Source organism: Ascaphus truei, chromosome 3 (assembly GCF_040206685.1).
Source record: "Ascaphus truei isolate aAscTru1 chromosome 3, aAscTru1.hap1, whole genome shotgun sequence".
In the NCBI taxonomy this organism is placed as follows: Eukaryota; Metazoa; Chordata; class Amphibia; order Anura; family Ascaphidae; genus Ascaphus; species Ascaphus truei.
In genome coordinates, this window is record NC_134485.1 from 318184107 (window position 1) to 318256195 (window position 72089).

At 43.6% G+C, this 72089-nt stretch overlaps 2 protein-coding genes across 3 annotated transcripts in view; both read right to left on the reverse strand.

The window, feature by feature from the left end:
- Nucleotides 1–19553: 19553 nt before the first annotated feature.
- Nucleotides 19554–45310, reverse strand: CPB2 (carboxypeptidase B2). 2 transcript variants are annotated; one of them, XM_075591129.1, is made up of 11 exons: nucleotides 45165–45310; nucleotides 41382–41457; nucleotides 39406–39530; nucleotides 39156–39264; nucleotides 28767–28868; nucleotides 27919–28023; nucleotides 27228–27338; nucleotides 22096–22186; nucleotides 21573–21775; nucleotides 20858–20942; nucleotides 19554–19842 (listed from the first exon to the last, which is right to left on the reverse strand). In XM_075591129.1, the coding sequence occupies exons 1-11, from the start codon at nucleotides 45305–45307 to the stop codon at nucleotides 19658–19660; spliced, it is 1335 nt and encodes a 444-aa protein (XP_075447244.1). In that variant the 5' UTR covers nucleotides 45308–45310; the 3' UTR covers nucleotides 19554–19657. The 2 variants fall into 2 exon arrangements, with proteins under 2 accessions (XP_075447244.1, XP_075447243.1); XM_075591128.1 differs by having other exon boundaries at nucleotides 41382–41460.
- A 12920-nt stretch (nucleotides 45311–58230) lies between these two features.
- Nucleotides 58231–72089, reverse strand: part of LOC142489768 (purine nucleoside phosphorylase LACC1-like) — an 18866-nt gene continuing 5007 nt past the window's right edge. The window contains exons 3-6 of the mRNA XM_075591130.1: nucleotides 71251–71432; nucleotides 63359–63524; nucleotides 60430–60655; nucleotides 58231–59745 (exon numbers count right to left, since the gene is read on the reverse strand). Of these exons, the coding sequence (XP_075447245.1) occupies nucleotides 59595–59745; nucleotides 60430–60655; nucleotides 63359–63524; nucleotides 71251–71432 (725 nt within the window). The 3' untranslated portion in view covers nucleotides 58231–59594. The remainder of the gene's footprint in view (nucleotides 59746–60429; nucleotides 60656–63358; nucleotides 63525–71250; nucleotides 71433–72089) is intronic.

The following is a 72089-nucleotide window of genomic DNA, read 5'->3' on the forward strand; positions in this document are numbered from 1 at the left end:
AAGGATTGTCATTCATGTACAACTGAAAAAGTTCTAATTGATGCGTGGAACCTGACCAAATAAAAATGATATCATCTATGTAGCGCCGCCAGAGTACCAGGCTTGCCCCAAAAGGACAACCGGACCAGATGTATTGATCCCATAGAGAGTATGTAGACATATGGAGACCAGGGTATCCTGATAGCCAAAAAGAGACAGCACACTGCAGGTATGGTATCAAAAAAGTGTATTCAGTAACACAAGGCCGCCAACGTTTCGGTCCTCCCAACGGGACCTTCCTCAGGGCAGTGCAACTACAGACTAACACAAGCACCCATATATACCCCTTAACACATACTAAAAAACACCTGAAAACAATCATGAACGTGTTAGTCTGTAGTTGCACTGCCCTGAGGAAGGTCCCGTTGGGAGGACCGAAACATTGGCGGCCTTGTGTTACTGAATACACTTTTTTGATACCATACCTGCAGTGTGCTGTCTCTTTTTGGCTATCAGGATACCCTGGTCTCCATATGTCTACATACTCTCTATGGGACAAGCATCTGCCTCCCTCAACAAAACCGTGAGTGCTAATCTCCATACCTGACTATAACTTTTTTATGAGTTGTGTGCACCACCCTGAATTGTTCATTACCCGCACTTTAGCTGTGAGTTTGGGATCATTACTATATACAGCATATTGGACTTTAATTGACCTTACCTGTACCCATTTCTTATGGAGGAATTTGCGGACTTTGCGGGTATTTTTACTACACTATCAGATACTGCCAGTTTCAGTGATGCAGAGATAGCCAAAATGCGGTACACGGAGTCTTTTGAATCTGTTTTGGGACTTGATAAGCCAGTAGATATATACAACGATCTCATAAAACTTAAGAAACGAGAGGTAGATTTTTTCCTTCATGGGGTAACTTTATCACACTACCACAAGGAGAAACTACTCCCACGTGGGTTCAGAATCAGGAACCAGCCCACCATCGGACGCAATGACCCCGATTTTTGTAAAAAATGGATTGCCATTCTTAATAAATGCTCCAGTGATCTTATGATATTGGTGATTGTAAGGAATCCACTACTGGCTTTGACTTTTGCCTTGCAGACCTGTGCAGTTGCAGGCTTCCTCTGGCAATCTATGGCACAGGTGCTGCCTCTCATTGCAGCTTCTGCCCTGTGCTACTTCATTGGAGGAATTCTCACCCTCCTCCTGTGATTGGATCTCCGCCCTTTATATTCTAGGCGTTGGCTCTGAACCAGCGCCGAGCATAGCTATTCCTACCTCTATGTTACTGTCTCTGCCACAAACCACCCCAGGCCTCTCTCCTAGCGTTCTTACCTTCCAAGTTCCTGAGTATCCAGAGGCCTGGTCCTGGACGTCTGTGCTGAAGCGTTGTTGCCAGCACTGGCCTGCTGCTATCTCCTTGCAGTGGCCTACCCTGGACGTCTGTGCTGAAGCGTTGATGCCAGCACTGGTAACTGCTGCATTCTCTCCTAGCAGTAGCTACCCTTCCTGTCCTGTGGCCTGCCGCTATTCTCCTGTAGTGGCCTATCCTGGACGTCTGTGCTGAAGCGTTGATGCCAGCACTGGTACTGCTGCATTCCCTCCTAGCAGTAGCTACCCTTCCTTTCCTGCGGCCTGCTGCTATCTCCTTGCAGTGGCCTGCCCTGGACGTCTGTGCTGAAGCGTTGATGCCAGCACTGGCCTGCTGCTATTCTCCTGCAGTGGCCTACCCGGGACGTCTGTGCTGAAGCGTGTTGCCAGCACCGGTACCTGCTGCATTCCCTCCTAGCAGTGGCTACCCTTCCTTTCCTGCGGCTTGCTGCGATCCTCTTGCAGTGACCTGCCTTGGACTTCTGCGCTGAAGCGTTGGTTCTTCCCGACGCTGCCCTGCGGTGAACTTCGGCCAGCCTGCTGTCTCCTCCTGCTGAGATCGGCGTCATGGGCCGAGGCCGCTCCTCGCGCAGAAGCCACCCCCGCGCTCACGCTCCTAAGCTGAAGCGGGGCACTCCTGATTTCCTGTTGCCGAACTCCTGCTTCATTAACGACGATGCTGCCTTCTCCAATCCTGACCCTGCGATGTACGACTATGAACTGCGCACTCCGGATCAGTCTGCGTGGACTCAGGTCGGTGATTATATAACCCCACCTCAGCCCCGCGGTCCGGTCCCGGTTTGTGGCGAGCATCGGCGTAACAGTATGCTCGGCCCGTTAAAACCGGACCGCGCCGTGGCGGGGGATGGCAATTTTCCAACTGAAGTTATGTCCCGTCCTGCGTATCAGTCCCACTATGAAGGCCAGTATTTGTGTGAAGTAATACCCCTGATGGATGAAATGTTTACCTATGAAGGTTTAACCCCTTTGCAAAGACAATGCCGTTGTGATCTCTTTATTAAGGCTTACTGTATCCTGAGCTTAAAACAGTCTCTAGCCGAATGTATTCGCTCCCCTGATTCCCCTTTAACCTGGGATAATGTGAACCCTATGGAACTGGCCGACGCCCAAGAGGCAATCTATGCCCTGGCCTCATCACTGGACATTCATCTAGTAGAACAGAGCGCCCTCCTCATGTTGGCTCAGTCTCAAGATACACTCCATGTATTTTCCTCAACACTAGACACTCACATAATAGAACAGGATCCCCTCCTTGCCAGCTATGCTGCTGCTTGGCAGATTCTCTGTGCTACCAGTCCTGTTACTAAACCTGTGGGGTTACCTCTCTCTCCTAAGAATGGTCAAACCATTTCTCTGTCGCTGCCCGCTAAGGAAGAAGCTGCCACGCTCCCTAATCCTGAGTTAACCTCCCTAAGTTCTGTCCCTGAGGTTATTTCGGTCTTAACCCCTGCTAGTCAGGCTTATGCGTTCCCCACTGTAAATCCCTGCAGTACCCAGGTCAGTGTGTCTTCCCTAGCACCAGAGAATGAATCCTGTTTGCCCTCTTTTCCTAAACCAAAAATTCTAAGCTCTGTTTCCGAGGTTTTTTCTGTATTAACCCCTGCTAGTCTGCTCTGTGAGGTTCCTACTGCTAACCCTAGTATTCCGCAGTCTAATGATAGGTTCCTAGGGCAAGAGGCAGAACCCCCTATGACCCCACTCTCGGAGACTAGCTTCTATTTCTCTGATTCTCAGGTACAGAGTAATTTAACCCTTGGGGTTTTTCCTATGTTAACCCCTGCAGGTCAGCCCTGTGAACCTTCCTTGGTAGATCCCTTTAGTTCGTCAGTCAGGGACACCTCCTTAGCCTCAGAGGATCAACCCCTTTTGTCCTCTGACTCGGCTAAAATTCTCGGGGCTATGCCCCCTGAACTTTCGGCAATAATACTGGCTCCAGTAAAAAGTATTCTGGAGCCGTTTGTTTCTCTAAACCTGTTCGCAGAATCCCTACTCCTAGGTATTTCACTCACCCCGTCTGCCACTCAGAGAGCTGAGACCCCTGCTTCTGAGCATAGACCCCTTTTCGTGGAATCTGTTGTCGTTTCTGAAGTCCCAGACACTCTTTCCCAAATACCCACTTCAGAGGCCAGCACAGTCGTGGTTGCCCCACTTGCACTGTCTGAGTTCTCCTTTTCCCAAATCCTAGGGTTTAAAGCGAACAGTACATATTATTCTCCTTTCCAAGTGACCCCTTCTGAGATCAGCGTATCTGCTGTTGCTCCCTCAGTACCATTAAAGTTAGGGCCCTTCTTTTTGAATGATCAGGCTTTCAAGTTTGAGACTCCCTTTATCCCTGACTTTGTAAAACTGCAGTCCCTTCTCATTGTAGTTAAAAGTTCTCCAGCAGCCGCTGAGTTAAGCTTTGCCGCTGCCAAATCTTCTGTTATAGAAGCAACCTTGCCTAGCTTACTTCTGTCTGCCCTATCTGTGATGCCTATCACCTTTACTAAAATTTCTGTTTTGCAAGGTATTTCTCCTAGTAAATCTGTGATACCTGCCATTCCTTTAATCAGTTCCAAAACCCCTGTCACTAAGTCTCCCATGGAGTCTGATGCCCTCACTAGGGATTCTCAGGGACCCAATTCTGTAACAAGCAAGATGTCCCTTGTGTCTGTTGGAGAGTTTACCCCAGTTTCTCTCACGGATCATGCCACAGCCTCCGGGATGATTAAAAATGACTTTAAGTCTGGGATGCCCATTCCTGTAATAATACTGTTTCACGCTGATTCGCCCACAGTATTCGGGGTATCCACTACTGACTGTATGTCTACTACCACGAACTCAGGGGTATCGCATTTGGAACGTTCCCTTTTTTCAGAAGATCCCGTCTTTAAAATGGACTTATTTTTCTCTGTGTCTTCCACAATACTTGGGGTACTTGCTATTGACTGTCCTGTCCCAAAACTAGGGTTACCTCTCAAAAAGGTGCCTGGAGCTACCGATGTTAAAGACCCTATGTTTAAAACAGTAACAATTTGCATTGCTTCTCCCACAGTATCATGTGAGACCTGGGTACCTGGGACCTCCACTCCGAAGCCAAGCTCTAGTTCTCTGTCTTCTTTCTCTGTGTTGGAGGCACCCAGCTTTAACCCCAAGACTTTTTTCCCTAAGGTTGATGCACCGCTTAACCGCCTGCCTTGTTTTTTGGATAAAATCTGTTTTCTCACCTTTCAAACAGACTCCTTACTCGCAGGTCTCTGTGCGGTGCCCAAAGTGCCCAATCTGTATGGCAATTGGCCTCTCTCTAAGACGAAGACACCCTTACTGGACCTCGTCGCTTTACCTGAAGCGTCCGTTCCTGTTCTCTATGGGTCCACTATGGGTATAGACATGCTTATTATGTCCTTCGCCAAGGCCACAATTTCGGATTTGATTCTCTCTAAAGATCACAAACCAAAGGAAGCGGATCCTTCTTCAACTGCCAGTACCATGAGTTGCATACACACTGCTACAGACTCTCGCAAATTGCTTGGGATAGCAACCCTGCTTGGTATCAAAAGTACCGCTGCAATAGTGTGTAGTGAACCCTCCCGCCCCATTCCCTTGCTAACAACCACCCGGAATTCCTTGGAAGCTAAAGACTCTCGCAACTTCCTCCGTGCTGATTTCACCAAAGACATTGCCTTCTCTGAAGGTCCCTCTGCCATTTTTGTCCAACAATCTGTGTCCTGTGTCCCATACTCTTGGACTATTACTATGCACCGGACACCTGGCTACTGTCCTTCCGATGTTCCCATTCCGGAGCCCTCAGGTCCCATTGTCCATGTACCAAGAAATGCAGTACCACCGCTGTCTTTCATGGCACTCGCCAATGTACATCTGGATTGTGGACCTAATTCTCGCCGGAGACACTTCAGGAACAACTCAATGTCTCCCAGACCTATGAATGGTTCTGTTCACCCAGGCTTCTCACCCAGTGGTGGGGGTACTGTAAGGAATCCCAACAAACTATGGGCTTTCAACGCCACCTCTCGCCTAAGGAGGTTTAGGAACAATTCCATGTCCCCCAAATCTGTGATGGATCTTGTTCGTCCGGAGGTCTCACCTGAAGGGGGGGGTACTGTAAGGAATCCACTACTGGCTTTGACTTTTGCCTTGCAGACCTGTGCAGTTGCAGGCTTCCTCTGGCAATCTATGGCACAGGTGCTGCCTCTCATTGCAGCTTCTGCCCTGTGCTACTTCATTGGAGGAATTCTCACACACCCTCCTCCTGTGATTGGATCTCCGCCCTTTATATTCTAGGCGTTGGCTCTGAACCAGCGCCGAGCATAGCTATTCCTACCTCTATGTTACTGTCTCTGCCACAAACCACCCCAGGCCTCTCTCCTAGCGTTCTTACCTTCCAAGTTCCTGAGTATCCAGAGGCCTGGTCCTGGACGTCTGTGCTGAAGCGTTGTTGCCAGCACTGGCCTGCTGCTATCTCCTTGCAATGGCCTACCCTGGACGTCTGTGCTGAAGCGTTGATGCCAGCACTGGTAACTGCTGCATTCTCTCCTAGCAGTAGCTACCCTTCCTGTCCTGTGGCCTGCCGCTATTCTCCTGTAGTGGCCTATCCTGGACGTCTGTGCTGAAGCGTTGATGCCAGCACTGGTACTGCTGCATTCCCTCCTAGCAGTAGCTACCCTTCCTTTCCTGCGGCCTGCTGCTATCTCCTTGCAGTGGCCTGCCCTGGACGTCTGTGCTGAAGCGTTGATGCCAGCACTGGCCTGCTGCTATTCTCCTGCAGTGGCCTACCCGGGACGTCTGTGCTGAAGCGTGTTGCCAGCACCGGTACCTGCTGCATTCCCTCCTAGCAGTGGCTACCCTTCCTTTCCTGCGGCTTGCTGCGATCCTCTTGCAGTGACCTGCCTTGGACTTCTGCGCTGAAGCGTTGGTTCTTCCCGACGCTGCCCTGCGGTGAACTTCGGCCAGCCTGCTGTCTCCTCCTGCTGAGATCGGCGTCATGGGCCGAGGCCGCTCCTCGCGCAGAAGCCACCCCCGCGCTCACGCTCCTAAGCTGAAGCGGGGCACTCCTGATTTCCTGTTGCCGAACTCCTGCTTCATTAACGACGATGCTGCCTTCTCCAATCCTGACCCTGCGATGTACGACTATGAACTGCGCACTCCGGATCAGTCTGCGTGGACTCAGGTCGGTGATTATATAACCCCACCTCAGCCCCGCGGTCCGGTCCCGGTTTGTGGCGAGCATCGGCGTAACAGTGATAGAGCAATCCAGCAAAGAACTTGCAAAAATTAAACATGAGGTGGATGTCATCCAGGGGCAGCATGGTGATAAACTGATAGCTGACACAAATACTGATTGGACGGATAAGATCCAGACCACAATTGACATTTACAGGGACAATCTTATTAAATATAAGAAAGAAAAGTTGAGGCTTGTAAAAACTGATTACAAAGAACGTAAGGTCTACCGCTGGCTGTTGGGCCTAGGGGAACCGAATACAGGTCGAGGGGGACAGAGACGCAAACCCGCACGCGCCAGAAAGCCTGCCTACAGATCGGGTGTGCCAACGAGTGACACTGACTTCTCTGATAATACTGAGGGCTCTGGAAGTGATTTTTTAGGTCCCACAGAGGCCAGACACGCCAAACCCCCGTTTTCAGAAGCAGACGGAAGGGACCCACCAGGAGGGGTGGGAGAAAATCGGCGGTATCCAGAGCGCGAAAACAAGAGAGGCAGAGGACCTCGCAGTCGCAGGCCACCACGGTAATATATAATCTGACTGACGTCACCCTGACCGCGGCGCAGCTAAGCGTCCTCCACAAAGGCCTCAGTTTTGTACCTACTCACATTCAACACAGTTTTAACTGGGAAGTCGAAATGTACAAATTTAATAGACAATTGAGACTTAAAGACTTCTTTATCAAGCAGCCCCTACCAAGCACCTCTGTCAAGGCCAACACCTTTAAATGCAGCAGCAATTTTGATCCACAAACTAACAACCACAGTATAGCAGCCTTTATGAATGTTCTGGATAAAGAAACTGTCACACAAAATAAGACCAAGAGAGTAAGCTATCATAATATCACGAGAGACGAAAAATCAGCGATTGACGCATTGAAAAACAACAAAGAGATCATTATCCGCGCAGCGGACAAAGGGGGTGGCATTGTGTTACTCAAATATGTGGAGTATAAAAAGGAAATAGAGAATCAACTTTCCGTTTCATCCACATATAGATGCTTACCAACGGATCCTACGGTGGAGTATAAAAAGGAGGTGGATTCGATCATACAGATGGGGGTTGTAAACAACTGGATTTCTGAGGAAACGGGCAGATTCCTGACACAACCCTTTCCACGAATGCCCATCCTATACACCTTGCCTAAAATACACAAATCGGCCACAAAACCACCAGGAAGACCTATTATTTCTGCAAGAGGATCGCTATGCCACCCATTATCTCAGTTTATTGATTTTTTCCTCCAGCCCATGGTCATGAGTATGAGCTCCTATGTCAAGGATACAACTGATTTTATTTTACAGCTTGGCGACATCAGACTGGAAAATAAGGATTACATTCTGGTCACCCTTGACGTGAGTAGCCTTTATACCAATATCCCCCACCAAGAGGGGCTTGAAGCGGTCAGATCAAAGTTCGGGACCTTTGCAGCACATGCAGGTCCACCGGTGGAATTCCTTATGCTACTCATGGAAATCATTCTTAACAAAAACTATTTCCGGTTCGAAAGAAGCGTCTATTTGCAATTAAGTGGGACCGCGATGGGATCCAATATGGCCCCGGCATATGCAAACCTTTTCATGGATGTATATGAACACACACACATCCTACATGATGCCCCACACGCGGTATGCATCAAAAAATATCTAAGATATATAGACGACGTCTTCCTTATATGAGATGGTTCAGAGACTGCATTGTTAGAATTTATAGAACACTTGAATCATATTCCATCTACCATGAGATTCACAGCACAGTTCAGTCATTCACAGATTTCCTTCCTGGATACCATCGTGTACAAGTCGGGTGAAGGCCTGGCCACTAGGCTTTATCACAAGGATACAGACAGGAACACGCTACTGTATGCCACTAGCCACCACCCAGCACCGCTCAAGAGGGGTCTCCCCTTCTCACAGTTACTCAGAGTAAAAAGAATAACGTCTAATCCGGATGAATTAGAACCAGCTCTCTTGGCCATGGCGGCACGCTTCCAGGACAGGGGTTATGACCGCAAGGACATCAGCGAAGCCCTGATCAAAGTAAGGAGCATCGACAGGCAATCTCTGCTGCGACCGAGCACGAATAAACCTACGGAACAACGTTGCCATTTCATCAGCACTTACTGTACGGCGTCCAACCGCATCAAGCGCAGTATACACAAGAACTGGCATATCCTAGCGAATGACAACAAGATTGGCAAACTCTGTAAAGATCCACCACTGTTCTGCTACAAGCGAGGACGCAATTTAGGAGATATGTTGACACAAGCGGACCCAGTGGACAAGTATGGACACTCTAAAACCTGGCTCGAAAGAAAACCAGGTTCATACAGATGCCACGGTTGCACCAATTGCAGTTTCATGCAAACTGGAGCTAGTTATACCCACCCGCATAGTGGGGTACCGATTAAGATCAAGAATTTCCTAAACTGTGAGTCTCGTTTTGTCGTATATATGATCACGTGCCCCAGTGGGCTGCGCTACGTGGGGAAAACTACACGGATGCTGAAGGAGAGAATAGCCATCCATCGCTCCACGATCAGGAAAGCATTGAACAGCAAGGATGAACAGAGTGAGCTTAAATATCTGCCGGTTGCCAGACATTTTAAAGAACAACGGCACTCACTAGCCACAATGCGATGTATGCCTATATTACAGGTACTGCCACCACCCAGAGGGGGAGACAGGAACAAGTTGCTTCTGCAACAAGAGGCAAGACTAATATACGAGCTCAAGACCATATCTCCTTACGGACTAAATGAAGATCTGAAATTAGGCAGTTTTCTGTAAAAATCATATACAAATTCTGTAGTGTGAATATTTTTGGGTATAGTGATTGTTTTATTGTTACATTATCTCATTGCGCATTGTACCCGTTACGCATTTTTCTCCATCCCCCCTTCTTTCCCCCCCCCTCCCTTTTTTTGCATTTTTTATGCATTTTTTTGCATGTTTTATTCACTCATTCAATTTTGGGTGTCCATCTTTTAAACAACTCACAGTCCACTATTGGTTGCATGTGGATACATCAGCACTTTAACCATCTGTACATCTGGATGGGCTGGTTGGTACTACAGGCTTTAGCCATGCCACTTTGTAGTAGACATACATGTATATATTACGTTTTTTTTCTGGGAGTCTAATATATTGATAACGGTAATTACACCAACACTCTACAAGATAGGGCTATACATATGCCATGAATTACCATGTTCCTTCTGGAATACAGTTATCTATGTTATAGACATTAACTTTATGATTTTGGTTTTATTGTGGGCCTGATTTCAGGTTCACCCATGCATTTCAAATGTTTAACCTTTGATTACTTTGTTACAGACATTGCCACTATTCGTGCTTAGTATGCTACTGCCATCTTTATTGTGCCCATGTTTCCGTTTCAGTTCTGGCCATTACGCAGTTTGAGCAACAGCCTCATGCTCTTTAATACTGCTTGCGCTATTTGCGCAGCGTTGCGCATGCGCATTAGCACAGATACACGCATACCCTCTGCTGCAGTAGTCAGGGACACGTTCGGGTTGTCAGCAGCACACTGCGCATGCGCGGTTACGCTCCACGGCGCGCATTGTATGAGAATCACCCGCTCTCCATGCACAACAGGTTGGGGAAGTGTTTAGACCCAACGGACGCGCTGCCATTATGCGATTTATGATTGACTGCCCGTTACACCCTGACCACTGCTCCCTGGACAATGTGCATGCTTTGCAGGACCATTTGCATTAACGTATTCATTTACGGGCACGCTTTGTAACATCCACAGTATGTATCTCCAAGCACTGATGGCGAGTTGCTGTTCAGGCTATGCATTTTATATGTATTTTAACCATTTATGCGCATTTGAATATCATTAGATGTTTCAAGTAGTCATGGTTATGTAAACAGGATGCACTGTGATGTCATTATGTTGTTATCAAGGTTTGATCATGTGACTAGGTACACATATGCATAGATCAGGTTCTCTCATTGGTGCATACCAGTATCAGTATGTTGGATTGGCTGTTCAGAAATGTGGGTTGTATCTGGGATTACAATTTGGAGTTCATGATTGTTTTCAGGTGTTTTTTAGTATGTGTTAAGGGGTATATATGGGTGCTTGTGTTAGTCTGTAGTTGCACTGCCCTGAGGAAGGTCCCGTTGGGAGGACCGAAACGTTGGCGGCCTTGTGTTACTGAATACACTTTTTTGATACCATACCTGCAGTGTGCTGTCTCTTTTTGGCTATCAGGATACCCTGGTCTCCATATGTCTACATACTCTCTATGGGACAAGCATCTGCCTCCTGCAACAAAACCGTGAGTGCTAATCTCCATACCTGACTATATATATATATATATATATATATATATATATATATATATATGTGTGTGTGTGTGTGTATATATATATATGTGTGTGTGTGTGTGTTTGTGTATATATATTAGTGTGTGTGTGTGTATATATATATATATGTGTGTGTGTGTGTATATATATATATATATATATATATATGTGTGTGTGTGTGTATATTAGTGTGTCACCACAAGTACCCAGTCACCCAAACTCACCCTCTCACGCCCACCCACTCACCCTCTCACGCCCACCCACTCACCTTACACACACACACACAAGCGGTCTGACAGAAGTATTCTCTGACTTCCAGTGTCTGCCGCTGCTACAGCGTAACTCCTCCCTACCGCCCTCCTGTCCCGCTCCTGTCCCATTCACATGGTCCTCTTCTCCCTCCGCCACCACTGCTGTCCTCTGCCGCTGCCTAGCTTCGCTGCAGGATGCCGTCCTTCTCTCCCTCCGCTGCCGGCTGCTATATATCCATACATACATATACATACAGTATATATATATATATATATATATATATATATATAAAAAAATAAAGAGAGAGAGAGAGAGAGAGAGAGAGAGAGAGAGAGATTCAGTATTTATTGATACCTTTTTTTTATTTGGACCAACAATTTGTGTCATGGGACAAGCTTTCAAGAGTTTTCCCCTTCCTCAGGTCAAGCAATACCATAAATATATACGCACATAAACATGCGCACACACAGTGTATATGTGTGCATGTTTATGTGTGTGTGTGCGCATGTTTATGTATACGTGTGTGCATGTATATGTATGCATGTTTGTGTGCGTGTGCGCATGTATGTGTGCGTGTGTATATGTGTGCGTGTACGCATGTATACGTGTGTGCATGTTTGTGTGTGTATATATGTGCGTTTGCGCATGTTTGTGTGTGCGCATGTATACGTGTGTGCATGTTTATGTGTGCGTGTGCGCATGTTTGTGTGCGTGTATATGTATGTGTGTATGTGTGCGTGTGCGCATGTATACGTGTGTGCATGTATATGTGTGCTTGTGCACGTGTATGTGTGCGCGTGCGCATGTATATGCGTGCGTGTGCATATATATCTATATCATACAAACACATACATACACACCTAAGCTCTGCAGGGTCCTGTGCCTGCAAAATGTCTCTGTAAAGTGCTATGTAAAACTAGCAGCGCTATACAAGAACAAGCCATTATTAATTTTAATAACACATTGAATTGTACACATTCACATACACACAAAATTAAATATACATATTGTTTACAGTATTATATATACAGATTTGATTTTAAATGAGTTGTTAATATTTAACATTAACTACACACGTGCAATGGAATAAGGTTTAATTAATTAATTCTGAGCTACTCCTTTTCTGCTGCTGCTCTGTCAGTTCTGGGGGAAGATCATGTGACCAGGCAATGACTGATACATTTGTGCTCATGCACGTGCACGGCTGTGGAGGGGGCAGGACTCTCAAAGGGGTGTGCCAGAGCCTGTTACATTAAAGGAAGGGGTTGTGCCTTTCTAAAGGGTTGCTATAGAAACAAAAATGCTCGTTACATTAGAATACATAAAAAATTGTCTTTCAAAGTTGTTTTTCAAAAAAAAAAGAAAATGCTACAAGTATTTTCTCACAGTACAGAACTGATTTATTAAAAAAAACCACACATGCAGGATATTGACTGAACTGCAGCTTTAAGAGGCAACTTGCAATATTGAGGGACATTGACAATCTTGAAAGGGAATTAGAGCTCACTGAGCAGGCCCTTGCTTCGACTAGTGGTCCAGATGGTGGCGCTGTTGGTGAGGAGCAGGTAGGTAGCTTGGTTGCTGTTAGTGAGGAGCAGGTAGGTAGCTGGGTGACAGAAGGGGAAGCAGGGGCAATAGGGAGAGGCAGGTCGTTTCTGAGCTGACACATCCCAATAGATTTGCCATGTTGAGTGAAGATATTGGGAATGTTGGGGGAGAAATGGCAAGGCTGGGGGAGACTAATTCCTCTAGCAGCCAGGGGAATAGTTCCTCCAGCACAGAGGGGACTCAGGATGCTCAGATACAAAGAAAGATTGAGGTGGTAGGTGACTCCATTATTAGGAAGGTAGATAGGGCAATCTGTTGCCAGGACCACATGAATCGAACAGTTTGTTGTCTCCCGGGTGCTAGGGTTCGGCACATTGCGGATCGGGTAGACAGATTGTTGGGGGGGGCTGGGATTGACCCGGCGGTCTTGGTACACGTTGGCACCAATAATAAAGTTAGAGAAAGATGGAGGGTCCTAAAAAATTATTACAGGGATCTAGGCCAAAAGCTTAAGGCAAGGACCTCCAAGGTAGTATTTTCTGAAATACTACCAGTGCCATGCGCTACCGCAGGGAGACAGTCAGAGATCAGGGAGGTTAATGCATGGCTAAGAATGTGGTGCAGGAAGGAGGGGTTTGGGTTTTTAGAGCACTGGGACTCCTTTTCTGAGAGGTGCCATCTATAGTCTAGGGACGGATTGCACCTCAATGAAGAGGGATTTTCTGTGCTGGGGGGAGAATGCTAAAAAGGTTGGAGGAGATTTTAAACTAGGATGGAGGGGGGAGGGGAATGAAACAGATAATGAACTAAATGGAATAGATGAGGATACAAGGTGGTATGGAGGTAGAATGGAGGCAAGTGCAAGTTTGACAAGCAGTGAGACACCCATAGTAAATACAGATAATACTAGAAAACTTCTAAAGACTAAACAAAGTGGGTGCAGAAAGGAAGGAGCAGATAAGATATTATCAGCAGATAAGATATATATTAGTACAGGCTGAAAAAAAACTGAAATGCATGCTTGCTAATGCAAGAAGCCTCACAGATAAAATGGGGGAGCTTGAATTAATAGCTGCAAGGGAGCAGTATGATATCATAGGCATTACTGAAACATGGTGGGATGAAACTCATGACTGGACAGTTAATTTAGAGGGTTATTCTCTTTTTCTGAAGGATCGGCCAAATAGAAGGGGAGGTGGAGTATGTTTATATGTTAAACCGGATCTAAAACCTATTATAAGGGATGATGTCTATGAAGGGAATGATGAAAACGTAGAGACTTTGTGGATAGAAATTAGCAGTGGAGGTAAAAGTATAAAGAAAATGTTTGTGGGAATATGCTATAAACCACCAAATATCTGTGAGATTGAGGAAGCTAAAATACTTTTGCAAATGGAGAAGGCATCAAAACTGGGTCATGTTTGCATAATGGGGGATTTTAATTATCCAGACATAGACTGGGGCAATGAGATTAGCGTTATAACAAAGGGTACAGGTTTTTGGGGGTGCTTAAAGACAATTATATGACCCAAATTATTGAGGAACCAACCAGGAGAGGGGCAGTTCTGGATTTGGTCATATCAAACAATGTAGAAGTAATAACAAATATTCAAGTCCTGGAACATTTGGGTAACAGTGATCATAACATGGTCTCATTTGAAATAAATTATCAAAAAACAGATTACTTGTGTTCAGCAAAGACTTTCAACTTTGGAAAGGCAGATTTTAATAAACTGAGATCTAATCTAGTAGTAATACAATGGGATGATGTTTTTGCAGGGAAAAATGTAGAAGATAAATGGTCCGTCTTTAAAACATTGTTAGAAAAGCACACTTATCAGTGTATACCCTTGGGTAATAAGTATAAAAGAAATAAGTCAAAACCAATGTGGCTAAATAAACATAAAAATAAACAGGTAGGGGAGGAAATGGACAAGAAGAGGAAGGCGTTTAGATTCTTTAAGTCAGAAGGGACAGAGACATTGTATCAGAATTATAAGGAATGTAACAAAAATTGCAAAAGGGCAATCAAATTAGCAACAATGGATAATGAAAAAAGGATTGCAATAGAAAGTAAGGTCAACCCTAAAAAATTCTTTAAGTACCTTAATAACAAAAAATGAGAAAAGAAAATATAGGACCCTTTCAGTGTGAGATGGGTAGGCAGATTATTGGAGATAAGGAAAAAGTTGAGGTATTAAACAAATTCTTTGCCTCTGTGTTTACCAGGGAAGAATCAAGTTCAATAGTAGTGCCGCAGGAGGAAGCCACAACCTCCATATTAATGAACAATTGGTTAACTGAGGAAGAAGTTCATAAGCGACTTGAAAAAATTAAAGTTAATAAGGCACCTGGCCCCGATGGCATACATCCAAGAGTTCTCAAGGAGTTAAGCTTAGTAATAGCAAAACCATTATATTTAATATTCAAGGACTCCATTTCCACAGGCTCAGTACAGGCATACCCCGCATTAACGTACGTAATGGGTCCAGAGCATGTATGTAAAGTGAAAATGTACTTAAAGTGAAGCACTGCCTTTTTTCCACTTATCGATGCCTATACTGTACTGTAATCGTCATTTACGTGCATAACTGATGTTAATAACGCATTTGTACCAGGCTCTATAGTCTCCCCGCTTGCGCACATCTTCAGTACAGGTAGGGAGCCGGTATTGCTGTTCAGGACATGCTGACAGGCGTATGCGGGAGCTGCTGTTTGCCAATTGGGCGAAATGTCCTTACTCGCGAGTGTACTTAAAGTGAGTGTCCTTAAACCGGGGTATGCCTGTACCACAAGATTGGCGTAAAGCAGATGTGGTGCCTATATTTAAAAAGGGAGCTAGATCACAACCGGGAAATTACAGACCTGTAAGCCTGACTTCAATAGTAGGGAAACTACTTGAAGGTTTAATACGGGATAATATTCAGGAATACCTAATGGAAAATAAAATTATTAGTAATAGTCAGCATGGATTTATGAAGGATAGATCTTGCCAAACTAACCTTATTTGTTTCTTTGAGGAGGTAAGTAGGAATCTAGACCAGGGTAATGCAGTTGATGTGGTCTACTTAGATTTTGCAAAGGCTTTTGATACGGTTTCACACAAGAGGTTGGTGTACAAAATAAAGAAAGTTGGACTCAGTAATAATATATGCACCTGGATTGAAAACTGGTTAAAGGACAGACAACAGAGGGTTGTCATAAATTGAACTTTTTCAGGTTGGACTAAAGTCGTGAGTGGAGTACCTCAGGGATCGGTACTGGGACCCCTGCTTTTTAACTTGTTTATTAATGACCTTGAGGTTGGGATCGAGAGCACAGTCTCCATCTTTTGCTGATGATACTAAATTGTGTAAGGTAATAATAGAATCAGAGCAGGATGTAATTTTTCTTCAGAAGGACTTGGAGAGACTGGAAACGTGGGCAGGTAAATGGCAGATGAGGTTTAATACAGATAAATGTAAGGTTATGCATTTGGGATACAAGAATAAAAAGGCGACTTACAAATTAAATGGAGATATATTGGGGGAATCCTTGATGGAGAAGGATTTAGGAGTGCTTGTAAACAGCAGGCTTAGCAATAGTGCCCAATGTCATGCAGTAGCTGCAAAGGCAAACAAGATCTTATCTTGCATCAAACGGGCAATGGATGGAAGGGAAGTAAACATCATTATGCCCCTTTACAAAGCATTAGTAGACCACACCTTGAATATGGAGTACAATTTTGGGCACCAATACTAAGAAAAGACATTATGGAACTAGAGAGTGTGCAGAGAAGAGCCACCAAATTAATAAAGGGGATGGACATTCTAACTAATGAGGAGAGGCTAGCTAAATTAGATTTATTTACATTAGAAAAGAGGCGTCTAAGAGGGGATATGATAACTATATACAAATATATTCAGGGACAATACAAGGAGCTTTCAAAATAACTTTTCATCCCACGGGCAGTACAAAGGACTCGGGGCCATCCCTTAAGGTTGGAGGAAAGGAAATTTCACCAGCAACAAAGGAAAGGGTTCTTTACAGTAAGGGCAGTTAAAATGTGGAATTCATTACCCATGGAGACTGTGATGGCAGATACAATAGATTTGTTCAAAAAAAGGTTGGACATCTTTTTAGATGGGAAAGGTATACAGGGATATACCAAATAAGTATACATGGGAAGGATGTTGATCCAGGGATTAATCCGATTGCCAATTCTTGGAGTCAGGAAGGAATTAATTTTTCCCCTTAATGGGGTTTTTTGTTTGCCTTCCTCTGGATCAATAAGTATAGATATAGGATAAAGTATCTGTTGTCTAAATTTAGCATAGGTTGAACTTGATGGACGGAAGTCTTTTTTCAACCTCATCCACTATGTAACTATGTAACTATGTACCTATACATGGTTGTATGTGGTTACTGCATGTGGGTCCTGTGTGAGGGGTTATTCTACCCTTAGAATCCTGCACGGGTGGAGGTGCTGTTTATATGAGTATCGTTCCAGGATACATCCCAGGTTCCCATCAGCGGAGGCTCAGGCCTCCTGTGAGCCTGACAGGTAAAGCACCACATCTGGTAATGCACGTAGATTTCCCCACAGGGTCCCTATCTGCGATTGAATGGGGGGTGGAAGAAGTGTGTTACACATATAAAAAAAACACCCCCTAATACATATAAACACCCCCCCCCCCCCAAATACATATTTTAAAAAACACCACACCACCAGCCTCCTTCCCCCCCCCCCCCGATACATATAAAATACACTTACCTTGGGGATGGTCTGTGGCCCGGGGGGGCCAGCTGCCGGTCCTCTAGTTGCCGCGGGGCCCTGGCACTCCCCCAGCTGTGGGCCTCCCTCATTGAAAGTCCCACTCTGAGCTTCTTATGCGTGCCTCCCTCTCATGCCGGAAGCTAAGCACAGCTTACTTCCGGTGCACACTGCCATCAGAGGCCTGGCACGCCACCGTCAGAAGCTCGACGTGGGACAGTCAGTAAGAGAGGCCTGCAGCTGGGGGAGATCCGGGGCCTGGCGGCAACTAGAGGACCCACAGCCAGGCCCCACTCAGCCACCAAGCCTGGACACTTATCCCGGCTCCCCCCTCCCCCTGTCGGTGACCCTGACAAACACACCCCATTTAAAACCCATTGAGTTCTGTGGGGTTGCATAGAAATGTATTGCTGACCCCGCTGTCACTCATGGGATTAAAAAAGTACATATGTAAAACACAAACCTAATTAATAGCAACAAATAATAATAGGTGCTAACTCACCACGCTCGTTTAAATATATATCAGATTCAGTACTTAGTACCTAAGAGCTTCACTGCAAGACCATTATTTTTCATTGAACCTCCTGGAGTGCTACTCTCATGAATTAATAAACATAAAGGATCAATAAAACTCCAGCTTCCATACAAAGTCCTGGAACTTCCCACAGAAATAGCCATGACTGTTAAGAGTATCTTAATTCCTTCTTTATGCATCCCTTTGGGTACTGAAAATGTCTTCGACAAGTCAAATTATGTCAAGGGCTATTCTATTGATGGCAAACAGGTAGACCAGATGCTACTAGAAGTTTGATTTTGAGATCCATGGTGGACGATCATTTTAATATTAAGATCTTTATAGCAGATTACCAACATGACTTGCAAAGATACATCCTTCCTCCATGTTATGGTCTTCATTCAGAATTTAACAAATATTACTGGAGAACTGATTCATGGAGAAGCGCTTGCCATACCCTCCAACTGTACTTATTCAGCAGGTACACTACATGTTCTTGGCACCAGTAAGTTCAGCTGTACCCATTACACAGAACGTTTTGTGTGAGTGGTAAATGGCATAAGTTCTTGGATTTCCATAGGGATTGCTTGAAGTACCTCCATTCAGCACGAGCACAGGAAAGAGTGGTACCTATTTTATACCCACAAAATGTTGGAGAGTCTGCCTTGCTCGCTGGCAGCTTTCAGATGGAGATTTTTGTCTATTGTTAATACTGATTTCACCCCTTCTTTGCTAGAAGTTACTAATCATTGCTTTGCTAGTACCTCTCGCGGCCAAAGGGTTCAGTAATGTCACAGAATGCTTCTTTATGGATGACAGCCCTGTAATCTATTTGAAATATTTTGCTATGTAAGCTAGTATCATATTTGAGACTATAAACATACATTGGTATTGTCATGAAATAGATGCAAGAAGGCTTTGTCCTGCAGTGAATTTCAAGTTTGTCAGCAGTGAAGGGGTTTGTAACGGAGACTCTGAATCCAGCATAGAGATGGTTCATTGCAGCCACTCAATTAGCCAGTCTCCACCTGGACTATTGAGAGCTCTGTAAAAAGCCTCATGTGAGACACAGGAGACAGATTTTCCTCTGCACATAACAGTGCTGACATGAGGAGAGGTTCTTAAATATACAGGAGGACTGTATATTGACAGCAAGACACAAGGGGACCAGACCTCTTTTCCTGAACGCAGAGGACCCAGAAACCTGCTAGAGGCTGGACCCCCAAGCACACCCTGACACGTGGACACCACTGACCTGTGGGGCCACCTACTTTAAGGTACCACTGAGACTTTGGGGTGGTAGGCTGGCAAGGGGCTTATCCTCCCAGTCTTGTAAGAGAGGGACTGGGGGAAGTAAGTTAGCCCTTACAAAGGGATAGGTGTTTGCTGTTTTTGTTTGCTGTGCTGTTTAAAGGGACAATCTCAATAAAGCCATATGTTAATTTCACCCTAAACTATCTCCATTTGCATACCTCTGCACACATCTCTTACAGGGCTATTCATTCCGCACAATGTACACACACAGAAACCACACACGTTATTTGTCTTAAAAGCAAATGATATTCCTTGTTGACATCTTACACGTTGGCATGTAAATGCACAGTACATGCAATGCATTAATGTCCTGTAACATGCATGGCATTACATTGTTTTAATAATATGTGCAGATATTATTTTGATTCCAGTTAGGGCTTCGCTGCATGTTGGTTTGATTAGATTCGGAGGAAGTAAAAACCCATAGGCCCCTCTATCGCGAAGTTCTATGGTGAAAGAATACTTGATGCCAAAATCATAAGCCCAGTCATCAGAGCCTCCTGGTGCCAAATCTGTAAAATGAAGCGAACAATATGGGTTACTTGAATTGATAATTTCACTGCTAGAGAATAAAATGCATTGCTCTGAGGAGGGGTAAGTTGTACTGGTAGAAAGCACAAAAGGCATACTTGGATTGGAGGTGGGGAACCAGTAACGTCATGAGTGACTGAAATATGCAGAAGACAGGACTTGCAGAGCTCTGTGTATTAGCCAGGCCGAGAGTGACCTCATCTATATATCTATCACAATGAAGTCATGGCAAAGAAGGGTGGGTAGCCATGTTGGTACTTTCTTCCATGTAGTAACAAAGGAGGGAGAAGGAGTAGGTTGTATAATACCTTTCATTGGACCACTAAGAGGTGGTATGATACGGGTACCCGATGAAGGAACCTGAGCGGTTCGAAAGCTTGTAACCAGCTTGTAACCTGGGCACTTGTCTGTGGCGGCTGCCTCCTTGCTGCCGCCCTCCTTCCGAATCAAATGACGCTGCGGACATCACACAGCATGGCAACGCGACGTCATGACATCATTTGATGGCGCAAATGTCATGGCAACGAGCCACCATGTGCCGTCACATTGTTGATGTCCGCTACGTCATTTAACACTGCAATTCGGAAGGGGAAGGAGGGTGGCAGCAAAGAGGCGGCCATCACAGACAAGTGCCTTCCCATCAGGCCCGATTGTCCTGAGAGCGCGGCATCTGTATATAGGGGAGGACATTTTTGCTGCCCTAGGACCGGGCTCCAAGGGAAATCCGCCACTGCTTGTAACATATCAACTACTTGTTGGCCCAATAAAAGGTATCATACCACCTACTCCCTCTCCCTCCTTTGCTACTACAATGATGTCTTGGAAATATGACGAATTTCCATTACTTAACTGTGACGTATATATAGAAGCTGCAGTCAGGTTCTCTTTAGAGAGTGTCCCTCCAGAGTGTTAATGCAGAAGATGTAGGGATTTTAATATGCTTCCACAGATGTTTCCAATACGTGCATTTTGTTTCTACAGAACAACAGTACTCACAAATGGTATCTGCTCCAGGGCCATATACATATTTATTTCGAGATGTAGACTTAATTGCATCTGCGACTTTGTTTGCCACGTATAGCTGAAAAAAGGTCAGAATTAATCATTATTGTGCCAACAAACTCTAACTATCCCCTTCAATATTTGAGAGACTATTTCACCAGAATTTCAGACTGTTCAAAACTGTAGTTGTACCTACTATAGCACCTTTTAAGTAAAGTGTCTGAGAAGGTGGTATTACCGTTATTGCTTTACGGATCTTGAAATAGTTAAGAAAAAACAATATTGGTATGATTTTAATCACGTATGTTATCTCACTGTGTGCTGGTGTAGTATTGCATTAAATGTTCCCTGAAAGGTCTCTTAGGTAAGGAGGAAGGCTGCAGACATCTTGAGCACTAATAACGTTAGGCACACAATTCAGGATTTTTACCGATTTGTAACAGGAGCATCAAACATTGCCAGCTTAGGTAATAATGTGGAATTAGACATTGTCACATACAATATATATGTGTGCTCATTTGCATGTCATTTCCCAGAATCCCTTGCTGCAGTGGAAGCGCTGTGTGCTGGGTGATAATGGTGAAAGGCAGGGGTGCAGACCTGTCTAAGACATGCAAATGAGCACACAGTAATATTTACATTGGAGAGATATACATATACGTATACTATATACATATACACACACACAAATAAGATGAGTATCTCTTACCAGCTCCTCGTGGTCCTTGCTTTTTTCTCTCGTGTATGAATATGGAAAAAGCACCATCTGGGAGTAAGAGTGCATAGAGACATACCCCTTGATATCATCTTTATGCTGTTTTAAAAAAGTCACCACTGCTTCCACTTCCGGTTCTGATTCAGGGTAAGGTCCACAGTAGGTATCTTTGCAAGGATCACTGGAAGCACCGGGACCTAGACAATATGAGCATGTATTCGTGAGAACAGTCACAACGGCCCTGAAATACTGAACAGAAAGTCCCCCTTTCATATATTGTGTTCTTTTCAGATACCAAGTGTTGAGGTGAGATTCGAAAAGCTCTGTACACAGTGCTACAACTATGAAGAACCACTAGGAGGCATTGCAACGTACAACAAAGCTACGTTTTCTTGGGGCAAATCACAGTACTTGCAGTTGGCTGTTCACTAGACTGACAGTGGCTTTGCACACTTACTGTATCTAGAAGAAAAATCTTTAGAATACAATATCAGAATAGAAAAAAAAAACATCATACCACACCACCCAGCATCAAAGTTCCTGTTTAGATCAGTCCCAAAACAGTTACTGTTATCATATGTAGAACGGTTCTTTCTCCACATTCGATTCTGTAGGAATCAAAGAACACACATTCTTACGCAGCAGGAAACCATCTCGCAGTATGTTGCATGTTAACACAGAAGGGAGAGGGGGTAAACATATACCCAAAATGTGATGTGATTGATGAATAAACATACACACCACCGACCCTGTGTTTGAGATAGGAGTGCACCCAATAAAAGGATATTTTTCCCCTCTTTTTTCCCTTTTGTGGTTCCAATAGCTTTCTGGGAAGCCATCATCCTGTGATAGCACCCTTAGGGCTGTTCTATACTGTGTGCGGCCGTGCGAGGGTGCCTGTGCGAATGCGCGTGCCTGTGCGAATGCGCGTGCCTGTGCGAATGCGCGTGCACCTGCTGCATGCTTTTTGTGTGTATGCCTTGCGCAAGTGAGGTACTGTATGTGTGTGTGTGTGTGTGTGTGTGTGTGTGTGTGTGTGTGTTTAAATAAGTTTTGAAATAAATAAATACTTTAATAAATTGTTTATTAACATTGTACATACATACACACACATACACACACACATACATACACACACACATACATACACACACACACATACATACATTTCAGCGGCGGTAGCACCACAAATTCTTTATTTTCTTCATCCTCTCCCCTGCCGGACGGTTCCATGCACACTACCGTGCGCGCGCACGGCACCATTATAGAAAGGCTGACTAACCTCCGCCAACTAAAACTGCAACGCGCGCGCACGGCGTAGTGCGCGCACGCAGTATAGAACAGCCGTTACAGTTTTAGAGCAAGCTATGTCTGTCTGCTGTTTATGTTGCATGTTAAGCAGATTTTTGGGTTAAGTTATTGCAGCGCTGTAATCATATTTACCCAATGAGTTTCGTATAGCAGTCACATGAACTCACCAAATATATAACCTGAGCCAACTGTATGAAACTTGTTGCCGACATCTGATGTTGAACTCTCAAGCAATACTAAACTAACCAGCATCTAAAAACTCTTTTGTAGAGAGATTCAGAAGGAAAATGTTAGAGATCTCTTCATCCAGACTTGCATTGGGTTAAGGAAATATTGTCAGGGAGCAAGTAAAAAATAAATAAATTGCGTGTGTGGATTATTCCCACGTAAATACGGAGAGTCGGGTAGTATGCTCCTTAGTACAGAAGTGAATACTACCACAGTCCTGGTAGATTCAATTGAGATCGGAAAACTGTTAATTACAGCAACAAACTTTGCCTCATCCTATTATACTGAATCAATCAAGTCTTAATCTCTGCCTGATGCAAAAAGCACTTCTCACATCACTCTTTGGCCGAGAGTCATCAATCTCTGTTAAAACTGAGTTAATATCGTACCCAGATGACCTAAGTCATTAAGATTGCAGTAATCATTTCCCAGGTGCAATATTTTTAGACTAGTTTCGATGTGATAAATACTACAGATAATAATGAGTTAATTACTGCATCACAGTTATTACAGAACACTATAGTAGAAATTACATTAATCCTTTTAATGCCTGTAGCTACCAAGGTACACCCAAGGCATGAAAGAGAGCTGCGTTGAGCATTGGATTGCTTTTTATGATTTTTTATGTTTGGGTTTATGGTGCTATAGGGCCTTGTATTGTTGTTTTTAATGGTTAGGCTTCGACACTTTTTGAAATTGCTTGGAGGGGGCTTCAGCCCTGAATATGAGGACAACCTTCATCAGGGTGAGGTAAGTACCAACATTTTCTTTCAGCTTCCCATTGATTGCCAATGTGGCTCTATAGGCTCCAATTGAGAGGGCCTAGATAGCCACAGTGACAATCAATGAGTTTATGTTTAAAATGTATTTTTTATTGTCATGTATATATTTTTTTATTTTTAAAATAATATTTTTTTATTTTTAGTGTCCAAAAGCCCTACAAGCCACATTTGCCTAATAGGGCTAGTGACCACTACTCAAGATGGGGGAGGGTACGTTTGTTGGGGGAGTAGGGGTACGGAGGTGGGTTTTGGGGATATTAACCCTGTGTTTGCCTTAGCGATTAGTAGAACATTGCATGGCATGGCACTTAGATAGCCAATGGGGTAGGTAGTGTAGTTTCATTAGTGTATTAACTTCTTAATAGCCCTTAGTAGTCAGCAAGTCATGGAAACCTATTTAGGGGTTAATACAGATGTAGCAAGTCTTACTACCCCCAGCACCGCATGCAAAAAAACAAATGGGTGTGGTGCTAGGGACAATTTCTGTCGCAATCGTGCTGTGTGGAGTCCATGCTTCCGGATCATACCGCCCCGCTGCGGGACTGCGAGCTTCATCCGCAAGACTGTAACACGCAATTAACTAGTCTCCACCTGGACTAATGAGAGCTCTGTAAAAAGCCTCGTGTGAGACACAGGAGAGGGATACCCTAGCTCACCATAGGGGTGACACAGGAAAGCAGAGAAGCCTGCACACAGACAGTGTCTTGAGCACAAAGGTGTGCTGAGATCAAGACACCCAGAGACCTATATTTCCTGGACACAAAGGACCCAGGAACCTGCCAGAGACTGACATGGACGGCCACCTGCTTAAGGTACTTCCTGCGACTTTGGGGTGGTAGGCTGGTAATGGGAATATCCCTCCAGTCCTGCAGATAGGGTCTAGGGAAGTAAGTTAGCCCGTACAAAGGGATAGGGGTTTGTTATTTTGTTGTTTTTTTATGTTTTGCCTGAATAAATGAACAGGCTCAATAAAGCCAAGATATAATTTCACCCAAATTGGTCTCCATTATATGTACCACTGCACACATGGCTTACAAAGACAAACAGTAAGTCTGGCTAAATCTGTGTGTAGTTAAATGTGTTGTATGTTACATTTTATCACCCATTGCATGTTGGTTTAGCTTATCTTGCCTATGTATGTAATGGCCAGGATAGGGCTAAACCCAGCTTGGACTAAGCTATACAAAAAAAAATTTTGGGTGTTCCGATTCCGGGTCCAATAAATATCAGGGTTTGACGACTGGCATCAAAATTAAAAAATGTGCCCATTTATACACACACAAGCAAGAACAAAAACCCTATAGTAAGCACTCTACCTCTACTGACTGTAATTACATTTATTGATAATAATTGTATGAGACGCTCATGACCTATGAGACGCTCATGACCAAGGGACTCCACATTGTGGCTATGTATCAGCTTAAATAATGTGAAAGGTTCAAAACACTTACAGCAAAATAGAGCTGAATGCATAACACTCACAGAGTTCTATATTATTCTATGCCCTATTTAATAGAGCTCAGAAAAAATCAAGTGTCAGACATGTAGTCTAGCATTTAACAGATGATACTATGTATATCCAGAATCACACCCTAGTAAGAGTCAAGTCTCACACTGTATTTGTGTGTGAGCTAGACTCTGGGACAATGGTACACATTTGTTGAAGATATATAGTCATTGACCATAAAATAGAAGTCCATGTAGACACCCCCGCCCCCCCCCCCCCTTTTTTTTTAAATATACCCCTGTTCCCCCTGCAGGGCCGGCTTGATTGCGGTGCTATAAGTCCAACTGCACCGAGCCTCGTGCTTTCCGAGGCTCTGTGCTCTCTCCCTAGATTCCACAGGTGCAGTGGGTGTGGTGGTGGCGACAGAGGAAGACCAACTTCAGTGTCAGGAATGCTGGTTGGGCTCCCTCCAGCCCCACCACTGCAGCGGCCTCACAGGTAAGGCTATGAGGCAGGAAAGAGACCACACACACACCCTGCATCAGGTCCTGCAATTTTGCAAGCCGGTCCTGTAAACCCCCTATGCCAATCCATATCTCCCTGTGCTCCCTTGTGCCAATGCATACCACTGTGCCCACTTCTACCTGTGTCCCCCTTTCTCTTCCAATCCATACAAAAGTACCCATTTCAGGAAATCTATGCCTGCCCCCTATGTGCCTATCCATACTGCCCCATACACCTTTTCTGCCAATCCTTCCCCAGACATATTATTCTTCAATTTCCAGGTCACACGTTAAGATGGTCATGGTGTACCGTTGCTGCTTATTCTTAATCGGACCAGAAACTACTTCCCCTTCTGCAGTGTGCAGGTCTCAGGTCTGTTCCACACTCGTGCGGCCACAACTGGTCAGGTGACAACTCCTCCCTCTCATTGGCCCACCGAGGCAAAACGTGGCCACGCAAGGTGTCCCATCCCCTTTGCCTGTAAATCCTAGGGCTAATTCTCCCCCTGAAACATTGTCCACGAAAAGAATCCCCCAGGTACAGAATTACTCGGGACAGTTCCAGCTAGTTGGTGACTGTTGGCAACAATCCATTGACAGATTGAAGCTGGAACAATCTATACGGATTAATCCAAATCCACCATTGGACACATTCCGGACGGATTTTAAAGAATCCGATACGCAGATTCCACAAACTGTTGCCGCATTGTTAAAAATCCACACACATGGATTAATCCACAGGGAGGGAGAGGGAGGGAGAGGGAGGGAGAGAGAGGGAGGGGGAGAGAGGGAGGGGGAGAGAGGGAGGGGGAGAGAGGGAGGGGGAGAGAGGGAGGGGGAGAGAGGGAGGGGGAGAGAGGGAGGGGGAGAAAGGGAGGGAGGGGGAGAGAGGGAAGGAGAGGGAGGGGGAGAGAGGGAAGGAGAGGGAGGGAGGGGGAGGGAGGGAGGGGGAGAGAGGGAGGGAGAGAGGGGGAGGGAGAGATGGGGGGGGGGGGAGGGAGAGATGGGGGGGGGAGGAGAGAGGGGGGAGGGAGAGGAAGAGAGAGGGACTCCCCCCCATCACAGAAAGAGATCAGTGAGAGTCGACATGTATGTACTTATGTGTAATCAAAAATCAGAACTGCTTTGTATGATGCTCAGCTCTCATTTTATCACTGCACATGGACTCTGCATACACAGAAATGTTACTTTTACCATAACACCGTGAAACCCACGCATGCAAGCCCTAATACTGAGCACTGTGGGTAATGTCAACGATTAGTATTTTTTAAGCCTCAATAAGTTGCACATTATGAATTCTCGTACATAAAGCTTAATATGTATGTCAAAACATAAGCATAAGTGGAAATATTACACGCTTAAAACATAGTATACTTACAGTTGTCCATGTATAGCGATAGCCATCAACATTCATCACTGGCAAGATATAGAAATCAATGTATTTTAGAAGTCTAGTCATGTATTGATCTACACCATAGAATTCTGCAGCCTAGAAAGTAAACAGATGTTAGGTTTGTCAAAATCTCCCAGGTGCAAAATTGAGACAAAAAAGTAAACACCCCATTTATGTGGGGAAAAAAAGAAAAGGCTCCACTGCTTTTGATTGGATTGTTTCGTTTGATACTGTACTTGTAATGCTATTTGCATCCAGTGATAAATAACTACAATAGTCTTCCGAATTTTGAGCAGTGCACTATAAAGGTGAAATCGCATAATACAAATTTGGGCAGAATATAACAGAATTTCAATAGGATTCAATGGCATTGAGAAAACAGAATATCCCACCAGCGGAAATAATAAGCCAGACTACATCTGTATATTTTTAAATAGAATTAAAGGGCAATGTGTTGTTGGATGCCTTCTTGAAGGCAGCATTTACTTTTTATTTTAACCATTTTGTTGCCAAAGGCGATAGCAACCCATCAGAATTAAATTTATATTGTGTCCTAATGTTTACATTATGGTTTCCTGAAAAACACCCAGAAATTACCTTACCCATGCATATTACTTTATAATATGTTTTGTAGTTCAAATTCAGGAGAAATGGTAACGAATTACAATGTACTCACATGTCCTACAAACCACAAGCAGAAAGCAGGGGCGATCCACTCTCTTGCATGTATTCCACAATCAATCCATATTGCAGCTTTTGCTGTTTTCTCTTTCCCAGACACCTAACAAAGAGTTAATATGCAAGGCAACTTATCGAAGGCGAGTCACAAAACTCACTGAGGTGATGTATCCAGACAAATCGGGAGCAAAATGTACGCAAATTGTGTCATATTCATCTTGCATCAATGCATCAAGGTCAATGCTCCAAGTTTTGTGCCATGTGTGTCAGCTTAAAGCTGCAGTTCAAGCAATATCCTGCATGTGTTTTTTTTTTAATAAATCAGTTCTGTAGTAAGAAAAAATACTTTTAGCATTTTCTGTTTAAAAAAAAACAACGTTGAAAGACCAATTTTCTTGTATTCTATTTTAACAAGCATGTTTGTTCTTATAGCAACCATTTACATTCCCCAGATCTAAAGATGTCGCCAAACTTTGACGATCAATAGACGGAGAACGAATTGACCGGCAGCTATGCAGTTCTTTAGGTAAGTAGAGATTGCCCACATGAAACTATTGAAGTTAAAAAAAAACGGGAGCTTGATCTGCTGCTTTAAGAACTGCACACAGTCAATAAGATGAGCAAGGGAGTAGTTACATGAAGCACAGATTGTGAGATGTATCAGGCACTGCATCTCTGTGCATCATTTTTTTATTTTATATTTGGGTAGAAAAGTTCTGCCAGGTCTGAGGCGGCAAACTGAAAATGGAGCAATGCGTCAAAACAAACTTCTATCTGCACTTTCTTTAAAAAAGCACAATAGAATTATAAGCCATCTTCCCATATATCCCCTATATGTGACCATACCTTTAACACATAAAGAGGACGCTTTTCAAATGAAGATCCGATATAAATTTGTTGCAGGATATCAGGATACTTCTCAGTCATTTGTTTCATCCATGAATATATCTAACAAGAAAAAAAGGCCACAATTATCCCCTATGCTTCCTTAATAGCATGCAATGTATTTCTCTGCTTTGCAGTGTAATGTAGAGCCTCTTTTAAAGTTGTTTTTTAAACCTTCTTACTAGTTGTTATGATAATATTATGAGATACTGTATTAAGTATTTCAATCAATTTGGCACACAAGAGATTAACATTGGTTACAAATGGTCTTAAAAATACAAGAATTGTATTTATGGCCTGTCAACCCAAAACAGGCCTAGTTTTATGGTTTATAGGACTGATTATCTAGAGATAAGGACATCTGTTTTGCCAGAGATGGTATTGAAATATGATTTCCCTGACACTAGAATAAACAAGAGCCTTTTAAATATACATTACAATTCTTATATTGGATTATTGAATATGCGGACTATTGGATACTATCACAGTACCCCCAACACACTTTGAGACACTTTAACTTCACCTTGTTACTGTTACATGTAATATATTAGTATAATATTTATAAGTACAGTAACTGAAGTAGCCTACATAATAATAAACTTTAAGTTTGTAAATAAACTACTGTAATACAGTACAGTACTAATAAAGCAAAGACTCATCTGGATACTGAGTGAGTAGTCAGATTCCGGACTATCAGGAGTTCCAAATATAGGATAGTGGACTAACGGAGTTGTACTGGACTTTGAAAAGCATTCTTGGATGGGTTCTACAGAGTATTAACGGGTGTGACTTGCCTTACCTTTCAAAAGTTATTAAAAATGAAATTCTGGGCCTGACAGCAATTTGCAAGAATAACGAATAGATATTTGTAACTGTTGCGATTAGACATCAAATGATGCCAAATATTTCATGATTAGTAGGTGCCAAAGATAGATATCTGTTTCTCATGGAAAAATAGAAGTATTATGGTCATATTGCGTATACATACAGTACATGAATATTAAGTACACAGACTCCACAGTGAAGATGGCGTGTGTGTCAAAGTATTATAGAAATTGAGTTACCACCTCCTGCGGGATTGACCCAAAGTCTCAGGATTTAGGCATGCCAACTCCTCCTCCCCCTGCCTGTCTCCCCACCCAAGTCTGAAACAGATCATACACGCTGGAGCAGCCCTACCCCCCCTCTCCAGGCAAAAGAGTGTGTGTGTTGTAATTGAGTGTGTATGTTTTGATTGAGTATGTGTGTGCTGTGATTGAGTGTTTGTGTTGTGATTGTGTGTGCAAGTGTATTAAATGCTAATCAGGCTCAAGAAATGTCCACAAAGGCTAAAGTAAGGACAAACTGCACACACCACAGACACTCGAACAACTCAAATGACACAGGTCCAATGGGGAATTTTTTTCTTTTCGTAAACCAGGTGCTACTTTTGTGCAAAGTCTATATCTTTATAACATAGGGTGACCATTTTTTACCAGTTAAAAACCGGGACAATTTTCGTGCCTGCTCAAAAGGCCCAAGCATGCGTTAATGGCCAGAGCCGACCACACATGTGCAAATGACCCACACCAATTGCGTATGTGTGTCTGACGAGCCAATTGCGCATGAGCGGCCGGCAAGAGCCGTCCACGCATGTGCAATCGCCTCTTGGCAGGAGAGCATTCACGATCGGCGTGGGTCATTCACACATTTGCAGCCGGCAAGAGCCAATTGTGCAGGATCAGCTCTTGCCGACTATACATGCGCGATCAGCTGTTGCCGGCAGCGCATTCGCGATCAGCGTAAAAAAACGGAACGTTTTGAAACTTTTGAAAAAGTCACCGGGACACAAGCCCAAAAAAGGGACAATCCTGGAAAAAACGGGACATCAGGCCGCCCTATTATAACATTCCCTCCCATACATGTCTCCGGTTACCAGTGCAATACATCATACTGTGACACCATTGGGCTGTACACTGTCTTTCAACAAAGCTTTTTTTTTATTTTATTTTTCACTATGGAAGAAAAAGAAAATACCAGATCTTCAAGAAATGTGTTTTTCTTTAACCTAGCTCACTCCCTCCAATATTAATCTTTGTGAATTGTTCTACTTTAAACAAATGTAAAAAATTAAACACACACCATGCATTTGAGATGACCTCTTTAAAAAAAAATATCAAAATAGCCTTAACGTTATGTTTTTTGCTTCATTAAAAAAAACAAAAAACATTTCCCGGGTGAGGATCCCTCCCCCCCCCACCCCACCCCTCCTCCTTCCTGGGGGCTGTTCCCCGCCTAGGGTGGCCCTCTACCGGGGGGAAGTCACATCGGACCCCGATCTCATCTTTGGATCAAACACATTTAAAAGGTGGCAACCCTATATAGAAATAAAGTTACAAAGTCTTTTATATATTGAAGCAAACTTCAAAGAAAAAAAGCCTTTCTTTTGACATTTAAGTCGTTAAAAATCTCAGTGGCTGATTGATGACTGGAGTGGGTTTATGTTGTTTTAAATGGGAGAAGAATGGTATATAGGTCTTGCCAGGGAGTTATGAGATCAGAATTCAACAGAGGTGTGTTTTGGGATCAGACTTGAATTTCTCATCTTTCCTTCGCCAGTGACCTCTCTGGGAAGAACCTATGACATGTGGTAATATACAGTACAGACATAACCCGCATTAACGTATGCAATGGGGTCGGAGCATGTATGTAAAGCAAAAATGTACTTCAAGTACTACCTTTTTTCCAGTTTACGATGCATGTACTGTACTGCAATCGCTCTCCAGTACTTCCCTCCACCTCCCCCCCCCCCCACCCCTGTTGTGGTCTACTTCACAGATCTCTTACAATCCCATCATTCAAGTTATTATCAACAATCTAACCATCCTGTTGCTTTTAATATCACTCATGGTGATTATCCTACCCCAAAAAAAGATTAGTGGGGGTTATATAACCATTCTGGGGATAAAATTATCTTCCCCACAATCTTAACACCCATGCCTGCACCATTTAGCAGAGCATTGATTTGTCTACTTGCCAACAGCACCCAATGTACCCCGACATTGTTGTGAAAGGTGACAATGTATATAAGTGAGAGATTATATATACATATACATATGTATGTACATACATATACATAAATAGGTGTACTTATGAACATGTGAACGTCTATCTACACATCCATTTGAGGCAGCAATTGATGTCTGATAAATATGGGCGCGGGGTACAGATAAACAGAGTGCATATCTACGGGGGGGGGGGGGCTTTACTTGAAAGATGCTTGGCCCCACAGTCATTGTATAGTAGGACCAGTGTAGAGATAATGGAAACTATTAAGAGTATCAATGACATAAAATCATTGATTAAGGAGTTAGGAGTGAATGGCAAACAGAAGCAGGGATGGGTGCATAGAGAATAGGCCTATTAAACATATTTAAATGAGTCAGTGATGCAGACGTGCTAAGTCATTTCATACCCCCTAGATCTCAAAGATGTTGCCCTATTGGTTCACTATAAAGGAGAGGATGTTAATGGAATAAACCAGCAATATAGCTGCTGCTTGATGGCGATCTCGCCCGATCTCTCCATTCGCCCTGCCCTCCCCCTCCCATCTCTCCCTGTTCCCCCTCCCCCTATCCCCCTGCACTCCCCCTCCGCCTTAGGGACGACAAGCAAGGAGGTGAGGGACTGGTGAGAGGCACTAACGCTGTGCGTGCTGCTGTCAAGCAGCAGGGACATAACCTTAGTGTCCGTACTCGAGAAGCGGACACAGGGGTATGGTGCAATTGAAAATCGGGTCCTGTCCTCGCGTGCACCTTGGCGCTATGCTCCAACCCCGGGTGTGCGCACGGCACGCACATGCACCATTTAAAGGGGCCAGCGCCTGCAATACTGCCTGGACTCATTTCAGATGGGATACACCTGAGCTTCACCCTGCCTCAGCCTATCACAGGACGACCTATGTCTGAGCCCTCCTTCCTTCTCTCCTTGATTGGTACTCCTCTGTATATTAGTCTCATTCACCCTTTGGTCATCGCTGAGCATAGAACTTCAATGCACCGTGCTCACTTGCAGCCTGAGTCCTCGATATCTCATTTACCTGTTGTGACCCTGCTTTTACCTGACCTGTCTCTTCTTGTTCCCCTGAAACCTTGGCTGGGCTAATGGACTTCTACGCTCTCCTATCCTCGACTATGGCTTACGGATCTCGACAATTCTACGCTCTCCAATCCCGGACCATAGGCAAGTACCCTCTCCACTCTCCTAACCTGACCCTGCTATGTTCACGACTCTGCAATCCAGACCCACCCCCGTGGCTTAGGGCGGTGGTTATATATATTCCCCACCTTAGCCCTGCGGTTCAGTCCAGGTTGCAGCGAGCATCCGTGACACTGATTAAGCTATTACATGCTTGGTAGAGAGTATTTACATTTTCGGACACATTTTGCTACAACAAATTTTTTTGTCAAGTGCATAGTTTTTAATAATAAAGCAGGGATCGGAGACTCTGCAAATAATTACATATTTGTATTTCTTTAGTGGTGGTGGCAGCGGATAATAGTATATTGTAACAGAGTACGGTAGACTCATTAAAAATGTCTTGCAAAAAAGAAAGGTGGGGCAGAGAGTTGATTGTGTATTAACCCTTGTTGCATATATAATTCAACTGCTCACAAGTGTGCTTTTTGTGACAGATGGTATATTGGGACAGATTGAAGGGAGATATTCAATTTAGGGTCCATGCGTTGTGCAGATTGAATCAGCTAGATAGCTGTGTGTATTAACCCATGTCCCATATATCGGTCACGTGTTCACAGGTATGCCGTACGTGACACTAGTTTTCATTGTACATGTATAGAAAGGACTCCTAGTATTGTCTTTATATTATTTTAAAATCTCTTTGAATCTCGAAACTGAATACTTTATTTTGTATTTGCTGCTTATACAATTAAGACAATATAAGAGGGAGCCTCTCGTAGGGCGGATTGTACTTCCCTGCCGGCCCGGGCAATTCCTTGAACAGCGGCCCTCCTCCTGCAGCGTCATGTGATGTCATGTTGTCATGTCAACGCCATTTGACGTTGCAGCGTCAATTTGACGTCAGGTTGCCATGACACTGCAGGAGGAGGGAAGACCCATGCTCTCACAAGTTATCCCCCACGCACAGACGGTGCGAGGACTCCCCAGCTCCCTCCTTTAGCTCCATACTTCGGTCGAGTGGAAGTTGGATTCCAGCACTGACAGGAGGAGGGAGAGTATTGCAGGGGATGAGGGAGCTGGGGAGCCGCTGGCAGACACTGACACACCAGCCTACTGGAGCAGGCCCGATAGGCCAATCCACCCATGGAGCCTCTACTGCATGGGTGCGCAAACTGGGGGGCGCAACATTTTCTGGGGGGGGGGGGCAGCACTTACAGAGGCCCTAAACTCTTCCCCACAACATTTAAATAAAATGCCGGGGAAGCGTGTGAGGCCTCTGTAATGACCTTACAGGTCTGTTTTAATTGAAGGTCAATCAATTCCATGTTTAGCCCTTTATGTAAGAGGGGGTCACATATGAAAGTCTCCCGGCTGTAAAACCTGGGAGGAAAAAAATCCACCAAATTACCAAAGCAAACATTCCTATTGAAACCATTGAGATTTTGTTCTTAAAAAAAATGGGGCCCCTGTTTTGCAGCCGGAAGACTGTGATACATGAGCCCCAAAACAACTTGCAAACCAATCCCTGAAATCACAAGACTGACTTACATGTTATGTATCAAAGTTTGTCGAAAATACGACTGCAAAATGTGGTCATAAAAGTATCAGATTTATCAAACCATTAAGGTATTGGAGTCTTTTTTCTTTGATAGATTTGGTACTATTTTTTTTTTGCAGCCGGGAGACTATGGTACATAAACCTCCCCCCCTGCATTTGCAGGACCTGCATTTGGCATTTTTTAGTGAGGCATTAAAGCAAGCCTTTTAAGTGAGAATATATAGTTAGACTATTGTTTATATATTTACTTTTCTTCATGCAAGACCTATAACCCCAGCTGATATGTCATGGATCTAATTGCACTCTCGTCACAGGTATGTCTCTGATCTGCAAATCCTGTTTTAAAAGAATTACCCACCCAGCCTTTATAATTGATTTTTGGTATGTTTGAATATCAAAAAGTGTTTTTTTCCCCCCATTTTTTTTCTCTTAACTGTGTGCCGCTAATTGTTCAAGACGAAGCGCTGTTCCATAGCGTGAAACGCGTTGAGGGGGAGACGGAGGTGTAGCCTTGTGTGTGTGATGTCGGATTAAAGTTTTTTTCTTTCAAAACCGGAAGTTGCCTGGATCTTTGCCACTTGCAGTAGCGCCGGATTCTTCTCTCTCTATCTGTCCAACTGGAACAAGCTGATTTATTGGGGAGGGTCATGTGACTGCTTTAGCTGTATAAAACTAACACCCTCCTGCATTTGCAGGACCTGCATTTGCAGGACCTGCATTTGGCATTTTTTAGTGAGTCATTAAAGTGAGCCTTTTAAGTGAGAATATATAGTTAGACTATAATTAAATTGAGCCTTTTAAGTGAGAATATATAGTTAGACTATAGTTAAAGTGAGACTTTTAAGTGAGAATATATAGTTAGACTATAGTTTGACTAGAGGTGACTGAGGACTTCATCTTCCTACAAACTCTTTTACACAAGGCAACAAACGGTGATCTTATATGACCACACTATAATCCCATGCTTGTTAGCCTGCACATTTTAACCCCCCCACCCCTTTACAACTTATTTCACTGCAGCCTCTCCCAAAACTGACTGCACATAACTACCTCCCACACCCACTCAGCCCACTGAAACCCTGAATTGACCCTAGCATTGCAATGCAGCAAAACATTTGACAAGGGAAATGCACACCCCTGCTGTTTAGTCTGCACACACTCACTTTGCTCACAACAGCTCCATGCAGCCCTACCTACCTCTGGCATAATGAACCTGCTATGTATCTTAACTTTGTTCTTTCTCATGGCCTCATGGAGATGTTACTCCCTCCATCCACTACAAACTCCACCCACCTGGCACACACCCAACATCACCATACACCCTGGACTACTCAAAAGCCTTGCACTATCTACTGAATGTTGGTAGAGAACTCTAAAAACCAGCACACCTACCACTGCACACTCAAATGGCAAACATCACAAATGTACAACTTGCAAACAACTACTCAAATTTCTAGATATACTATTACTCTCTTTAGCAGGTGATATTGAACATAACCCAGGTCCTCCCATTTCAGCTCTGTCCCATACCCCTGAGAATTCCAAAAAGGGCTATCTGTCGCCCATATAAATATCCAGAGCCTGCTGCCGAAACTGGACGAACTAAGGGCATGGTGCCTTATCCATAAACCCAAAGCCATCGTTCTCATAGAAACATGGCTAACCCCTAAAACTACCGATGCAAATATTGCCATTCAGGGATACTCCATTTCTAGGAGAGATAGGTTAAAGAGAGGAGGAGGGGTGTTATTTTATATTGCAGACACCTTACAATTTACACTGTTAAATTGCCCCCCAAGCCCACCCTCTTTTGAAATCCTAGTTGGCAGAATCTGCCTCCCCTTTTCTAAGCCCATCTTGCTTGCTGGCATCTATCGCCCCCCTAAAGCCCCTCTACAATCCCTGACTGATATCAACCAGTTTCTTGGCTCCATTTCCTCTCTGAATAAGAAGAGTGACCTGCTAGTTCTTGTGGATTTCAACTTCAATTGGCTTGACCCTAAAAACCACAAAATCCAGATACAACTCAAGTCACCTAACCTATCGCAACTCATTTCCCAACCCACACGGACAAACCTGAAATCGCACAACCATTCCTTGCTAGACTAGATTCTCTCCTCAAATCCCAGCAGAATCCAATCCTCTGGCATCCTTCCTGACATTTTCAGTGACCATGCAATAGTGTACTGTGTAAGGAAAATTAATCCACCCCAATCAAGCCCTAACGTTCTCCTCACTAGAACATTTAGAAACTTTAAACCACAACAGTTTCTGGATGACCTTACCAACTGACCTTGGCACAGAATCGATTTAATTCCCGACCCTGATTCTGCGCTCGACTATTTCCAATCCATTCATAAAACTCTGCGATACCCATGCTCCACTACGCAAAATAAGGGTACAGGGGGCCCATCTTCCATGGGTTACAACTGACCTTATAGCACTCTACCAGTTCAGGGATGCCTTGTGGAAAAGCTACAAATTAACTGGCACTACCAAGGATCTCAATCACTACAGATGCCTGTGGAACATGTGCACAAGGCAAACAAGGCACGCAAAAGCACAATATTACTCTGACAATCCCCACCAGAATACATCAAACCCAGCTAACTTCCGGAAGGTTATCAACAATATATTCCAGCTTTCTAACCATCAATAACCAAGTAATATCACTAAGGGGGATATTACTCTGATAAATCCCCACTAACATTGCAATTGCATTCTATGATTACTTTGTGGGGTGTGCTACTAACTTATTAGCAAAACGCAACCCAAACCACAAACCTGAATCTCATCCTGGGAGTACCCATATAGCCCCACCCCCTCCCAACACTGCCCACAATTTTCAATTTGGCCCAGTATCTGAAGAGATTACACAAGTGCTCCTCAAATTAAAACTAAGCAGCCAATGTGGACCTGACTTATTACAATCTAGGTTCCTATGACTTGGTGCCCCAGCCATTGCCAAACCAATTGCTTCCATAGTCAACTCTATCCTGACTGCAGGCCATATCCCTAAGACCTGGAAAACTGCCAGAGTTGTCCCAATCTTTAAAAGTGGTGACAAAAACACTGTCTCAAACTACAGGCCAATCTCCCTTCTCCCAATCCTATCCAAAGTCATGGAAAAATGTGTCCACTCCCAATTAAGCGATTACTATACCAAGACAAATTTCCCGAGCCAAATCCAATCTGGCTTTCGCCCCAAACACTCCACCGTAACTACCCTGCTAAAAGTCTGCAAAGAAATCCAGTGTGGAATGGAACGGGGACAACTCACTGGTGCAATATTCCTAGATTTTGCAAAGGCTTTTGATACTGTTAATCATGCTATCCTGCTTAACAAACTCCAGAGCTCTGGAATAGGGAAGCATGCTTTAAACTGGTTTAACTCCTACCTATCAGGAAGATCCCAACATGTGTCCATCTCAGGCCCTAACTCCAACCCCCCGGATATCACCTGTGGCGTCCCGCAAGGCTCTGTTCTGGGGCCCCTACTCTTCTCAGTGTTCATCAATGATCTTCCCACAGCTTGTAAGGAAGCCCCAATACACATGTATGCAGATGACACAATCCTATATGCACACAGCCATAGCCTCTCCGACCTTCAACACATACTTCAGTCTGACTTTTTGAGACTCGAAAACTGGATTTCCCAAAACAAACTGTTTTTAAAGACTGTAACAATGGTATTTGGGACCAAGACTAAATTTTTAAAGCTTCCAGTGACTGAGCTCCAGATCAGAACCAACGCTAACACCACCCTAACTCCTGTCCCTAGTTTTAAATACCTGGGCATATGGTTTGACTCCCACTTAACATTCAGGATGCACATTGATTCCCTGACATCCAAGACCTATGCCAAACTAGGTTTACTTTACAGGAACAAATCCTCCCTAAGTCTGCTGGTCAGAAAACGTATCGCACAGCAGATGCTAATGCCAATTATCGACTATGGAGACATAGTATATGACTCAGCACCCCAAATACACCTTAGTAAACTTGACACCCTCTACAATTCTATATGCCATTTTGTTCTCCAATGCAACTACAACACACATCACTGCGAAATGCTCAAAGAACTAGATTGGTCATCACTCGAGTCTAGGCGCAAAGTTCACCTTTCCTGTCTTGCCTTCAAATACTTTCTGGGCCAGCTACACATCTATCTGAACAAGCTTCTCACCCCTACCACATGCAGCACTTATCTGAGATCAGACTCCAAAAGACTGTTCATGGTCCCAAGGCACAACAAAGTATCCGGCCGCTCCTCCTTCTCTTTCCGTGCACCCCAAAACTGGAACAACCTACCGGAGACTCTCACCCCCACCACCAGTTTAAGTTCTTTCAAAACTAAGGCTGTCTCACATTTTAATCTGATCTGTAACTGTTTCATACGCCCATAATATATATTATCTTTAACTGTGCATGCAATGTCTTGTATATAATGAATACCCTGTTCATTTATGTATCTGTATTTGTAACCGTGTTTTATTTGTCTTAACTCTATGCCCAGGACATACTTGAAAACGAGAGGTAACTCTCAATGTATTACTTCTTCATAAAACATTTTATAAATAAATAGAGTTGGTAAAGATCATAATGGTTCTTACTTCTTCCAGCGGATGGTACTGTTCATAGAAAGATGCAGAGCTTCGTGGATTCACAGTATCGTTAAATGTCTGTTGTTCAATAAGGGCTTGAGCATCGTCAATCAAAATGCTGGGTAACAAAAAAACATGCACATACACATTAATAAAGCTATTTGTTAGACAGCACAGAACTTAGTGATCCAAGAGTAAAAGCTTTTGGTCCTTTGAAGTGACAAACACAAAGTCAAAGTAAAAGCCGTGCAACACTTACGTGTATCTGATGGCGGACTCATTCAACCTGGCCTTGACCTCGTTAACAAAAGACACATTTACATAGAAATGAACTTCTTTATTTTTCATTATATTCTCAGCAGCATCAGGTTTCCAGAGAACAACCTAGAATAGTTTGATTAGTAATTTGGTTTAAAAGAACACATTCTAAGATCATTACTACATGCCCTCCACCTTTCTCACGTTCCCTTTCATCCAATTATTGCCCCGTTTGTTTATTTACTATTCCCTCTGCCTTTCCTTCTCTGCCTCGTCTGCCTTGGATTTTATATCTGTGCTTAACTCCTGCACTGTTTGTAAATCAGTATTGCAGACCTGAGGAAGAGAGAAGAACTCTATGAAAAGCTTGTCTCATAAGATAGGTTGTCAACAATCAATAGTTTCTAAATGGTTTTACATTCCAACCCAAGGGCTTCTCCTGATTAATCTCAATTTTGTGAAATCAAGCTCATATAGTATGTGCTAAGCAAGTAGATGTGGGTTATAGATCAAAGTCTTCCAGTTGCAAAAATGGTGCAAAAATACTTCGCTACATTTAGCAAAGTGAAAAATTCTACTGGCTTCAATGGGTAACATTTTTCTTGATACATTCGGTACAGTTTTTTTTGCACCATTTTTGCAGCTGAAAGGCTAATAAGGCCTCGGTCCCGCTGCGCTTGTTGGCGCGGGCGGCCATGTCGCAAGTTCCCCACCAGCAGGGGAATCCTCGCGAGCCGGTCCCGGTCCCCCCTGGCGGCACAGCTGACTACACGCTGTGGCGCGTCAGCCGCTAGGGGACACAAGAGCATGGTGTTTCCTAGCGTTGACGCGTCACGTGGTGTGGCTGGGAGCCAATGGGGAGGGGAGGCTTCGGGAGGAGGAGAGGCTTCGGGGAGCGGGGAGGAGTGTGGAGTGAAAGCAGGTGAGTGCCTGTCTGTGTGTGTGTCTGAGTGCGTGCGTGCCTGTCTGTGTGTGTGTCTGAGTGCGTGCGTGCCTGTCTGTGTGTGTATGTGTGTGCCTGAGTGCGTGAGTGCCTGCCCTGTCTGTGTGTGTGTGTGTGTATGAGTGCGTGAGTGCCTGCCTGTGTGTGCGCGCGTGTGTGTGTATGAGTGCGTGAGTGCCTGCCTGTGTGTGCGCGCGTGTGTGTGTATGAGTGCGTGAGTGCCTGCCTGCCTGCCTGCCTGCCTGTGTGTGTGTGTGTGTATGTGTGTGTGTGTATGTATGTATGAGTGCCTGCGTGTGTGTGTGTTTAAACTTACCCTCAGCAGCTCCAGCCCGAGTCCGTGGAGGGAGGGGGGGGGGAGAGTAGCGGGTCCCTCCGCTTAAGCCACGCCCCCCCTCCCTGTCAAGCCTCCCACTCCCGCCCACCTCCCGCTCCGGCTCCCGCTCCCTACAGACCGCATATCGCGGTCTGTGTATCTCAGCGCACCGCCTGTCTGCAGTGCGGGTGCGCTGACTCTGGGAGCGGGGCCTTAGCCTAAGTAACCCACATCTGCTTGCTTAGTAGATATTAGCCTATATCCCCCAAATTGAGGGATACCTGGATACCCCTACATCTTTAGAGTAATAATACATTATATGTAATGTTCACTGAAGAAAGTTTAAAGGGTTTCTTGAAATGTGAGATCAAGAAAATGAATGTAATATGATTATGCCTGGCAAAGCTTGATCTTTTGAGTACTTTATTATTATTATTATTATTATTATATTCACTTATTTGTATCACTATTATTAATATTATTATATCTTGCTGTGCGTTGACCTCTCTTTGACTAAAACCTTTGTTGGTAAAGTACAACTCTTTACATTATAATTGTTCTGATAATAACAGTGAATGGGTGAATATGAAATTCAAGCTGTCCAGATCACAATTGTCATATTTTTTAAAGGTTTTACAATTCTACCTAGAAATGTCTGCAATGACCTAGAAATATCCTAACCCGATAAAAGTCAACTGTAGTGAAGTCTGTGTTCTACCTCTGGCATGGTGGTTACATTCTTCAGAACTTCGACCTGTCTGTCAGTCCGAGGAAGAACATACAACACCTGGTCGCTGCTGAGAAAAGGGAGGAAAGAAAAATACTATTTCTAGTGACACATGGAGTCAATGGGAAATTATGCTTATAAGAAAAGAGGGCACGTCGAAACAAATGAGACTAAGATAATGACGTCATATTTATCCTTGCATCGTAATCTATAGGACTTTATGCTCCGTGTAATTATTACATCCTAAGGGCAGGGATTCCATTCTCTTCATGTTTACTTTTACGCTTTTATCCCTAAATTCCCCATATTCTAATGCCTGCTGTTTAAAGCCGCAATCTTTTTTTTAAACATTTGAAGGGGAGTCCTCTGGAAACGAACCGCTGTATTTTTAGCTGCGGGGGGATGACATTGTGAGTTCCTATTGGACAACCCCTGTGACCATATCTGAGTATTCCAGAAGAACAGAAAAGGTTTTTTGTGATTATTAGGCTTCTGAAGAAGGTACTAGAGAAGGGGTCTCAATCTGTGGTACAATGACCACTAGTGATATCGCAGACTCCTTTTATTACTCATATCATGCTCTAGAACTCTAAGGATTTGCAATGGTTACATGTGTAGCCATGGCTGGTTTATTTCTATCAGTCTGCCCTTCTCCTGGCAGTAAGCCCTAGTTAGAGCAGGCCTGCCAGGACTAATCCTGGATTTCCCCAACTCTAGCAACTTCAGTGAGTCACAGGGGAGGCGGTGCAACTAGGCTTTGTATCCAATCAGGGACTCAGACCTGGTTCATGCTTTTCCTGTACTTAAGGGGCTGCACTACCCAAATTCAGGAGTTGTCTCTACCTTTGAGAGAGACAGGTTCTCACACAGAAGTGCGGATTGGCTGTGCACTTACTGCCTTCTCCCCTTGTGGAGTTAGGAGTGGAAATGTTCCTCTGTCTCTATTAGGGAGTCAGGGAAGAGCAAGGACTGCTGTGGGGGCCCTGTACCCGCAGTGAATGTCCAGGGATACATCCTGAGGTTGAAGGCCCTAAGAAGTTCCTGTTGTTGTGTATGCTGTGCAATCTGCAGTGCGCAATAAAGTGTTCCTGTGTTACTATACCTTCCTGCCTGAGACTGCAATCTAGAAGGGGAAGGGAACTAAGTTCTCCTGCAGGGATTGCTCCCCTCATCCCTGGGGCCTACAAGAGATAGAGGCGCTGTCACCGTGAGTACAAATCAGTTATTACTCCAGAAGCCTGTTCTGACATCCCCTACCACCATGCGGGAGACTCGGATCTACTGTGAGCCAGCAGGTATACACCACACTCCATGTAGCAGCAAAATCTCCCGGGGGGCGGGGGCGGAATATGTGTTACACAGGATTTATTCCAAGTGTCGAAGAAGGTGATAGTGGTGAGGAATTTCTGCCAAATACAGCCCGATCGGCCACTTCAGCACATATAGAAATATAGAAAAGGTCCATTAATTATTGCTAATATTTACTGAATTTAATATGAAGTTTTAGTTATATATTTTACCCAAAACACAAAATATGATAGGCTTGCCAACCGCACATCCCAGATCAGGCAAGTCCTTACTTCTAAGTTGTGTTTTTTTTAGCATGTCCTCTGAGCTGAATTCTCCCTGCTTCCCCTCCCTGCTTCCCCTCCCTGCTTCCCCCTTTTTATTTTATGGCAGAAGACTCTGACTTGCAAAGGTTAAATGTCTGAATGGATCACCTGGGAGTATATGGGCGGGCAGTTTAAATCATTAGAAGATGGTCACCATCTTTCCATAAATACTGATCCAGTTCCATGTGTTATGGTATATGTTTTGGATATGAACAGGACCGCCAAAAGGGGGGGAGTTCTGGGACAATTGTCCCAAGTCCGGCAGCTGCAAGGGGCCTGGCTGGCGCTGGAAGTTGGGCCCAGCCAGAGGTCAAGTCCAACTTCTGTGTCCGGCTGCCAGGGCCTCTGATTGGGCCGGGCCCTGGATCTCCCTAGCTGCTGCAACGAGACCTCCCCTGACCGTCAGTGCCGGGCCTCCCTTGCCCGCCAGTTGGCGCCAGAAGTTGGACCCTCCTGGAAGTCAGGCCCAACTTCCGCATCCACGTGCAGAACAGGTGTGGCACCTGCCATCCACCCCCCCAAGGTAACATTTTGTGTATGTATGTATGTATGTGTAATATATATATATATATATATATATATATATATATATAACAAAAAGCAGAAGCACATGCCCCACAACACAATGGTTTAATAAAATATGATGACATTTTTGTTTCAGTTGTCATTAGTGTTTGGAACATAGGTTCCTTTAGAAGCTGCTACGTCTCCAATTTTTTCCTACCAGTCTACTTATTTGTTTTAATTTGTTACTTTTGTGTTCATATTAATTCACCAGCTGTATCCATTTGGATACGCATATATTTTTTCATTTGCACTCATTCAGTATTACAGTGATTATTATTATACAAGAATACAGTACACATTATTGATTATATAATTATTGATAATATAGTATTATTGATTAGATACACATTTGTATGCAATAGTGAGCACTGTAGCACTGATTTGTTTTTTTTTTGTTTATTCACTTTTCTAATATATATATGTATAGTGTATGGGTTGGGGATTGTGATGGTGGGGGATGAATTGTTTAAGTATTATGTGAGTGGAATTGTGTGAGTTGGGGCACAGAATTGTGGGGGGGGTGGAGTTGTGTGTGTCAGGTAGGGGGAATGCAAGAGTGTGTGTGTGGTGAGGAGGGAATTGTGTGTGTGTGTGTGTGTGTGTGTGTGTGTGTGTGTGTGTGTGTGTGTGTGTGTGTGTGTGTGTGTGTGTGTGTGTGTGTGGAAGAGGGTGGAATTGTGTGTGTGTTTGTGTGTTGGAGCGGGTGGACGTGTGTGTGGGGTGGAATTGTGTGTGTGTGGGAGGAGGATGGATAGAAATGTGTGTGGGGGGGGTTATCGAATTGTGTGTGGATGGAGAGTGGAAGTGTCTGTTTGTGGGGGTGGGTGGAAGTGTGTGAGTGTGTAGGGGCAGATTGTGTGTGTGTTTATGGGGCAGGGTGGAATTGTGTGTGTGTGGGGGTGAAAGTATGTGTGTGTGGGGCAGGGGGGTAGATTGTGTGGGTGGATTGAGTAGGGGGTTGTGTGTGAGGAGGGAAGGATTGAGGAGGTGGGATTGAGTGAGAGGACTGGAGCATTGAGTGATAGAGGGGAGGGCGAGTTTGAAAGTGGGGAAAGATTGTGTGAGCGAGAGAAGGGGGAGTGAGAGAGGGGAGGTGGGAGAGCGAGCGAGAGAGGAGGAGAGAAATACATGGAGAGAGAAATAAATGGGGGGACGGGAGTGTGTGAAAAAGGGGGGAATCGAGGGGGGTGAGAGAGTGAGGAGGTGTATAAGAGAATGAGGGGGGCCTCACAAGGCCGCCGACAGGGGGACCCTGGTGGAAATTATAGTCCTGGGACATAGGAAAGTAGACACTGTCCCAGCGACGTAAACTTTTGCTTGTTCTACAGTGCATTTTATATACCAGCGTATTCCTTTGTATTATTAAAAAGAAATGTGCAAAAAGCATGTAATACATAAAAATTGTACTATGTACACACTGAAGTTATTAAAATATTAGTTAGGACAGGAAAATACACATTTTTCAAAAGCCAATAATATGAACAATACAGCTTTCTCTTAAACTTTGCTATAATTTTTTGTTTGCTGCAAAGCAAAACCTAAATCATATACTTTATGTATTTAGCAGCGTAGATAATACACAAACAAACTTTACCTTTGATGGGCGATTACATGATTCTTCTCAAAGAAAAGGCCCAATATAACTATTAATAAATAGATCTTCATTTCCAACAAGGTCTGTGTAAGTCGGATGTCTGAAAACCAAATGCTGGAGGATTGATATGTGCCCATCTGCATTGATGACCGTGAGAGTGTTTGCACTGTGGTTAAACTTTAAACTGTGCTGCTCATAGTGCTCTGCCATTAATTTTCTATATTGTAGGTGAGCAGACTTTAATACTTTGATTCAATTATTACTTTGTAATTCCATGTTTACTGCAACCACTGTACAACCAATTCACTGTCAAGCTAATGTTTTGGACAGTTAGATGCCGGACAAAGTTTCCCTAACATTTTTAATTTATTTTTTTTGGCAAAAATAAATGAAATATGTAGAGATCTAGAATGATAAAATAAAAAGAGTGAAGTAGCAGAAAAAAGTAAGTAAAATAAAAATAACGTCAGACCACTTGGTTCCCCATTTTTTTCCAGCAGGCCATTTAACTAATCACAGTTGAGCTATGCCATTAAAAAGCAGTAACATTGGAATGTTAGCCCACACTCTATCATGCTTTCAGCTTCGCTTAGCTCACGCTTTCAGTTCAATACAGCGTTGAATCATCCATGCCTGCTCTCCAGGCCGGGTTCACTTGGGGCTTTATCTGAGTGTTGTCTCCCCTCGTCCCCACTTCTTTCACCCCTCTCTAATCTGGCACCGGACTTGACACCACCTGCCATTCTTGCTCTCCTGGTTGTATCCTTGTCACTTTCGGCCATCCCCTCTAACCTGTCTCTGGGCTTGTCACCACCGGCCATCCTGTCTAACCTGTCTCTGGGTTTGTCGCCTCCTGCCATCCTCTCTGACCTGTCTCCAGGCTTGTCACCTCCGGCCATCGTTTCTAACCTGGCTCCGGACTTGTCAACTCTGGAGATTTCTGTGGGCAGTCAGCGATCTATTGTTGGTCTCAACTCGAAAGAAGACACTTCAAAGCCTTTTTAAATCCCTGTTGGCGTCTCTCAGTGGACACAGAGAGGAGAATGCTTCAGAGATACCCCTGAGGAAGCCCACTGGCGAAACGCATTGGGATTTGAGGCTGCGAGGCCACCGTAAACTGATTCTTGCAACATCTACAAATTGAGAGAATCTGTGACACGTGTTGTGCATCGGTGGATTGGATGAACAGCTGATATGTTCTTACCAACAGCTGATAGCCGCCTGAGAGACACCGCACGGCTGAAGCACTCTCTTCTCTGCGTACGCTGAGAGACGCCAACAGGGAGTCTGAGAGGCTTTGAAGTGAATCCTTTCGAGTTGAAATCAACAATAGGTCAATGACTGCCTGTCACGGTGAGATTATGGCAGGCTGTATAAGGTCACATAAATATATATAACAGATGATATATATTTATCACTGGGTCTGAACTGAAATGAGTCTTAGATATAATAAAGTGATTTTATTCCTTAGGATAGGTGAACACACGGATAATACAGTGACAGACAAGAAGTACACTTACTTAGGGGTGGGGGAATGAGAAGTTTGATGTAGCATTTCTCTTCAGCAATCAGGTAATCATCAGATGATAAATTGAAGCCTCACAACGAATAACTAAGGATATGTGGGGAACAGCAGTTTATAAACCCTTTGTCCCTCTATCCCTAACCTTAAGTACCTGTGATTGGTTTCCCATTATCTCCAGCCAATCTTTGATGGGGGAACACATTTTAGGACAGGCCCCCCTGCTAGCTGGCACATGCGCAGTAGAACTCTGGGGTCTCATTTCTGTAACCCCCCATAGGCAAATGGAATGCCAGCCAGTCTACCCATCTGGACCTCTAGCAAGATAACCTTTGTTGAAAGGTGATAACTGGGACACTTGGAGACTGCTCTGGTTTGAGCCTCCTCCACCCTTAAATCATCAGGGAGGGTGACAAGACCCTTGGAACAACACTTAAATCCTAGATATTGGGTGCCTCTTGGGGCCATCTGATTTCCTGGTAGACAAAGGAATTTCCTCTGAGTATTTGCCCATTCCCTTGGACACAGTATTAAACCTAAAACATAAACGTATTTCACAAAGAGCTATAATCATTACAGGACTATTAACCCTTGTGCTCCCGGATGGATTCTAGTGTGTGTGTGATGCAGACACTGATTAACCAGACATTACAATGAAACAGGGGAACAGGGGAATACACATGTACATGTCATTACAGGGGTTAAATCACAGTTCTGGGTCTTAGCCCAGTTAACCCTTTGACTCCCGGGTGAGGTCAGGGGTGGCCAAATGGGGTGCAACCCTTTAATACCGGGCCACCCCCTTTCTCCCTCTACACTGCCCACAAAAATCTAATAGACTGATCCACTGCAACAGAGCGAAGTGCTGAGGAACTACATCCATGCATAAAAATCAAGAGGAGTGTTTGTGAGTGCAATATTCTTTGTTTTTACTTTTATATTAAAATAGTATTATATTTTGCAACGTTTGTATGTCTCTATAAAGGGTATATAACCATAAGAAGATAATTATATACGATACATGGGGTGAACAATTATTCAAAGGCTTTAAAGGAAGAAACAAAATGTGAGCAGGATACTCACCATGTGTATGTGATTATCTCATCACTCAACAATATCATACTATTGTTTTTTTCTCCTTTTTACCTCCCCTCCACCCCCACGTTTCCCCCGCTACCTGGATGCATGCACCAAAAGGGTCTCTTCAACCAATTAAAAAAGAGCCCAGGTAGGATGAGACATGGTATCCTTTATTTATAGAGCGTCAATGTATTCCGCAGTGAATTACAAAGGTGCACAAAGACATCAAAGAAACAATACAACGTAGAACAATATACTATACTATTTTACAATACACTGTCACAACCTACCACAAAAGCCAAAGAGGTGCCTGCTCAGATAAGCTTACAATCTAATTAAGCAACCATTGGTTTATGTTGGCCATTTTAAACACTCTAAACCTGATATGCAAATGTGCGGAAGAAATTAGTCATTATATTTCAATGAACATATTAGGTTCGCCGGAAAGTTTGTTGAAAACCTGGCAAACATGTGTTGTAATCAGTTGTCCTGCTGGTCTGTTAATCATATTGGACTATTGTAAATGATCTATCAGCTGGCGTTCAACTAATCCCAGTTGTTCCCTATTTGCATGATATCATTAATATTTTGAATCAGATTTCTTGCTATTTGCAAATAGATGTCACTTGTTGGCAACCGTGATCCTTTTACTGAATCAGACATGTGGTTTGCGGCCATCTCACCGTGACAAAGTCTCCGTTGGCGTTCAGCCAAGGGACCCTCCACCGCAGCCGCTCTATGCTGGCCACGGGCCACGTTACCAAGGTAAGTTAATTTAAGGGTTCATTTAGCGGTTAGGGTAGGGGATTATGCATAGTGTTTTAGGGTAAGGGATTAGGTTTTTAGGGCAATGTTTAGGGTAAGGAATTAGATTTTTAGGGTAATGTTTAGGGTAAAGGATTAGGGTTTTAGGGTAATGTTTTGGGTAAAGGATTGGGGTTTTAGGGTAATGTTTAGGGTAAGGGGTTGTCGGGTGAAGGGTAGCGTTAGTATTAGGGGTTAAGATGAGAAGTTTTTAGGGTAAAGGGTAAGGTTAGGGACTTACGTTGGCGGTGAAGAGGCTGGCATCGAGGCGTCCCGGCGACGAGGTGAGTAGTGGCTAAACACCGGGTGAGATTTGGCCGCAAAAAAACGGATGCAACCAAATGTCCTCGACCAAATTTTTTTTTTTGCACCAACAGCTGCCTTGTTTCACTGGTTTAGAACATATTCCAAGGGACATTTATCATATATAACAACGAAGCGAGACATACAAAAGCTTGCCATTACTTTAACGGCATCATTTAGTGAAGACATTATTTTGCCATATAGTTAAGTATTTGACTATACAAGTGTCAGTATTGTTTTTGTAAAACTCCAAACAAAGCTGTTTATCCAGCACAACCCACTGTGGTCACGCAGCTCACCCTAAACAAATATTTGTGGGACAACCAATCTTTGTACTCTAACTATCTACAGCAGAGTTTGATTATATTTTTTTCCTCCTGAGGTAAGCGGGGAACCAGGAGGGGGGGGCCGAGGACCGAGGGGGAGCCAAGAGGGGGCCTGGGCTATATACTCCTAAACGTTTTCTGATGTGGCCCCTTCAGAGAACTGGTTGAAGAGCCCTGGTGTATGATATGAATTCCTTTGTTGGGCATGTCATAGTTTAATAGCCATGGCAACAAATTTAAACAATGCAGAAAAATACTTAGGGGCCTATGCAGTAAGCGTTCATAAGCCACTTATCGAGCACTTATCGCCCAAAATACCTACTGCTATTCAGTAAGCGGTGATAAGTGGGTGATAAAAGACTGAATCGCTCCAAAAAAATTGCTCATAACAAAAAGCACTGCAGTGATAAGCCACTTATCGCCGCTTTTCAGCATGTTCATAAACTCGCGCAATTCTAGTAGCAGTGATTAGGTTATGAACGCCTATCACCGCTCTAGAATTGTGATTTTATCACAAAATCCTCATGCCAGAAAAAGTTGGCGTGAAGGTGTTGGAAACCTGCAGAGAAGCGGTGAGATGGGACTTAGAAAAAAAATGCATTTTTCCTGCATAGGATTGATGCCGGGAATCTCTGGAGCTGATATCCATTAATATTAGCACCAGAGACCCGTGGCATGAATCCTATGCAATAAAAATGCATTTACAGTAAACTTCATTACCATAGCGGATTGCCTCGGGGACCCCCTACTTCCCGAGATACAGGCCCCGTTATGGGGTGCCGGTATCTCCTATGCATTTAAATGTCCGCATCACGTGACCGTGGGAATAAAATGCATAGGAGATACCGGCACCCCATAACGGGGCCTGTATTTCGGGAAGTAGGGGGTCCCGAGGCTGAAACCAATGCGGTTCAGCTCAGGAGACCCCCTGCTCATCTAAACTATTAACAAAATTAAAATTTATACACATTCATTTCGGCCGAGATTTGCACAGGGAGAGACGGCTCTCTCAGAGCAGCTCTCTCTGCAGCAGATACAACTCGCCGGGTAAAGCCTTTTCAGAGGGTCGTTCATCAGCTCTCTCTCCTCTCTTCTCCTCCCTCTCTACTCCCTCTCTCCTCTCTATCTCCTCTCTATCTCCTCTCTCGTTTAGGAGTATATAGCCCAGGCCCCCTCTGGGCTCCCAGTCTGCCCCCCCTCCTGGTTCCCCGCTTACCTCTGCTTCAGCGGGGGAACCACCGGTGCAGGTGGAAACATGCCGGGTGCCGCCAGAGTGGCAGGCGGACCCGGCACAGTAGTGGAGAGCACCCCGGTGCTCGGTTTGCCGATAGGACGCCGTCATGTTTTACATAGCCACGCATGCGCAGTGTCTTCAGAGTGTGGCGGCCATTGTCAGAGGCACGCATGCACAAGAGATAGGGACAGCGTTGGGCATTGTGAGCAGGCTCCGCGGGGACTACAAGCCCCATCATGCACAGCAGTTGAAGGAACACGTGTGACCCAACAGCCAATAGGGCTGCGAGCTTCCCCTGCATGAAGTGGATATATTTGGTGCATGTGCAATATGCTAGTCAGTCGGAGCTGGGACATCAGAAGGGTAGCGTGTGCATGTGCAGGGTGTCAGTGGCCCCTACACTAGGCCAGAGACCCCCTTAAGCCCCAGCTAGGCCCCGACTTACCTCCGCTTGTGGTTGCTTCAGGGACAGGCCCATCAGTTAGGGACACTGCCCCTGTAGTACCAGTGTGAGAGACACAGCCAGAACGTGGCTGCATCCTGCCCTCTGGTGGACTGGGATCAGACCATCAGCTACCTATGAGATACTCTCTTCAGTGTGGGACCCTCCAGCTGGACACCACCCAACGCGGAGGCGGACTCGTCGCTGACCACAACCTTCGCTGGATCAGTGGATCCTATCCTTCTGTTGTGGCGTTACCGAGTGTTGGAGCACCCGGCAGGTACCTCACCTCGACAAGTGCACCAACTGTTACACACATTAGTGGCGCAGTGCTGTCTCACACATTGGGTGGGTTGCTACTTGCAGACACAAGGGTGGTTGGGTGCCCAAGGGCCCCTCAGTACTTTGGGGACTATTTACCCGGTGTGGACATTTTGGTGGAGGGCACGGTTGCATGGGGTCCAGTAACGGGGTTATCCCACATAGTAGGATCCTGTACAGGTTGAGGCGCTGTCACTCGACGCATCAGGCACACCCCAGGCTCCCAGCAGCGGAGGCCCAGGCCTCCTGTGAGCCGCAGGTAACACACTACATACACGTAGCCGTCATATCTCCCAGGGGATGGGGGAATGTGCGCTACAAGTAGAAGGGCCACAAGCTTGTTTTAGTGTTATTTTAGATACTTTTACAAACGTGAACATTTTATTATTTCAACATTTTGCTAGCATGTACAACATATGTGCCTTATATATTTACATTACCTTGAAGCAGCAGTCCAAGCTTCTCTTTCTCCCCTCACTCACTCTTCCCCTCTCCTCCAGTCACTCTTCTACCTCTCCCCTCTCTTCCCCCTCCCCTCTCACTCACTCTTTCCCCTCTCCGGTCCTGTCACTCTTCTACCTCTCCCCTCCCCTCTCTCCCCTTCCCCCCTTATCTCCTCCCTCCCTTCCCCCTCCCTCTTCCCCCATCTCTCCCTCTCCCCTCCTGATGAGTTCCTCCTTCCCCCTCTCGCCCCCGTTCCTCACTCTGCCACCCTCTACCCTCCCTCACTCCTCTGCACTCTTTTCCCATCTCTCCATCTCCCCTCCCTCACTATTCCCCTCTTCTCCCGTCTTCCCTTACCTCCTCTCCCACCTTACCTCTTCCACTCCATCCCCTTTTCCTCACTCTTGCCTTTCCCCATCCCCTCTATCTCTCCTCTACCTACCCCTCACTCACTGCCCCCTCCCCCATTCTTCTCTCCTCCCTATAGTAGTCTTCCCTCTCCCCTTCAACCCCCTCACTCATTCTCCCCCTCCCCCCTCTAGCTTCCCCTCCTTCTCACTCTTTCCTCTATTTTCCCACTTTCTCCCCCTCTTCATTCTTCTCTCAATCTTCCCCTATCTCTCCCCCCCACCTCCTTACACTCCTCTCACTCTTACCCCCCCCTTCTCTCTTACCACCCTCTCTTCCACCCCTCACTCTTCCCCTCCTGTCACATCTCTTCACCGCCTCTCATTTTCCCCCCCTTCTCTAACACTCCCCCCACCTACTTTCCTTCTTCCCCCACTCTTCTTCCCCCTGGGCCCTACCTGTCTAGTGGGGGGTGTAGTCCAAGCCCTAACCGGCACCACAGGCTGGGGGGCGGGGGGGTGTACCAAAGTGCTGAAAATGGAAGTTGGGCCTAACTTCTGGGTTTGGACCACCAGGGCGCGCCCTTACCTTGACCATCCAAATTTCCATATGCGTCACGAAAACAGCACATTCATTTCTTAATGAACCAGAGGTTCTTGGTTTAAAGAAACCAATAGTTCTGTTTCGGGGAACTCAGCAGTTCAGACATGATATTAAAGTAAATCAATAGAGTATAAACACCAGTAGATCCTCTAATCCTTTTTGTAAAATATTCAGAATTTAAGATGAATGCATCCAGATTTTGGGGGTGGTCATGCAAATTAGAAGGTTGTATTATGTAGTAGAGTGTAATGTTTTATAACATCAATCTAATTCTTGAACACAAGTACAATCATTTTCAGCCGCTCACACATTGACATTGTTTTCAGTCTTTCCATAATAACCATCCAGTCAAATGGGTCTAGTTTTAGCATATATTTGTAAAGCAGTGAATGTTTATATGTGAATGTGTGGTTGGTTGATCATCCACACAACATGGCCTCTGATACTGTATGTCCAGGGGAGAGGGTTATGAAAAACCAGTGTTAAGCAAAGAACACAGAAAATAATGGCAGGCAATATGTAAATGGCGAGTGGAAGTTTAAGTTTGGCATTGTCGCATTCAGGGTGCTGGGGCCTACTTTTTTTTATTACTAGAGTACATACCATGCAACCATTGGTGGGATAAAAAAATTTTTTAGCAACCCGTTTGTGACTGGAGCTTTGTGACAGGCTATTAATAATACACACCAAAATATATAACTGGGTTGAACTGGGACGAGACTTAGATATGATAAAATATAATTTATTCCTTGATAAAGGTGAACACAACAGATTATACAAATAACAGGCAAAATATAGACACTTACTTAAAGATTAGGACAAGAAAGCCGTCAGGATACAGGATGGGCCATTTCTTCCATAATTCAGTTGGCATCACAGCAATACATGCAGTCCATGAATGAAGACTCATGCATGAAGACACAGGCATGAAGACATGCAGACATGAAGACATTTGAGTAAGGAGTGACTCTGACTTAAATATCATGTCAAACTCATCTCTTAACCCTAGATGCCGAAAAGGCTAGCAAAAGTCTTTAAACCTTCCTGAAGCAGCTTTTGGACTTCCATTGTTTAGTGTGAAGTATCACACTTAAAAATCAAACAGTTCCTGGTTCCTGCCTCCAACATAAACAAGTAGGCAATTTAGCCTTTGATCACCAGGCTATGTAAATTCTAGCAAGATGTTCTGCTTGCCTATTACCATAACAGAGGGAGTTTGCAGTTTTCACAACAGATTCAAAATCCCATATACACTGTAAATAACTTCATAACTTCAGTAATACTTACTGGCACCCGAGCCATATTAATACATTCCGTCACACATGACGCTCCCAATGAGACTAAATATTACCATGTAATACTAAAATTAAGAGAGATATTAATATCTGGCTCTTAGTATCTGTTAGATATCAAGTGTTTAGAATCATTAGTTGGGGCTCGGCCCCACGAATACACATGTAATGTTTAGCATGTTCCGCCGAGGACATCTCATAATATTCTTATATTTAATAAGGTCACCAATTCTGTAGCCCCACTCCCAAATCAGAGGCGTTTGGGCCAGTCTACCACATGGCAGGATACTATGGTTTGTAAGTGTGAGTTATAACGCTCACACCCCACTCTAGCTTCCTGCAAACAGGCAGAGTGGCTGGGCCTTAGATCAGGGCTGTTTCCTAACCATTTGGTAGCTCTCCTGACCATTTGCATTTAGTAGGAAGGCATCTTTGAGGGTAATTTAAACAAAGGGCTAGAATCACTGTTTTAACATTAACCCTTTCCCTCCCGCAGCAACCCTAGTGTATGTGTGGGTGCAAACACTAGGATAACACAATACATTTACACAGGGGAATACACATTTGGATATTGAAGCAAGGCAAAAACCCATTGAGGGTAGAAGGTGCCAATTGGGGGGTAACCCCTTTAATCCCGGGCCAAATCCTCTCGATCGTCACACCGTTCTCGCTCACTTTACCGGCTTTTCATAATGAAAAATCACCATCAGCTTCTCCCCCTCATCACCATCAGATCTCCCCCAGTTCCCATCATCATAATCTCATCTCCCCCAGATGGATCTCCCCCTCAAATCTCTCCCCCAGTCCCCATCCCATCTCTCCCAGACGGATCTCCCCCAGTCCCCATCACATCTCTCCCAGACGGATCTCCCCCAGTCCCCATCACATCTCTCCCAGACGGATCTCCCCCAGTCCCCATCACATCTCTCCCAGACGGATCTCCCCCAGTCCCCATCACATCTCTCCCAGACGGATCTCCCCCAGTCCCCATCACATCTCTCCCAGACGGATCTCCCCCAGTCCCCATCCCATCTCTCCCAGACGGATCTCCCCCAGTCCCCATCCCATCTCTCCCAGACGGATCTCCCCCAGTCCCCATCACATCTCTCCCAGACGGATCTCCCCCAGTCCCCATCACATCTCTCCCAGACGGATCTCCCCCAGTCCCCATCACATCTCTCCCAGACGGATCTCCCCCAGTCCCCATCACATCTCTCCCAGACGGATCTCCCCCAGTCCCCATCCCATCTCTCCCAGACGGATCTCCCCCAGTCCCCATCACATCTCTCCCAGACGGATCTCCCCCAGTCCCCATCACATCTCTCCCAGACGGATCTCCCCCAGTCCCCATCACATCTCTCCCAGACGGATCTCCCCCAGTCCCCATCACATCTCTCCCAGACGGATCTCCCCCAGTCCCCATCACATCTCTCCCAGACGGATCTCCCCCAGTCCCCATCACATCTCTCCCAGACGGATCTCCCCCAGTCCCCATCCCATCTCTCCCAGACGGATCTCCCCCAGTCCCCATCACATCTCTCCCAGACGGATCTCCCCCAGTCCCCATCACATCTCTCCCAGACGGATCTCCCCCAGTCCCCATCACATCTCTCCCAGACGGATCTCCCCCAGTCCCCATCACATCTCTCCCAGACGGATCTCCCCCAGTCCCCATCACATCTCTCCCAGACGGATCTCCCCCAGTCCCCATCACATCTCTCCCAGACGGATCTCCCCCAGTCCCCATCCCATCTCTCCCAGACGGATCTCCCCCAGTCCCCATCCCATCTCTCCCAGACGGATCTCCCCCAGTCCCCATCCCATCTCTCCCAGACGGATCTCCCCCAGTCCCCATCACATCTCTCCCAGACGGATCTCCCCCAGTCCCCATCAAATCTCTCCCAGACGGATCTCCCCCAGTCCCCATCCCATCTCTCCCAGACGGATCTCCCCCAGTCCCCATCACATCTCTCCCAGACGGATCTCCCCCAGTCCCCATCACATCTCTCCCAGACGGATCTCCCCCAGTCCCCATCCCATCTCTCCCAGACGGATCTCCCCCAGTCCCCATCACATCTCTCCCAGACGGATCTCCCCCAGTCCCCATCACATCTCTCCCAGACGGATCTCCCCCAGTCCCCATCACATCTCTCCCAGACGGATCTCCCCCAGTCCCCATCACATCTCTCCCAGACGGATCTCCCCCAGTCCCCATCCCATCTCTCCCAGACGGATCTCCCCCAGTCCCCATCCCATCTCTCCCAGATGGATCTCCCCCAGTCCCCATCACATCTCTCCCAGACGGATCTCCCCCAGTCCCCATCACATCTCTCCCAGACGGATCTCCCCCAGTCCCCATCACATCTCTCCCAGACGGATCTCCCCCAGTCCCCATCACATCTCTCCCAGATGGATCTCCCCCTCACATCTTCCCCAGATGCATCTCTCCCTCACCTGTCCGGGCAGCGTCTCCCAGCCTGCTCCGGCATCGCATGTTCCCCATGCAAATCTTTTCAATATGGCTGTGCGGGTCATGACGCCGTGATGCCATTTGACGGCGCACAGCCATATTCAGAAGGAATGCAGGGAAAAGATGCCGGGACATGCTGATAGACGCCGCCCGGACAGGTGAGAGAATTAAGCACCGGTTCAGTGAACTTGTGACATTTTAGTAACAGGTTCGCACAAACCAGTGTGAACCGGCAGAATCCCACCACTGCATGCAACAGCCCGGATCCAACATTTCTGAGATAGGTCCAACACCATTTTTATGGCATTCCTCCGCAATATAACAAATATACGCCCTTTCCTGTTACTTGACTGCTAAAACTTTGATTCAGGCCCTCATTCTCTCCAGTCTCGATTACTGTAACCTCCTGCTGTCCGGCCTTCCTGCCCCTCACCTGTCTCCCCTACAATCTATCCTAAACGCTGCTGCCAGAATCACTCTACTCTTTCCTAGATCTGTCTCAGCATCTCCCCTCCTGAAATCCCTCTCCTGGCTTCCTATCAAATCTCACACTCAATTCTCCTCACTTTTAAAGCTTTACACTCTTCTGCGCCTACTTACATCTTAGCCCTAATTTCTCGCTATGCACCATTCCGATTCTTGCGTTCTGCTCAAGGATGTCTTCTCTCTAGCCCCTTTGTATCTAAAGCCCTCTCCCACCTTAAACCTTTCTCACTGACTGCCCTGCACCTCTAGAATGCCCTTCCCCTCAATACCCGACTAGCACCCTCTCTATCTACCTTTAAGACACAGTTGCTTAAAGAAGCATACGAGTAGCACCGTGGCAAATACTATACACGATACATAAAGCTTGGCCCCCTGCAGACACACTTACCTGAATGCCCTCCTACTGTCCCTGTATGTTCTCCCCACCAATTAGATTGTAAGCTCTTCGGAGCAGGGATTCCTCTTCTACAATGTTACTTTTATGTCTGAAGCACTTATTCCCATTATGTGTTATTTGTACGTTGTTATTTATATGATTGTCACGTGTATTACTGCTGTGAAGTGCTATGTACATGAATGTGGCTTAGACAGAGACATACATACTTTCAGCATGGATCTCCGAGTCTCATCCCTTGTTTAAGCCTCATTTAATTATTAATTAAAAAAGAATTAATACATTAGGAGTAGTTTGGGTCAGACATTTGGAATCGCTAGTGGTATTTATTGCACATTTAAATGGACTCTCGACAAATTAGGACTTGTTAAAAGGAAATCTGAGGAACCACCTATTTTTTCAAAGAACCATTATTGGGGACACTGTAAAACTGATGACAACGCTTTTAATTAAATATCACTGAACTTTCATTCAGTTGGAATAATGGTTTCTCATTGAAAAATCCATCAAATTGCTTTTTGTCATCGTCTTTACCAAGAAAACACTTTTCTCCAGTAGGGGAACTAATCAACATTGCATACTAAGGAGAAACAGACAAAATATTCACTTTGGTTTCGCCAAAGTTTTTCTTGGTGCTATTCTTTCATCCATCTAATAACTAATAAGAGTAAGGTCCACTATAATTTCTCACAGCACCAATTTAGAACACTACTAATCATAGCGGTAATTATGCTTCTTTTTAAATACCCTTGGTGCAGAAGAACAATACCATCATTAGATTAATACTGCATCTTTAGGTGTATTACATTTGAAACTACAGCAGAAATGTCACACGGAGGCCTGTCAAGTGTCAACTGTGACCTGTGTACATTTATTGACATCATTAAAGTCAGATAAATATCTTTATAAGTCACGTGTTGCTCAGAACTCGTTACTCAGATGTAGGACTCTCACAGGACCTGCACACATTTAAAAAAGGAAACTATACACACACAAAAGTAGTTAGAGGCTTTATTATTCACCGAAAGATTGTGCAGGAACATTGTTTAGTGTATACAGTATATGCCACATATGATCTGTACATTGATTCTAAAAATGCTAAACACAGACCTGTCAACTCACTGATTTTCTATATCAGCAGTCTCATAGACGTCAATAATAATCTCACTAGCAGAAATCAGAAATTTTCCTTTACACTGCAAAATTTTTGGTTCATAACATCTATAATCGCATTGACTTGGGTACTTGGAGGCTGCCATCTCTAAACATGCCATACCATAAACTGTATTGGGTAGCATGCAAAGTTATTTCTATATGAATAAACAGCATCTCTTAAAATGAAAAAAAAAGACATGTAGGTGGTTGGCACACTGCCTCTATGCCCCAAATGCAGATTAGTACGTAAAGTTACCTGCCTTTCCTCTAATTTCATTAAAAAAAAATATATCTGGGTTTTATTCATGTTTGGCTGAAAACATACAAGGATATAAAGCTGCGGTTATGGCAAGGCATATGTAGCACTGCATAAACCGACAAAGGTTACACAAACGGCTCAAGATATGTGACATTATGATCTTACGATTTCTCTCACTGAAAGATTTAAGCATTATTCTTTTCTATGTGGAACATAGAATTGAAGAAGCATTAGAATAACCTAGAAAAGGATGTTGGACTCAAAAAATAAATGACATTACATAATCCGTCATCTTGACACTACGGAATATCTAAAATCCAACAGGTCACTTGGTTCGGCCTAATAGAATTGATATAGGAGACATAACCAAAAAATAAAAATAAATCAAAACAGCGCATTCCCTTCATCTATTATAAAAAATGGGTGCAGAAAAACACCCCCAAAAACAATTATCCACAGTATTTCAAAACAGAACAAAAAATTACCCAAAAGGAGAAGGCATTTAGAAACTTACATCTGAAGAAAGGCAACGCAAAAAAAACCTATTATATAAAGAGGTACAATAAATCCTTCTGAATAATACAGCCCAGGAAATTCTGACTGTGTACCTGCTCTTCAGCTTTTACACAGTCTCTGTCTATTTTTTTGGTAAATGTAACTGTACTTCAGATGTACCGATATTACTTTTCCCTTTGGTTTAAACCAATACAAGGGAAGCATATGGTTTGGAGTGCACCAACTATTAATTTTGTAATCAATGTATTCATCCTTTGTCTTCGGAGTGGCCCTGTACTGGTATGAGATAAAACCTCAGCACTAGAAGAATTATAAGACCCATGTCTTTATAATTCTAAAAGGCATCGGGTAGGTTAATAAATAAAGACCAACAAAATCATGGGAGATGAGATACAAGTCACAAATACGGAAATAGGACTTTTTTTTTTTTTTTAATTCCTCATTGAAATGAACCCAATCTGGATTCCAGCATTGTCGCCATCCCGAATACGTGAGAAAAACAGATCCTGGTTGCAGGAGGTGCACAGAACCAGGTCATCCTGGATATTTTTAGGGGCGATGCCACCACGTTCCAGGAGAATTCTTAAAAGAAAGGAAAAAAAAGTAAACAATCATAGATATTCATCCTCTGACTAGTAAGAGAGACAGACAGACAGACAGAGATACAAGCTGTAAACAGAAAAATGTTTCATAATTTTGTTACGCTAAAGTTGTTTGGCGAATGGTAAGATCGAAATATTGTTTTAAAAGAACATCAAGTAAATGTGACGTTCTCAAAAGCGGAAGCCCACTTTATGTTTGTTTATAATCTGAAATAGGATTAAATAGGATTAAATAGAATTAACGTCTTTCTTGTAAAGTGAGAAGCACAAACTCCTGTACGGTCTCACTCTCTAAATAAGGTACCAACAGGATGGTAATAATAATAACTATTTCATATAGTGCTTTTCTCCCAACGAGACTCAAAGCGCTTCACAATTACAGTATAGTGCGCAATTTGCAACACACGATTGTTAGACACACTCCCTGCCCAGATGAGATTACAATCTACGTTTTTGGTGCCTGATGCACAGGGAGCTAAAGTGACTTGGCCAAGGTCACAAGGAGCCGACACCAGGATTTGATCCAGGTCCCCCCCAAACACAGTGCCTTTACTAACTGAGCAACTTCTTCAGCCCTCACATGATGGGGGGAATTTGCACCATCCTCATCTCCTATGCTTAAATTAATAAAAGTGACTAAAATAAATACAATAAAAATACTCACCGAGTTGCTCTCCTTATGTCAACCTTTGGGTTCGGTGATTCAAACTGGTGAACACATTGTGGATCTATATCATAGAACGCCTTGGCTTCCACCTGGGACAGTGTAAAGCAGCAGGGTCCAACACAAGGGCCCAGCACTACGAGTATATCATTCACGTTGCACCCAAACTCTGATATCATAGCATTGACTGTGGCCATTGCCACACCCAGCACGGTCCCTTTCCATCCTTTAAAAAAAAAGAAAGATGAGGGTCAAAGCAACATTGTAAACAAGCATTATAACAGACTTTTGCCCACCAGACTGTAAATAAATAGGCATCTGTTAAGAAAACAGGCACATTTTCAGTACAGTATAATAGTTTAATACAGCAATAGAAACTTGAACATATAGAAATATATTTTAAACAATTATAAAAAAAATCTACTAAACACGGGAGGATCAATAATTGGTGGTAGAAAAGGGGGAAAAGCAATGGGTTTTCCACCAGCTTTACATGAGCATTATGTCGTTTATCAAATATAAAAATGATAGCTAAATATTAGACAACCCACTCAGATAAGAAAAACAGATCCAACAATTTTTTTTTCTCTAAACTGCTCCCTTACGAGTATAACTAATAGAGGACTATTTATCCAAACGCATACAATCAAGGTTTCATTTTTTATGTTATTTCTGACATGATGTACAAGAATAAGCACCACTGAAGAATTCAAAGATCTACTTTAAAACGTAGCACTTAAATAATTCTATCAGGTCAGGGATATTGTCTTTAGTTAGTAGTTGTTACTATGCTGTTTGGATATGTTGCTGGTTGTGATACCTTTTGGATAGATCAGAATGAGAGTTCATCATGTATAGAGCTGTACACTAGAATTTGAGCTATCTGTACTTGTACGATAATCTATGTTCAGTTAGCTATGACATTTGCCCATTAAAATGCACCACAGCCTACCCTTCTTCAGATCTTACAAATACTAGAACTCTGAGCTGTTTGGACATTATGCACTTGGGTTTACAGTAAGAAAAATAACCGAAAAAAAGTGACCATACCGCTCAGCCTAATACTAATAACAGGTACAGTATTAAGTAATTACTCACCCACTTTTTCCCACAGCGAGTGCTAGATATAGGAACTTTTTGGGGTTCTCTTTGGACCCACCCTGTTAAAATGTTAGTTTACAGTAAGGACAACTGTTTTCAATCTTTGGAAGACGGTAGAAACAATAGATTATTTGGTACATGGCTGCATGTTTTTACTGAAAACATGTCTATGTTGATAAACTGGACTGTATATCAAAGTTTCGCTTATTTTTAAGCTTCTAATCTTGCCTTTCAAATTCCAAAACACAAGTGCGGTGAAAGTTGATGAGGTTGCAACGCTCGCTGTAATCCTAAATTTCCTACAGATTTATTAAGTGTTAAACAAAACTTGAACGTTTTTTCCCCCATTTTCTGGAAAAGAATGACACCAGAAGAATAGATGAGTTGTAGGTTGTAATACCTTTTTAGGGACCAACTTCGAGGTTTTTTTATACAGTAGATGACACGGTTTTTAAAGCTCGGCACTACAATTTCATCTATGAAGGACGCTGAAATTGGTTTCCTTAAGAGGTATAACAGCCTACAATGAATCTACATTTCTCCAAGACCAATATGGCTACTAGAATTTTGGACTACAACAAAATTATAAATGATGGACGGCGGCATCGAGAATTTAATTCCATGTATGGCAAAATTAAGTTGACATTTTTAGATTCATATTAAGCTCAAAATATTTACCACAAAACCACATAGGACTAGAAAATATGCTTTTTGGCAAAAACACCCAACTTCCATAAACTATTACATTATCACAGAATTGCTGCAGGGGAGTACTGTTGCTGTGCATGCAATACATACGAAGGTAAATACTGATTTGTTCCCCCTCACCCCCTCCCTCAAGACCAGGGTACATCCTAATCCCACAAAACATTAAAGCAAGCAGTTAATTAACATTCTTTACAATTCATAAACATAGTCTATTTTTGGCAAGCCATTTTAGCACCCCCCCCCCTCCCCAAAAAAAAGACCTGCCACAAATAAATCTGCCACTAGTGCAAGATAATCTATACAGATCCTTCCTTATGAGCCAACCTTGTAGGCACTTTAGGACATGTCTACCAAGCGGTGCCATGGCACACAACACTTTTCCGCTCCGGGTTACCCTATCCTGCCCATTCTAATGAATGAGTCGGGTGTCTTCTGGTGCCTGAATTTGTTATGGCATGGCACCATTCATAATTATGGCCCCCAATAGCTTGGCATGGTTTAGTACATCTGGATCTTCATGGTGTTTTTCAGGTGAATTTACCCTACTTTCTTTCTTCTGTAACAAAGAAAAAATGGCTGCTGGAGCACTTTATTTCCTGACCATCTCCAGCTGGAAGTGCTCAAATCTTGCCTAGGACCTGTTGTATGCATGTGAAGGGAAGAGTTTGATTCAGGCCAGGAGTACGACTGGTGGGTGAAGTAGAATGAGGGCTACTGTGCTAAATAGTCTATGTAAACACCAGAACAGCATACCCTGCAAACATATGTATATCCTACCAAGTAACATTCTGGAAAAATCAAAACGACAACGTCTGAGCTCGCTGGCATAACCTAAAGTTTGCAACTTATGGTGCACCACTATAAATTTCCTTTTCCAAACTGAGTACGTGTAAACCTAACACCACATACACAAAGTCTGGTTAGAAGAATGCGGACAATGGTCAAGTCATTTGAAGTGTAGAAACACAACAATATTGGCCGCTTCTGGTTGGAGCCAGATCCATATTGTCACTTTTAAACAATTACTGTGATGAATAATATTTTCAGAGTCTCTCAATGAGTTATTTAATTTTTCCTTGGGTACCAAAATGCCTGTGTGAGGCTTGCAAAGCACCATTACCTGAGCGAGCAGCACCAAAAGCTTTTTTTACTGGATCGGAAAAAAGCAAAGGTAAACAGTCTGCACCAGGAGCTGCTATTGTGACACCTTTCTGATTGGTTACTATCCCATCATAGCGGTCAGGTTCTTTCTTTCCCATGATCCAAACATCATTGGTATGAGCCGCCTAGCATTACAAGGTGAGAAAAAGGAACAGTAATAAAAATTCGTACAGGCAGGCTTAATATTTTGGGATATTCCACTGGAAATTAACAGTCTATCTTAAATAGAAGTATACACATTTTAGTCATTTGACTAAAAAGTGAAAACGTACTTACTGATATTTTGTTTTCTTGTAGTCCTCCATGGTGGCACAAGCTATGGGAAAACACCCGCTCTACTATTTGTACTGGCCGGCCATATCTTTAGGAGGAAAGGACCTCAAACCCTCCTACCGATGCTCATAAACACTTCCCCCGCATCAATAACAAAGAAAAGATAAAAACTCAACATTGACAACAAGCCATAAAGACATTGGAAGGACCTGTGCGCCACCATGAAAAACAACAGGTAAAGAAAATAGCGGAAAGTATATTTCCCTGGGTGTCCTCTCATAGCTGCGCACAATAAGATTTACCAGAGCAATAAAAAGAGAGAAAAAAGAAAAATGAAAGGAATGGAAGGTTGAAGAAAACAAGGAATCCAGATTACTGCAGCCCACAGAACCTTATTTCCAAAAAGTAAATCTTGTAAATGTTTAATAAAAGTGTTGGTGATGCACAATCAGCAGCTCTACAGGCATCTTGAGCTCGCTGCCCACAAAGACACCCTTGTTCTGGTAGAAAGAGTCCAAAGAAAAAGGTGGAATATGTACATTTGATTCCGGATATGCTTTTCTAATACACTGGACAACCCAGGCCACATCACCTTTCTTTGGACCTAGAATAAGAACACACAGCCCGTCTCATTTTTATAAAACCCTTAAAAAAAAAAAAAAAAAAAAAAAAGAAGTACAATCTTTTAAAGGTAGATTTTCAAAATTCATAGGACGTCTTATTTATGCTGTCTAGATCATTTTTAATTCTTTGTGCTTGGACAGAGTAATGATAAAATACAATCTTGGTTGGTATGACCACCTTCTTTGTTTTCAATAAAGCTTTTAAAAAAATAAATTAAAAAAAATCGGGGAACACCTGTAAATATGGTTCCCTACACGATAAGGGAACTTGAATTCTCAAACACGCATCTGGTTGGGGAAATGCGACTAAAAATTACATTTTGTCTGGGACACCAACTAAGAATTTAGCAGATTCAAAATGAGAAGCCTTTTAGCGCTTTAAAGCAGCATTATTTTTTTTTATATATACAGCATGAGGACCATGTTATTTTCATCTCCAGAACCCCCAATGATACTCACCAGTGTTAAGTTTCCAGAAAAAATAAAAATAAAAAAAAAAGGTATTGCAAACTCTGCATTAACCTTAACCATAATGCTTTCTTTGTTCTCAACAAGGTATCTATGACCTTCCAAGAGTCGTTTTCTTTTTTATGTAGCAAATTTCATTAAACAGTCATGCGGTTACACCAAATACTGACAGACTAGCATTTGAGCAGTATGCAAGCTTCCCGATTTCCTTGCCCATAAAGGGGACAATAACGATTACAAAAAAGTCTTGGTTTTTTTCAAATCTTTTTTTAGCACCAGGGGAACCAAATTAAATGGAGGGAAGATACAGTATAAGCCAAACTGAAGTCCCACTGTAAGAGCATCCACAGCCCAGGCTTGCATTTATGGAGGAGATCTAATACACAGCCTCTCCACTTTTTTTTTTTGCATTATGTTACCATTAGATTCTTCACCAAAAAAGTACGAACCTTGTACAAAAGGTCCTGATTGAGGTCCCATTTTCCTGGATAGTTCTCCTTAAATATAGGCTTCTACTGGAATAGTTAATGTTGTGATCACCAGAAGGTTCCCCTCTGCCCAGGTCATTACTCTTACCGACTATCATTATAGAGACTTGGTTTTGGTTCCCCCTTGCTTGTTCATATATGCCAGGTGTTGTCCAACCTGATTTGTATTGTCTTGAATTTGAGCACACCTACAGAGGCTCTCGGACTGTAAAGCACTGCATGATTTTTTCCCGATATCGAACTCTAGAAGAAACTATTGACCTTGGACCAACTTAATGAGACATTAAGGGCTAGTGTTGTCCCTTGGCCACATTACTTCTAAGTAATCTAGTAAAGGAATTCCCTCGGACACATGAAGTTTTCTGCCAACCACTAAGGTAATCTTCTGATTGTTATTGATGGGTATTCAATTCAATGATCTTAAGTAATCAATTTAAAGCAGTCTTTGAGTTTAGCCAGGCCCATAAAATAGTCTATAACCTCCTATGTTTCCTTAGACTTACTGCTATGACAACATTGACCTTTGTGAAGGTCTTTGGTGCCACAGATTGCGCAAAGGGTAGACCCTTGAACTAGAAGAATCTGCCTCCTACCATAAACCTCAATCTTGAGAACTTAAAATTGAATTAACTATTTGGGTATGTTTCTGTGAGTTGATTAGGCAAACCCCTACCTTAATTGTTAGTCAAGTGACTGTTTTTTTAGAGAATTTAAGGCAGTCTATCTTGGCTGTGAGCCATATGGCTGTGTCACATTTAAAGTGTCTAAAGAGTTCATTTTGGAGTTGAAATTGGAGGTGAAGATTAGAGGAAGATCTGGACTCTGCCCCACAACAACTTTGCAACTGTGAGCACTTGACTTTCTATATGCTGTGATTTGTACACTTCCCATTCTCCAATAACTGGGAAGTCTCTCCTCCTGGAACTCACTATGCCCTCCATGTTGCTTTTTCAGTTTACTGTTTCCTCACTCCTTTGTGAACGTCTCTGTTCTCTCCAACTTCCCCACAGCCCAATCCACAATTATTTATACACCTCTCTACTAGCAACTTCTTTACCCCTCAATAAAAAGCACACTCACCACACTCTATTCACATCCTCTATCTACTCTTTCCTGCTGCTGGGGATCTTCCTTAAGCCTAAACCCAGACACACACCCACAATCACTCCTACCAACCATTGTGGCCAAGCACTGTCATCTACAGAACTTATTCCCTCACCTGCTGTCTCTGTAAGTCTCACAACATACCACTTAAGATTGTAAACTCTTCGGGGCAGGGATTTCCTTTCCTATTGTTGGATTTTGCCACGCTTATTGTATTATAATTTCTGTGCTGTATTCTTTGTGAAGCGCTGAGTACACTTTTGGCGCTATATAAATAAAGACATACAATACAATGTGAAAACAGATACAAAATCTGGTTCCATGGACTTCATGACTCAACGGTGTGACTATTAATAACTTTAGATCATCCTGGATAATTCATGGCTTTTGGGTGCTAAAAATAAACGGGGAAAAAAAATTCATCTTGCCAACAGGAAAAGTGGAGTTCAGTGATGACATTTTCTGCCAACTTAGTACTGATACTGTCCCATAAAGGTATTTTCTTAGTTTGGGTCCTGTGAAGCACAAAACTAGTTTCTCTTAGAATAGTATAAAATTCTATTGAGTATCCTTTCCTAATAATTTCCAGAACCATTTGGCCCTAAGTTGTCTGGGTATATCCCCAACAGAAAGCCATTTTGCCCTATATCGGATCAAGATGGGCGAGGGAAGTGCCATTTAGTTAACCTAGACAAAGAAAATCTTCTGGTTCTTCCTAGTTATGATTGAATAGGCCAAATGTATTGCACACCATCCAGGTCTATATGTGGGCATTTCTCTTAAAATCGACTTCTGAGAACATATACTTGTTTCTTCTGCCTTTTCTCCAGGATATAGACATGAAAAATGATCTGCATACAAAGTTATCATAGCCAAGCTGTAGAAATAGCACCTTCCATCACAAATGTAATCTATGATAAATGAATGCAGAGGAATCCTCTACTGGTGTGGTAGCTGTCCTTGAAACCTCGTTGACTCAACTTCACAAATCTTTTAGATGAAGAAATCTTCTATGGGGCCTTCCACCATTTTTCGATGATAGGTTTTTACTTACAATTAGAGATCAAAATGTCTGGTTTGTTTCTGGGACCCCCCAAATAAGACATTCTGCATGGAAATCTATTCCACAGCGTCTTCTATGTCATTAGTGTAATAAGTTATCAGTACAGTCCGCACTAAAGAATACATGTCTCAAAGGTCTCCTGCTGAGATGACAAACCAACGAAACCCTTCTGTCGTGTGGAAATCATTAGAAGGGGCTGCTCTTGCCATACCAGCTAAGCAAGTGTTCCCTAGACACGGGCTTGGAAACATTTATCTGCAGTCTTTGCGTAGTGAATATAACAAACGACAGTGGGTGCCCAGTGCTACATCCAAGTGTCAAAACAGTGGATGCCTGCTTAGGACTTGGGCGAGTTCCTGAATGGTCTATACCCGTAGGAATTTTACCTTTCTTCTTTGGCTCGAAGGTCGGATATCTTCTCCTCCTAAAGTGGTGGACTGGCTACTACCAACAGAAGAGTAGATGTTTTCCCACAGCGTGTGCCACCATGGGAGGACACCTATGAATTTGCATCAATTATCATATTCCCTTTAAAAAAAATATATATAGAAGTAGCTGCTGACCACAACAGATTGGCCCTCGTGACCTTCCATCCAATACCTGCAGAAAAATGATGGTAAGGGCTGTATTACTGGCAAGGAGTGTGGGTCAGGGCAGCAACAGCAGCAGGTCCTATACCAAATCAATTTGGGAAGCCTAGTCTTTGCCAAGGTCTTTCTTACAGGGGTTACTTTAAGTTAAATTGTCCTGAAGAGAAAACATGTACTGTAGGTAAAATACAATGCAGACCAAAAATAAATTCCAAAAAAAACCAAAATAAAACACAGCTGTTCTAGAAATGTGGGCTTATAGCTGTAGCTATTAAACAGATAAGGCACTCGCAGACATGGCATTTATTGGGGACAGAAATACAGCCACATAAAATTGTATGTTGAAAGGTGACAAAATTGAGAAGTGCTACACGTGCTCTCACTGTGACTAACCTTCTAATGGTGATATTCTTTCTACTGACAAGTAGGCAAAGGAAATGCAGCAGATCTGCACTGTGATGAGCCAGGGCCCAAAAGAGATACTTTAAGCTTCTTATCTACCTATCAACCATAGATGAATAGGTGGCACTACTGCAAAACACTGCAGGTATCTCCACTACAAAAAGCAGTAATAAGATACAGGCAGTCTGCGTTTTACAACGCTTCGCTTTACAACGAATGGCTTATCCAACGCTATGCAATGCATACCTATATTCATTTTTACAACGCCAAAATGGCTTATCCAACACTCTTACGTCGCTTTGCAATGTTGTGTATATATATATATATATACAGTGTTCGACAAACCTATACATTTGCTCGCCCCGGGCGAGTGGATTTAACCCCCGGGCGAGTAAATATTGGCCCAAGCAGCACACGTTTGGTACTAGGTGGCGAGTAGATTTTTTTGTGTGGCGAGTAGATTTTTTGGTGATTTGTCAACCACTAATATATATATATATATATATATATATATATATATATATATATATATATATATATATATATATATATATATATATATATATATACACACATTCACATAAACAACGTTGCAAAGCGTCGTAAGAGCGTATATATATATATATATTATACTATATAATATATTATTTGTGTTATATTATATATATAATACAGTATATACACTATATAATTTATGTGTGTGCTGCGTATCTTATTGCCTGCATAAAATATTTGGTGTATTTTAGTGTTAAAAATGCCTTCAGGAACGGAACCTTTCATTTAAACAGTGTTCCTATGGGAAACGTGTTTTTACAATGTTTCGCTTTACAACGCCATTTTGAGTAACGCATTGTGTCGGATAACCGAGGACTGCCTGTATAGCTCTTCAACACACTGACTGCTTGCAATCCATGCTATACATAAATATTTAATAAGGATATCTTCCATCTAGTATTTTAATCCTGAGTACAATACAGTATATCCAACAAGTAAAATTGTTAATACACAGTTACCATTGGACTTTGTTAGCAGGAAGAAACATAGGCCGGGTTTCACTAAGCTACAATGCAGGGACCCTTATTTGGCATTAGCTGCTATTTAGGTCAATGGAAGTTAACACCGGATCAGGCTGCAATACCCTGCATTGCAGCTTAGTGAATCCTAGGCATAGAGTTGACCTAGTGTGCACGTTAACCCTTTGAGTGCCCCAAAAGTCCTAAGGGCGCCACTCTAGGGGCCTTAGAAATGTTTGCTTTTTAGGGCGGAGATAGCATTCAACGCTCTAGCGAGATCAGAATGGAAGTGGAGCCCCCTCCGGTTCCATTCATACCCTCGGGGTCCTGTCCGTAAACACTACATGTGCCCATGCAATCTCGTGGTTGAGATTCAGAAAGCCAAATGACGCTCAAGTGTCGCTGGTCTTCCGCCACTCAAAGGGTTAAGCTGCAAACCTCACATTTTTACATATGTCAGAGGATGTTTCTGTAGAGTAGCAGTGCCATGAAAAACTGCACCCCTCGCACATTATCACAGTGCTGCGCATGCACTTGCTTCTGGTTACGTACACTTCGTGATTAAAGTGCATTGAATAAAAAAAAGCGTTGTATTTGTGCTCGAAACCAACTTTCATCCAATATTGTGGGAAAAAAATGGAATTACATTTTCTTTGAAGAAATACTTTGAGAGGTGTGTGTGTCAAGAATGAGAAAAGTATGCTTTGTACATTACAAGCATTTGATTCATTTTGTGCTTGCGGAGGTGTCAAATATTAAAACAAGCTTCATCAACTGGACAAAGATCCAGGTGACAGAGTGTAAGGGCGGTTTATCCCGCAATCACACACTCTAATGTAAAGAAAATTATAGACTTTATAAAACACTCTTTCTCGCTCTGTTTTTAAAGCAGAAATAAAATAGAGAACTCTAAAATAGGTTTTAAAGTGCTTTTCTTTTTATTTGTAAAATTAGGCACAGTACTAGTACTTTTTTTTTAAACCTTTGACCACTGCAGGCCACATTTGACAGAAGAAAAAAAAAAGAGAGAGAAACCTTCGACACAGATGGGAAAATTTTGTATATTCTTTTGTACGAGTTGCCCAACTCCTCCTATTCACTCTCCTTATATTGTATACTGACGTATGTAGAGATAAATAGGTGCAAAATCTTAATATATTGCACAAGAGACGCAGGATGAAAAAGTCTCTGTTTCAATCTAATGGCAATAATATCATTTATGATATATCAGTCACAGCTTAAAAAAGGAGGAACTGTAGGTCTGGAATCAAGAAGATATATCCAGCGTATTCTAGACAGCCCAGCAGTTACACTTACAATGGTAAACTCACTGCCTTTTGTGTCTGTTTGCAATGTTGGTCCTTACTTGGTATGCCATTCAATTTAATCTCATTTTTTTTATCAATCTGTTTCCCCCATTGTACTGCAATGTGGAATATGCTGGCACTTTATAAATGACACTAAGTCACCAATCTTTCATTAAAAAAATGTTCTACTTGTTTTTTTTATTGACTTTGCTCCCTCTGCACTTTAACGTTCTTCATATTATGACATTACTAATTTCCGCGTACGGTTTCACGGGGTGTGCGCCGACCCCTTCAACACCACTTCCAAAAACAGGAAGAGAGAGAGCTGTCATGTATTTCCACACGGCCGCTTTAATATAACGTGGTGCTGCTTCCTCGAGCGAGAGAAGAAGACTCCCCAGCTATTCAAATGAATGGAACCAAGAATTTTCCCCGAGTGAAGAAGCAGCGTCACAGAATATTGAACAGGGGCCCAAGACAGCAGTGCCACCTCAGGGTATGGTAGAAGTATTCTTCTTACCTTTACAAGGTGAAAGGTCTTGGGATTAAAGCCCACAGCCTTGGCAAGGCGGCGCAGGTTCTCTGCCACCACTGCCGGTGGGTCTCTGCGTTTGCTGCTGCTGTATAGGTTCATGGACGAGAGCGCTGGAATGGACGATATTCCACCGTATCTCGTGGTAAATCCATGCAGGAACAAGCTATCTGCAGGGTTAAATGCAAAAGGGAAACAAAAAAAATAAAGATACGCCCACAAGGTGGCTTACTGTATGTTGTTTTCACTGGAAGGAGTTTTAGGATAAACACCACGAAATTGAGTCACGAAATCAGAAATTCAACATAAAAGGGTTGTGTTTTGTCTATTGCACACGTGGATTACAATATTCTCTCTTGTTGGGACACAGAGTGTTATTCATTAAACAGCTATAGTGCTAATTGGGGCACTATTGTATGGAAACTCCCACTGAAGTCAACGGTAGTTTCTGAATCGATCGTGCCCCAATAGGGCACACTCACAGTTTAATAAAATGAGTAGTTGCAGCACTTTTTTAATTAAAATGAAGGTTCCCAGTGTTACAACACAAAAAGGCTTTGATTTTTTTTTTATGTGGCAATATGATTTTCTACATTTTACACAAATTAGATTTGTGATAAATAAACCACCTGTTTCTTTGTCCCAGTTTTGACTTTTTGGAAGTCCCTGAATTGCTTTATGCCGAATTGAATGGCACTTGCTACACCAGTCGAAAAATAAAGATATAACTCAAAAGTTAAAGATACTTCCGGGTGCTGAAACTCCAAAATAATGGTCAAGTTTATTCATCCTATAGCATCTTTAAAACCGCAACGTTTCGGTTCAAC

Coding starts and splice junctions, on each gene's coding strand:
- CPB2 (XM_075591128.1), bottom strand. CDS start 45,307: ATGCAGATGGGCACATATCAATCCTCCAGCATTTGGTTTTCAGACATC. Junction 28,869..39,155: donor AGTACCATCCGCTGGAAGAA/GTAAGAACCATT, acceptor TTTTCTTGTTAG/ATATATTCATGGATGAAACA. Junction 21,776..22,095: donor CTTTGATGCTGGGTGGTGTG/GTATGATGTTTT, acceptor CATATTGTCTAG/GTCCCGGTGCTTCCAGTGAT.